This window comes from Phasianus colchicus, chromosome 3, assembly GCF_987193195.1.
Source record: "Phasianus colchicus chromosome 3, bPhaCol1.hap1.1, whole genome shotgun sequence".
Taxonomy (NCBI): domain Eukaryota; kingdom Metazoa; phylum Chordata; class Aves; order Galliformes; family Phasianidae; genus Phasianus; species Phasianus colchicus.
The window spans coordinates 68,680,229-68,744,708 of NC_143438.1; the positions used below are offsets into that span (position 1 = coordinate 68,680,229).

General features: G+C 39.2%; 2 protein-coding genes across 3 annotated transcripts; both read left to right on the top strand.

Moving 5' to 3' along the window:
* Nucleotides 1-1,894: 1,894 nt before the first annotated feature.
* CA3 (carbonic anhydrase 3) lies at nt 1,895-15,256 on the top strand. 2 transcript variants are annotated; one of them, XM_031590952.2, is made up of 7 exons: nt 1,895-2,236; nt 2,408-2,513; nt 6,892-7,010; nt 8,749-8,841; nt 9,644-9,709; nt 12,054-12,209; nt 13,253-15,256. In XM_031590952.2, the coding sequence occupies exons 2-7, from the start codon at nt 2,423-2,425 to the stop codon at nt 13,370-13,372; spliced, it is 645 nt and encodes a 214-aa protein (XP_031446812.1). In that variant the 5' UTR covers nt 1,895-2,236; nt 2,408-2,422; the 3' UTR covers nt 13,373-15,256. The 2 variants fall into 2 exon arrangements, with proteins under 2 accessions (XP_031446812.1, XP_031446811.1); XM_031590951.2 differs by having other exon boundaries at nt 1,925-2,236; nt 2,408-2,605.
* A 16,376-nt stretch (nt 15,257-31,632) lies between these two features.
* On the top strand, nt 31,633-47,494 carry LOC116227581 (carbonic anhydrase 3-like). The gene is made up of 7 exons (XM_031590953.2): nt 31,633-31,818; nt 32,282-32,479; nt 39,184-39,302; nt 40,102-40,194; nt 41,116-41,181; nt 42,181-42,336; nt 46,315-47,494. Exons 1-7 carry the CDS (start codon nt 31,773-31,775, stop codon nt 46,432-46,434), a joined length of 798 nt encoding a protein of 265 aa, XP_031446813.1. The 5' UTR covers nt 31,633-31,772; the 3' UTR covers nt 46,435-47,494.
* Nucleotides 47,495-64,480: the final 16,986 nt, after the last annotated feature.

The window sequence follows — 64,480 nt, forward strand, 5'->3', positions numbered from 1 at the left end:
TAGGTTTCTTTAACAGAGCAGATTTTGTAAAATCTCATGTAGAACAATGAAATGAAACACTACGGAAGTACTGACATGCCCTTTTTTTCTGTGCCATACAAATCATGTTGCTTACCTCTATAAATGGGCCTAATAAGCAATCCTTGTGTGCATGAAGTTGACTAAAATTCTCTCTGAGCCTATAATAATCAAGCCTACTAAAACTGTCTCTTTATACAGAAAGAAAATAAGCTGCTCCAATTAGAATTTCATGAGCTCACAAATGTTTCTCTCTACCAAGATAAAGTAGAAACCATTTGAAAAGGATTAAAGTCTAAGCTTTCTGAATTAAAATTGCAACAGGTGTCAACTTTACATGTCTGTCCTTGCAAACAAATGTGACATTACATTGATGACAGAGTAAAAGATTATATTTTCTTTTGCTTCAGAGTTCTTTTTTTTTCTTTTGAAGTGAAAAGATGATATAATTTTCCACACGACTGTTTATAATTAACTTTCTATCATTTTTCTTTTTCTTTTTTTTTTTGTCTAAGGAAGTCACATCAATAACAAGCACGTCTTTTATCTTTAAGGTGCTGGCAGGCATACTTCTTACAATACTGTGTTTCATGAGTTTCAACCTATATTCTCTATATAAAGATGTACATATATAAAAAACTTTTTATATAAAGCCCTATATAAATCTTCTCAGAAGCAGATTCCTAAGTGAGAGATCTTGTCCTAGCTTTCTATCAAAAAGTGGGTATCTACTCATGAGTAATCTCAGAGTAAGAAGAATTTACTGATCAAGTTTGAAAAATCACTGTAGTGAAATTGAACAAAGTCCAAATTTAGTTATTTATTAGCCTAGCAATGTAAGTAAATCATATGTGGAACTTTTATCTTCTAGATGTTTGTGGGATGCAAAATATGATCAAGTTAACCTTCTGCTCTGTAAATTTTACCTTCTCAAGCTTCTCCCTGTACTCCATCAATACAAGCAGTTTTCAACTTGTGCAGTCTCTAAGGTGCAGTTTTAAGTTCAATCTACTTTCCAGTACTGATGGGCACACAATCAACCTCACTGCAATTATTGCTGGGAATCTCCATGGTTTGCAAGACCTCTTGGCAGACCCTCAAACATTTAGCTTGAGGGATGCAGTTTGAGGTAGCATTTAGCTTGAGATAGATAATGATTGCAATAGTGATAACATGGACTGCCAAAATGAGAGATTGTAGAGAAGGTAGCATTTGAAAGAAAAGCTTTGACCATTCAACAGAAGTGCAGGAAGAAAGCCAACTATCACCACTGTGATCATGAACTCTTCATCATTTGGAAAACAGCTGTTAACCAATGTTTTCCTAACCAAAATACCAATTGCTAAGTTGCTTGACATGACCAATGCTTTCATGTAGAGGCTGAAATATCCGGCTGTGGCTGTTTCCTCCCAACACCTGGCCATGATCTACAATAGATTCAGACTGAGTTTCCGCAGTTCGGCCTCAACCACGCTCCTTATTGCTAGATGTTAGCAGATGATAGAGTTGCAGGGAATGGAGGATCCACGTTCTGGGCTGCAGCCTTTGGCAGAATGCAGGATGAACGGCCAGCAAGTGTGTGTGGTTTTGCACTCATCCAATGCAAAGCTCCTTCTGAACATGAGAAGCACATGGAAAAAAGCAAATTGGGATTTGACCAAACAGGAAGGAATGGACTTATTTTGTAGGCAACAGGGGCTGACTTTGCATAGCAAGGTGATTTTGCATTCCAAGATATCCTCTCAGACAGCTACAGCGTCTTTTGTAGTCGTTGACAGAGGAGTATTTGCAACAAGCACTTGAGACAGAACTCTGAAGTATGCCCATTCTGGGAGCTTGCCCAGCCGCATCCACGTGCATTTCCAAACAGTGGCGCTGCCCTCAAACAGGGGAAAATATTCCGCGGGGCAGGGCACGCTGTGAGGGAGAGGGACAAAAGGCCGCGTTCCACATCCATCTCTCTGTCCGGAGCTGCGAGAGGAAGGGAACGACCCCGGGACGGCCGAGTCGCCCCTGCCAACCTCCAGCCCTGCCCTCCTCGCAGCCTCCCGTCGCCCCAGCCCACCTCTCAGGGCGGGACGTGGGGCGGCGGCGGCTATAAAAGGCTTCTGGGGAGAAAGAGGCGGGAGCGCAGTGTGGCTGGAACCGCGGGGGCTGAGGGGTGGGACGGACAGCGGCAGCATGGCTCAGTCCGTGTGGGGCTACGACAGCGAGAACGGTGAGAGGGAGCGCGGGGCGGCGCGGCCCGGGCTGGCTTTGCGGTGGGCAGGGCTCGGGGTCTGCTGTCCTCCTTCAGAACGAAATGCCCGGGTGAAATGGGGAGCCCTTGGGGGCTGGGGATCTCAGCCTGGCCGGAGGTGTTGGTGAACATCTCTTGCGTTTCCACCAGGACCTGAGCACTGGCATGAGAACTACCCCATGGCCAAAGGAGACAAGCAGTCGCCCATCGAGATCAACAGCAAAGATGTGCGGCACGACTCTTCTCTTGCTTCTTGGTATGCCAGTTACGATCCCGGGGCGGCTAAAACCATCCTGAACAACGGGCGGACCTGCAGGGTTGTCTTTGATGACAGTTTTGATAGATCAGGTCAGCTTCTGTTTTGCCTTTGGGGGGTAATTAGGAATAAAGGCTCACAAAGCGCTTGGAATCAAAGCATCCCACAGCAGCTAGCCCACACAAATGAAGACTTTTGTGTAGGCAAGGGAGGTGGTCCCAGCACTTATTTTGGTGTGTCCTGCCATTTTTATGTTGTGCAGACAGGTTGGGCAGGGGGCTGTAGCTGCACAGACGGCTCTTAGCAGATCTAGTGGGGTGGGCTCTTAGCAGCAGCCAGCGTTATTGCTAGCTCTTCCCTACGTAACATTCAGCATGGACAGCAAGTCCCCAGATGTTGTGTAAGGTGAGAGGATTTCATCCAGAAGTATTTCATGCACTGGCTTAGACCCTTCATAAACAAAAAGCTCATACATTGCCATAAACTTTGACCTTGATTTCTTCTGTTTGGTTCAAACCCCCACAGTCAGGTTGATGATTGCTCTGTTCAGCCATGTAGTTATTTCAGATTCTGAGATTTTCACCATCCTAGTGTATTTGAGCACTTGGACACTGTGTTTATTCTTTTCCAGGAAGATACCCCATCTATGTTCATGTTCTTCTACATGCTTGACATTACCTTGAGTTTCCTCTGGCTATTTTTTCTAGTTCTGAAAGTATCTCTACTGTTTTACCACTAAGTCACAAAAGTCAGCCTTTAATCTGGAACTTCTTTTGGCAAAAGTCACCTATAACGTTTTGGTCTGACCAGCTATCCAAAACTGTTTTTTTACTGACTGTTCCAGATAGGAGAAACGGATGTGGTTAAATCACAAATGCAGTTACCATTATGTATAAGAATCTGCAAAGAGGCATTTGCTTGAATGCAAAAGGAAGCAACCAACTTCTTATAGCATTCCTTGCTGTTCATGGCCTTTTCTTGTTATTCTCTTTCTGTCACTGATTGTCATTGCACAATGTGTGCAGACACTTCTGTCCCCATCTCATGCATGCATCCAGGCTGGATGTAGCCCTGGGCAGCCTGGTCTAGTGGTTGGTCGATCCTGCCTGTGGCAAGGGGTTGAATCTAGATGACCTTTCTGGCCCTTTTCAACCCAGGCCATTCTATGATTCTGTGCTGCTTCTTCCTGCATCATAAGTCCTGAATCCGGAGTTCAGACTTCTCAAGATAGGAAGTTCTTTTAAACCCTTATCTTCAAATTCAGCCTTTTCGGTCTGTAAAACTCCACTGCAAATGTTTTGATTCTAATGCAGCAACAGCTTAACATCAGGGGAGGCTTAATATTGCGTATTTTTATATAATATATAGAATGGTGTTTTTGTAATATATGTAAACTACATGAATGAGAAGAATATAATCTGAAATCAGGTATAACAGAGTTATTTTTCATAAAATAAAGCAGATGAACAGAGCTCAAAGCCTGCAGTGCCTGTTTAAGCAAAATGCCATAGGTGTCTGTAGACTTTTTAACAGTGTGAACTGCAGGACCACATGTGTGTGTTCAGAAGGAAGCAACTGAATGCAGTTAAATGAAATTAGAGTTGTCATCAGACTTCAGTCACCAACAAAGTGCTATGAAAGCATTACTTCTACTTCAAGTTTGCTGCATGCAAACTATATACCTTTATGAGCACAATCATCTACCCTGAGCGGCAGCTCCAAAACTTTAACAAGTTGTGGAAGTGCTCAGATTCTTTTAACTCAGACTTTGATTTGATTCTTTTCCCTGTACTTTGCAGAAGTCTGAAGAGCTATGAAGTGGCATTGTTACTTGATTGAGAGATCAGCCTTGCATCTCTGAAGTTAGATTGTTCAAAACTAGATTCCAGAGCTGTATCAGTACATAGTTCTGAATACAAAACAGACAGCAACTGTCAAAGTGAAATATGAATTCACAGTGCCATATAATTTGAAGACATCTGAAGAGAATGCAATATTGATCAGGCAAGAAGAAAAACAATCATACTTATGGAAAACAGAGTTACTTTCCATTGTATTTTTTCTGTATCAGCTTTGATGGCATTTGTATTGGAAACCTGTTGTTAGTAAGCTATATAATTAATGAAATACATCTGCGGTATTTTGAAAGGTTACAATCACTTGTTGTTTATTCTGATGAGCTCATTGTTTCCTGGACTCCTCTGTTTACCATTACAGCTACCTGCTATTGTTCCACATTTCATGGATAGTATCCAAACTATTTAGGACACAAACCATCTTTTTGTCATGTATTTTTGCAGTGCTTTAATATCCACTACTGATGTTTCTATACAGAGGCTTCAGGTAAATAATAAAGTACACTTTTGTTATAAAATAGAATACTTTTTCACAATGATTGTATAAAATCAATACCACGGCTCAAAGCCTGTGATAAAGTAAACTGATTATGAACCTTTTCAGATGATTCTGCTCTGTCTTTGCAGATTTCTAAAAGCTGAAATGTTTAGGAGGCTGTTCCAGGAAGTGTCTGCCCAGGGAACTGTTCTGGAGAAAGTCCCTGATTTGGTCAAGAAGGGCATAGCCCTTGGTGTAGTCCTTCCTGCCCATCCTGTAAATTGTCTTCCCTCCATTCCCTTCCTTCCCCATTCTCCCTGTTCTTTTGAATGCCCAGTTCACACATTCACTCCGTGCTTCTGTTACTAACTTTCTGCAGGCTGCTGCAGAAAGTCCTTTCCTGGAGGTTTATCTACTTGGAATCAAATATAGTGTTCGATAGCTCTGAAGAACCACAGGAAAAGTGATTTCAAAAAGACGTATTACCTTCTTTTGTTGACTTCCATGATGGCAACAGCTGAGCTCAGTATGCACAAATCTATTTTTGTCTTATCTAATGGGAAAATCTTGCATGTTGAAAAGATTTATGTCAGAGAGATCTGCAGACCATTATGAAGTGCCGTTTCCATGTGCTGCACAGTATCTGAGCTCTGGGATGGACCATTTGTAAGAAGCCACTGCTAACTGAGTTTCTAACTCTGGTATTTATTTAGCCTGTAAATGTAGGTTGAACACCAGAATTCAGTTCTTGAAAGAAAATTCCTGCCTTGCATTGATTACAGTATGAAATGGCAAGCAAATACTTTTAAGAATTTGAGCCATGGAATTTAAGCTTTGTTTTTCCTATGTTCAAAAGCGAAGCAAGAAGAATATCTTGTGATATATTACATCTTTCACTGAAGGTTCTCTACAATAATTAGTAAGTTACATAATTTATGTATTAACAAACTCAAAATTTAAGAGGAGCGTGTGCCTGAAGCTCGAAGCAGTGCTTTGTTTCTGCCCTCCATAGTCTGTCATTGGCTGTGACACATGCCAACTAAAAAGAGAAACTGCAAAGTTAAACCTTTTGCTCCGTGCTTAGCACATCTGTAGGTATTCCAACACATATGATATCAAAAATAAATTTGACACCATTGGATACAAGAGATTTTAAATATGTTAACTTTGAACTTCGAAGCTATTGTTAGAAGTCCAAACTTGAATGCAATTTAAGCAAGGTCTTCTGGCACTGCTGGTGTGAGCAGCATTATCAGCTTTCTGTGTAAGGAAACATGTTACATTCCGGTCTTAGGTAATGAAGGAAAAATACATTTGAGAGCTTATCCTATAAGCAGTCCTTACTCAAAGAAATCCCCAAGCTGAAAGAGCAGATGTGTTTAGAAAGTCAGAGTTTATGTCAGCTGCTAATATGTGGCAAGCATTATTTGCCTAAGAACATCAGAAAAGGTAGTTTCTTAATTTATTTCTTTGGTGGTTATGTCAAATGCAGACCAAAGGTTTTGCTTGCTCAAGAATACTTTTCTAATTCATGTAAGCTCAACTTTCTTCTCATCCTTCACTTAAAAAAAATGGATTATTTTCCTGGAAGCATCCAAATATGCTGTAAACATAGTTTGGAATGACTGAATTTTAATAAGTATGAGGGTCTTACACTGTAGGTATGTTTCACAGCACTTTTGGATTCAATTCAAAGTTCTATCTGAACATTTCACATTTTCTTGCAAAGAGAAAGCTGTAAAAGAATACCACCCTTCTCCCTTTACAGCAGGAACTGTAAGATGCCTGCTTGCAAGAGGAAAGGGGGTTGTTGGGCAGCTGAGTTTTGATTCTGTGCTTGTTGAATGTCAGCTTGTACAGTTCTCAATTCAAATGGTACTCAAGAACTCAGCCCACTCTTACACAGTGGTGAGTATTGTGGCTTCTGCTGCTACCAGCTGGATTTACAAGAGGTGCTTCAAACCTGTAAGGTACAGGTCCCCATTTGGTAAATGTGTGCGTCCCCATGTTGTAGGCTAGCTCTGATGCAGGTTATCATTTGCAGTGCTGAGAGGTGGGCCGCTCACAGGAGCCTACAGGCTGCGACAGCTGCACTTGCACTGGGGTTCTACTGATGACCATGGCTCTGAGCATGTTATAGATGGGGTGAAATATGCAGCAGAGGTAGGAGTTACTTTCGATAGTAGTGTTCAGCACTAACTGGAATTTGATTGTGCATCTGAGTGGATTAACAGATTAACCATTCTCCCTTACATGACTATCCTTCTATTTTTTTCTCTAAAATCTGCTTTATTTATAATTTGTCCATGAAACTTATGAATATTCATCGTTGTGCAGTGGGATATGTTGTATCTGACAATGAACATATCTTTGCAAATACATACTAACATGACATTTGATTCATTGAGAAAGAGGTTTTTTTCTAATTATTTTGTAGAATTTTTGTAGAATGTTTTAAAAATATTTGAGGCAAGGTGATACATTATTTCCAAATAAAAAGCTCTGTTTTCTGCTGATGTTTTTTTGTCTGTTAGTAATTTCTAGCATAATTCAAACTACTAAGTTAGGAAACATTACTAAAAACTGGCTAAAAGTGCATTTGATAAGCTGATGTTTAAAATCGGATCTACTTTTAAAGCTGATCTGGACTGGTAGAGTACCTTCCATTTGATGAAGACTCTTTAAAAATGCTGTCTATTTTCAGGAACTGAAAAGAACTTGGGTTATTTTATTTAATATATAAACTACCTTGCCATTACTGTCCAAAGTTGCTAAAATTAATGATTGTTTTAGGTCCTGAAGACTTCTTCAGTTAATAAATATGAATGAATTCACTAGTGGTGCTAGTGAATTACCAGCAAGTAATACCTCCTTTGTCCATCTCATCTGTGAATAGGCTAACAATATGTTCACAAGAAAAGACTGCAGTAATGATTTCCTACCATAAATAACTCATCCTTTAGATGCAGAGCTTTCAGGGGCTCTGCATGCCAATTGTAGGAGAAGGTTCTGGCAGATATTTTACAGGATCAGTGTGTATATATGTTGCTGAGATGACTGTCAGTGATGTTTTTTGGTGTTTTCTTTTTTCTTTTATTCCTCAGCCACAGTCAGATTGCATTAGTATTCAACTAAATGTGGCTGACTAAACAAGTTCTACTTCCTCAAAATGAGACAAGAGAAGGATGCCTGGAAAGTATGAAAATATTGCCAGAATGTGGCCAAAGATGTATGGCTACTCTACCTTTATCCTTAGCAATTATATCTTTGTTCTCAAGAGAAAAGAAAATACTGTGCTTAAAGAAAACTGCTAAAATTTGGGTTCAGAATATGCACTGGGTTGTATGGTATTAAGTTCCAGACACTGCTTATTTTGTGATTCCTGAAGCACCAGAGATTTTTCTGGAAGGAGATATAGAACTTGACATGTATGATGAAGGTAGAAATGAGAAAGAAATACCAAGTTAAAATCTCAATTGCTCTCCATTATGGTATACAGAGAATAGTAAGAGATGCAAAGCAATATCAAATGTACTGGATAAAACCCAGTGTAAATCCTTGAGGTGATGTCTGCATAACCTGAAGGTCTAAAAATCTGCCTGTGTGAAGTGCATGTCAGTAGATATTCTATATACTGCATGTGTGTATGTCACATGCTTGGGTTGAACTGTTTGTAGTTGGATTGTCCAATGAATTTTTAAAAGGTATTTCCTTTTCTTTATGTTTCAGTTAAATGCAAAGTGATGTTTATAGCAAGTGTGAGCACATGGAAACATAGGAAGATACATTTTCATGTCTCTTCCTTCACTTATCATGTATTGGAAACTTCTTTTAATATAATGTAAGGTTAGCTCTATTGGCAATTTTTTGCATTTACAATTGAAGTGTTATTGATTTTTAGTTACATCTGGTACACTGGAATCCAAAACATGGTAATTTTGCTGGCGCTTTGAAACAACCTGATGGTGTGGCTGTTGTGGGCGTTTTTCTGAAAGTAAGTGACAAATATTCAGTTTTTGTATATTTTCTGTATTTTCCATCTTTTACTATTATTTTTCCCTCAACTATATTATTTTACAGGAAAACATTGTAAGTGATACACAGGCTGAAGTCACGTATGTCCTTGGGCACTTCAGATTCCATGCCCCCTTACATTCAGAGCAAACATCAAATGCCATTCATGACACCAGTGGCACATATCACAGTAGTACTGAATGAGGTAGACACAACTTCTTAGGGCAGTTGCTGACTTTGTCCCTGAGAGCTGCTCAGCTCTGTGCTCTGATTTGTACTGAGTGAGGAGCACCTGTCAGCAAGATTATGTTGACTGATTCACTTCCTTGGTCTCCTGCTGGTCCTTACATGAGTTGGGAGTGCTCCAAAAGACCAGGTAATTGAAAGAATTGATGGTAAAAGGAGTTCATTCAATATTTTAACCTTGAAATACAGCAGGTTAATAGGACTGATACAATACAGATGTTTTATAATTGATTTTGTGTATAAACTTGGAAGGAAGAAGAAGGAAGGAAGAGGAAGAAAGTAATTATCTCCTGAATAACCAAATTTTATCTGTTTTTGGAAAAAGATGTGGCAATAAAATCATGTCTTTTGCATACTATCTTCATTCTTCTCAGATGCAGAGCTGCATCACTACTTTTGGAGGTGTGGAGTGTTGTGAGCATAAGCAATAGAGTGACCCAGAATAGGTCTTACATCAAGTCTGATGTGACTGCAGAAGTGCTGTGGAATAATCTGTGTCAGCAGAAAAAATACAGTACTTCTGCTTTGCATTACAGGTTGGAAAAACTCCCAAACCGGAAATGAAGAGAATTCTTGAAGAAATTGACAAGATAAAGACCAAGGTATCAAAACAATATGTTGTATCATAATGCAATTGGAAAGCAGCAGAAGCAGAAATTAGAAATTGAGATTCACTCTTTTCTGTGTTGTTCTGTTCCTAACATTAGCACTAGAGGTGATAGATTGGACTGGAAAGTAGGATGCTTTCCTTTACTTCAGTAATCATGTAATTCTTCACTTCTATTATTATTTCTGTTCTTGTAGAGGATGTTTTTCAATCCTTGCAGGTGCTGTTGATCCAGCATAAATAGATGCTTACCTAAGGACAGAAGTATTTACATATGTAAAACTGCAGAAGAGTTCTTTGCAGAGAAAGATCATTACTATTTCTATTGTTACTTAACATGATTATATGCTATAAACCTAACTCCTAGGTACACAGCATTGTCCTTCATGATAAGCATCATGATTCCAATGATGCTAAAAATGAAACTCTTATTTTATCTGATTTTGACTACAACACCAGATCACTAGGACTCAATTTTACAAAGTTTGTGCACGTTTTCTTCCAAATGTGGAAGAATTTTTTGCATTTACTTTAAGCATATACATAGTGCCATTGACATGAGGACCCAAGTCTGAAATCTGTTATCTATCAACTCAGTCTTATTAGTTTTAATTTTTCAATCTTTTCTTAGTCTTCATACAAAATTCATTTCTTTCTCCTGGAGAATAGAAGGTCATTTTTTTTTGCCCTACCCTTTGCTCCTCCTTTGTCTACAAGATCTGTCTTAATATGGTTTCATCTTTCTCATACAGTCCCTATGTCATTTTTTGGCCATTTACATGCAGAAGATTTACATGCTACAGGTGATAAGAAGTTCATAAGTTACCCCTTGAAGCCCTGTATCATATAGCGATAACAAGGTGGTAGTGATAAGTACTTCCTTACAAGACTGCCTATCTGGCAGAATTTATGACTTCTAACAGAAAAAAACAGATACCCTACAGATATTGTATGTTTTAGTTCTGGAAAAAGCAACACTCCAAGAAAAGCAGAGAAAAATACATCTACAATCACCCGCATCTTGCATTTTTATTTCTTAAAGTTTTTTTTCCCTCTTATAAGATATATTTTACCAAGACTGTTATTTTTCAGGACAGATTAGTAGATGGTATCATCAGTGTATTTATCTTGCATGCAGTCTCAATTGCTGCAGTACATTACAGGCAGAGGAGTTTCTTGAACACTGCTATATTTACTGAAAAGCACTTTTTTTTTTTTTTTTTTTTTTTTGAATTTATTTGCAAACTCATATTGAATTTGTCAGGAAGACACATTTGGAGTCTTGATGTTATTCCTACTGCCAGTATTTTGTGCAAGGATGTGTGGAAAAGATTTTAGGTCTTCTATTTTGTATAATTCATCATATCTATCTACAAAAGATTGTCCATCAGAGAAACAGGAAGAATTGGTTTTGCTTTCCAGAATTTACTTCCTAAACATCAGCAGAAAACCAAATTTTCTTATTTAGTTTTGTTCCCCTGCAGGGGAGACAAGAAAATCTGATTATGCTACTGTGGAGATATTCTCCTGAGTATCTGCTTTGGTAGGAAAGAAAAACTTGTTTGAGAAATGTTGTCTGGAATCATTCTGGTGATATCGACCTGTAGTGATAAGGAACTCAGAGTCCTGTACCTCTCCAGGGAATATTTCAGTTTTTTTACTTGAAGTGTAACAGTGCCAACAAAAAAATTGAGAGTGTTGCCACAACAGTGGCATTAGAGCATAATTTGGAAAGGGGTAAGATGCAGATTTGAATTCCTTGAGGTAAGGAAGAATGAATGTTGGGTAAATGCTCAGCCACTGTTCTTTTGGATAAAAATGCTAATAGTGTCTGCAGTGCCCCAGTGCTAAACTTTTATAATGTTTATAGAATCATAGAATTGCTCAGGTTGGAAAAGACCCTGAAGATCATCGAGTCCAACCACAACCTAACCGTAGTACCCTAACTCTAACACCCTTCCACTAAATCATGTCCCTGAACACCACATCCAAATGGTTTTTAAACACATTCAGGGACGGTGACTCAACCACCTCCCTAAGGAGCCCATTTCAGTGCATTATAATCCCAAATGAATTTTTTGAAGGTGTAGGTAATAGGAAAATACAATAATTGGATATATTTTGGTCTTGCACAATTCAGATTGTAATTTCTCTTAATTTATTTATGAAGTTAAAAAAACAGTTGTTAATAATTTCAGGACAGATACTTGACAAGAAGATAAGGAGGTTGGTGTCTGTCATTTATATTTAATTACTTCCTATGTAACATCATTGCTGGTGTTTTCTTAATAAGTATATCCCTAGAGTTACTGCAGAGATTTGTTTTTCCTTTCTGTAAGGGGAAAGAGGCTCCTTTTCAGCACTTTGATCCGTCAATTCTTTTCCCTAAATCTCGGGATTACTGGACGTACCATGGTTCATTTACAACACCCCCCTGTGAGGAGTGCATCACCTGGATTCTCTTGAGGGAGCCCATTGAAGTCAGCCCAGACCAGGTAAATTCCGACTATTTCTGCTAACCTCCTTACCAGTTCTCAATAGTCTCAAACCATGTCAGTGCGATAGTTTGCAAGCCTTATGTTACCTTAGAGTTTTTGACAAGGAAAGCTGTAGCTGAAGGCTGTGAGAAATTGTCTGCTAAAAGAATTGAGCTGAATCAAACTGTGAAACTGACCTTGAGAATCAGAAGACAGAGAATGCTAAAGAAAAAAAATAAACATTTAAAATAAGATTACTCTTTTGTCCTTTAATTTGAGGCTATTCAGATTTACAGGCTAGATTATTTGTTTGTATTTTGTAAAGGTGGAATAATGAAAAGGTAGCTCTTATACTGATCCGACGGATGTATTCAGTCTAGCTGATTTTTTTATTCAACAGGTGTGTGAATTGATGATGTTTCTAAGATGGTTTGTAATTCAAGAATCCGCTATCAGGATTCTAGATTGGCCTTAGGAGTTGGTGTGACTATTCTGGTAGTAAGACTGAAGTTCTACTAGATGCTACTGTGAGAGAGTTTGTGTGCTGAAAATACAGATAACAAAATATTTAAAGCATTCTTATGCAACATGCATAAGATGCAACATGTTTTTACTCTCTTATTTTCTGAATAAAATATGTAGTAAGCCTGAAATTTCAGATTAATAATCCATTTGGCAGACATTTCTCTGCCCTTCCCCCCAAAAACAATTTTTGCAGACCAGCTATTGCATCCTCCTTCATCCTGTGCATCCTCCACAAGTGATCTAACTGAAGTTGAACTCCAGTAGAGTCACAAAAGCCCCTACTCTTGTTTCACATTGTGAGTGTGGCTCAGGGCAAAATCCGATGATCTGTTGTTCTTCAGATGTGTGGATGAAGACTGTAAAGATCCACAGAAACCATGCTAGCTGTTATGCTGCAGAGATCTCTACCAGTGATCTTTACCAGTAATTTTAGTGACTGTATAAAAAAATTCCTCTTCTCCTTCAGTTTGTTCTAGGCACCAAGGTGCAGTTTCCAGATGAATTCACATGGATGCTTTACCTTTTCTTCCTTGCAGATGGCGAGGCTCCGTAGCCTTTCCAAGAATGGTGAGAACGAGCCCATGTGCCCACTGGTTGATAACTGGCGCCCACTTCAGCCTGTGAAGGGCAGGATAGTGAGAGCCTCATTCAAATAAAGCTCTGTGGAACCTGAGTGAGAAAATCCCTGCATCTTAAAGCATAGTTAGTTTTTGTCCTCTGCTGGATAAAGATCTGTGTTTCTCAGCTTAAAATTCTGAGTGGTAAAACTGAACCTGTCTCTTAAATCAGAAAAAATACTCAATGCAAATGCAATTACTAACCTTGTGGAGGAAATGTGAGATACACGTATTCCTTGACCACAAGTGATTTAGCATTTGTGATAGTGTCACTTCTCTGCCATGTGATCTTGGAAAAAATGGGCTCAGTATCAATATTTAAAATGGATTTCAGAGGGAATGTCATGGAGGCAGAAAAACGAACCAGTACTTCAGGAAAGCAGAAGTAGCAGCTGGATCAAACAGTACATGAACAGGTTTTAAAATGCACACTCCCTAAAATATCCTTGTAGCGATCTTCCTCTATAGATCTCTGTAAGATATCCCATCTCCAGTGTGAACATTCAAAGAATAAATTCCTCTTTAATATACCACATTTTTTCCTTCCCTCTCTTGTTCACAGTTTGTTATCCAGGATTAGTATTTTCGGAATGCAAATAGGCATATTCAGCTTTTGCATATGAAGAAGAAAAAAGATATCTTGCTGTCATTATAGTATTTGCTGTCTTCGCCATGTCCTGCTGCTGCCCATTGATCTTTCCTTGTTTTACCACTACTTTTAATTCACCCATTCAACCACAGCACTGCTGTTGTCATGCTGCTAGGATAGCAACTTTAGGTTTGCTGAGAGAGAAGAGCCTTACTGCTGTTGTTCTGCTAGTACATGCCCAGACAATGCATTTTTACCTTTGATGCTCTGCCTGTTTTTTTGGTTTTTTTTGGCATCTTAGTTTACATATTAATAGTTTCGCCTTTTAGGGGCTTTATTGCAAATAGAGAGAGTCTTTGCTGATGACTCGTGTCATTTGTCTTCCCTACTACTGACAAATCACTTAAGTGTTTGTTTACTGTACCTTTGCATGGTTGGAGATGATGTGGAATCTGTTTAGATTTCTCACTTTCTAGGGAGACAGTTCAGACGGCACGTATGAAGCATCTGGATTCTCTGTCTTCCTCTAACTCATCAACAGGCAGCAGAGAGAGTTCTTCTGGAGATACTGCAACAAACATGTTCACAGCAATTTCAATAAGTGATTTGTCTATGTTTAAAATAAAGCAGGGATACAATTGCTAAAATGAGAATTTCCCAGTTATCCTTCACTATTTCACTTTTCACCTTTGCTAGAAAAAAAAAGGTTCTCCAATAGCGAAGCAACAAGTAGGCAACATTGGCCAAATTCAGTTATTACCAGCACAATTCAATGAGAATTCAGGAATGAAACTGAATGTGGAGTTTGATCCTTTGTATTTAGAAATTTTCAAGGAATTGCTGAATTTCCATTGAGAATTAATATTTCCATTTATTAGAATCTTATTTGCTTAGTATAAAAACCAAGCTAGCAGAACTAACATATTGATTGAATCCTGTTTACAAATGTTCTGGCATTTGTCAGGTCAGTTTTTGATTTTAGGTGTGCAACACTTGGAACAGCATTAATTTTAAGAAACTCTTAGGTCTTTGAACTGTACATCTCAACGCAGAAATGTTTCTACAGAAAGCTTATAAGCAACTTTTTGTTTTCTACTGCAGTATGTCTTACATGTAAAATTTTTTTCACATATTCATATGCAGTTGATCTTAGTGTTCAGAAAATTTCTACACAAATAACTGAGACAAGAATTTGAGCCTTTCTACCTTAAAACCTGTTGACTGTGATGTTTTGATTTCTTGTTATTGGAGCAATAAAGCAGGATTAGTTGTCCACACTCCAAATAACAGCTTTTGTGTCTTCAGAGAACCAATAAATTGACTTACGTAAGACATTGATTTTTTCTTTTTGTTTTATTTCTAATGATGAATGATGATAGAAAGTAACAAGAACTTACTAGAAAGCCTTGCTACTGTTTTCTTTGATACCTGTGCTGGTACTACAAGGATGGACATTCTAGCAACTTCCTTTTCATCTGTTACACCTAGTTTTAATTTCTCAACATGATTTCTGTAGAACCAATTGATCACATTCTCAAAAACATGAGACATGAAGTAGAACACATTTTACCTCAGAACAAAATCACTTGTTCTATGTTTTCAGGTACAAAAAAGTGTTAGTTTTTTTTTCTTGCCTATACACAAATATTGCCATATCTTCCCTAAGATCATAGACTCATGTATGAATATCGATAACTTGAATCTTAAATGTGCATTCTTGCAAGTATATTGATTAACAAGCTGAATATTTATATCATTTGAAATTTCCTGATTCATTCGTACTTTCTTAAGTACACAAAGTAAAACTTCTAAATGATGTCTTAATTGCCCTGATACTGTGCGGTTGCTACCCACACATTGGATGCCCTTTATTTGCATGTTTCCCCTGCTGCTTTTTGACTGGCAGAATAGATAGAGATGTATCAACTATTGGCAAAGCAACTGTGGTTCAAACAGCAAACATTTTTTGTGTACAGGCACACAGGAAAACCTGTCTGAAATTTAGACTGTCCCTCCTTGCGTCTGCTCTTACTCCATTCTGTCTTGAATCTATTACTACTGAAGATTGTCAACATCATTGCCAATGTGCTTTAGACTTTGTCATGTAAAACATGCATAGTTTTGTTCCATTGCATTTCTTGCTTTGATGGACAGTATTGGTACTGACAGCATCAGTAACAACATAGTAATATGTTTTGTGGACTCTGGTGCCGCTACCTCTCCTATTTTAAACAGAGGAAAAAAGCCTCTGGGCACTGATGAGTTAAATAAATTGTAAAAATGCTCCTAATCAGTGTGGTGCACTAAATCCATCATTACTTTTATGCATATAATGCATATATTAGTTTCAGCAGGGCAGGCAAATGATTTAAATAAATTACCATCTCAGGTTTTGACAGATGAAACCCTTGCAGCTTCTCACACATCACATAAGCAAATACTAGAGAATTAAAAGCTTACTCCTACCATTTCAAAGCTTTTTTTTTTTTTTTATTGACTGAAGTAATTTCTCACCAGCTGTGATCATTTTTTAGTCAGTTGTTCATAAACGAGCTGAAAATTCCTGCTGTGACCCTAAGTATACAAGCAGTTACGATTATGCGTTTCTACTGCAAAATGAAAGAAATACAGATTATTTTTACTGAATCTCAAGGAGAGATTCCCACATATGCTTGCTGCTGTTTATCATCTGAGTAATTAGAGCTTAAAAATGTTAATTTTGTCAGTGAGCCTAGCAAAATAAAATAATCTGTTTCTTCCCAAGGTCTTTTGTCCACAGCAAGTGAAGCTATGTAGTTTGTGTTCTACCTCATCTATCTGCCTTTCTTTTGCATTTATTCAGATCCCTATAGTGCACATGAAAGCAGATGAACTACCTTCCATGAGGTGAGAGGTTGCGCACAGGTTTAGGTAACAGTCTATTTAATATGAGCTGCTCTGCAGTGAGCACTTACATACAGGTTTATTCCTTAGCACAGTAATTTGCATGCTTACATTTCCTATGAAAAAGAAGTAAGTTATACAATCACTGCAGAACAGGAAGGCCTGTCTACTGGAACTGGTTTGTAGGAATGTTCTTGTGAAGCCTCCAGCATTGGGCTCTTGTACTGATTTACTGATTCACTGCATGCTCAGAACTACAGGACCTACCTCAGAGGTGAGCAACCAAGATGCAGGTGTTGGGAACTGGAAAAACTAAAAAACTCTGAACTCCTGAAATGAGACTTATAAGGTAGAAAAACTAATTTACTTAAAATAGACAAAATAATACTGTATTACTAAAGGCAGAATAAAAATGCAAGTATCTCAAATCAGAACAGTGTCCCTGTTAAGAAGGTATTTTTCTTCAGGTTTGCCTTCTGTCCAGGAGTGTCTATGTAAGTTGCCATAACTGTCACACAGCCCCAGGTTGCTCCTTTGGAAGCCTCTTCCTTTGTCACGCCTGATGCCTTCTGCAGAGCGGGCCACCTGGATGCTGCAGGTCCTTTTGGGAGGCTGCCAGCTGCCCTCCACAGATGCTTCCCGTGACAGGACTCGCTGTAAAGCAGTATTATCTCTTCCACCCACAGACAGCATGGATCAGCTGCTGCAAGTAAAATACACAGTCTTTCTGCCTGCAGACAACCCACCAGAGAAGATCCAGGCATTATGTGAAAACAGTCATTACAGCAATGCTGAAAAACTCAGAAATGAATGCCAATGCTGTCAGTACAGAAGCAGTTCTGCCTGGGTTACTACCTAGGTCACTGGGAGGACTCTGGGGACCTTGGTACTATTGTACACAAAAGGAGTAACACTTTATATACATCTCACTTCACATTTGTGTAAGAGAATGGGGTTTCAGCATTAATGCGGTATGAAATTTATACTCTATTTTTTATCTTACCAAAGCCTGTTTTTCTGAGTATATCTCTCCCTATAGAACTTATTGCTAACAGATAACCTAGAGGAAGACCAAAATATTGCTATATTTTCTTACAGTACAATGTATTTCCTTATTGTCATTATTCAGAAGTCCTTTCAAGTTTTTTTTTGCCCAGTATAATTGCCCAGTAAATAATCTAATATTCATTTTCCGTAGTCCACATGGTGGAGCTAGTTCCTCAACATTCACAATTTCTGATACCACTTGCTAATAACAAGCAAACTGAGTTACAGCACAGCCTAGGCTTTCTCTGCTCCCATTAATTACTCCCAGGAGTAATTAAACAATCACTGAAATGAAAGTATTGAACAACAGAGGTGTGGCTTATTCCATGCTAGTCCTATAGAAATTGCTGATCATCTGAGCATAGATACGAGACACCCATGGTATCAGATATTTTGAACTTTATTTCCTGCATAAGCCAGTCTTCATTTCCATCACTCCTGCCTTAGCACTTTCTCAGGGCAATATCCAAGTAGCTGGTCTTGGTCAAAGCCCTGTGTATGACACTGGAGATCTCCAAAGCCAACACAGAAGTAATTGTCTTCTCACCTAACCTCTTACTGACCACACATATAGCAGCACATGGATCTGCCCATCCAGGCACACAAGTACATGTATGTTCACATCAGAACAAGGAGACATCTTGGGCTACATGCTGCTTTTAGTTCACTCTGTGATTTGATTGATTTGAATACAAAACACCAAAGACCAAACCCTTTACTGAAAAATGATTGTGGCTGAGTTTCCTTTACACCCATTGATTTCAACTACTTTCAGAGTACTAACAACTATAATGAATTCTCTCATCTAAATTCACTGTATACCAAAGGGAAGCCAACTACACCAGCAAGTTTGTATTAGCCAGGTTGTTGGCTGGGCTAGGCAAAGTATCACCAATAGAGCAGAAGAGAGTGATGCTTCCATTCTAATCAGCTTTGAGGAGGCTACACCTAGAGTGCTGTGTTCAGGCCTGGCTACTGCAGTACAAGAAAGACCTGGATGTTCCTAGAAGGAGTCCGCAAAGGGTTTTCAAGATGATGAAGGGCTTGGTGTTCCTCTTCTGTGCATTCAGCCTGGAGAAGAGAAGAGTCAGGGGGATCTCATCAACATCCACAAATATCTGAAGGGAGAGTGCACAGAGGACAGAGCCAGGCTTGTTCATTGGTGCCCAGAGCCAGAACAAAAGCACAAACTGGAGCACAGGGGCTCCCTCTGAACACCAGTCAGCACTGCTGTGTTGTACAGTGCCGGAGTACTGGCACAGGCTGTTCAGAGGCTGTGGGGTCTCCTCTTTGAAGATGGTGTCCCTACCGAGCAGGGGTTGGGTCAAATGGCCCAGAAGTCTCTGTCAACCTCAGCCATTTTATGAGTCTGTGACTTTGTGATTCTGATGCTTGAGCCAAAAGAACAAAAAAGCAATTTCATCACAGTCCCATATTGCTTCTGTGCCCTATTGGTGACTGTAACGTTGGCTGCCTTTAACCATGGTGTTCATTTAGGGATTTTATTTCAGAATTATAATCTTTTGGTGTAATGGCACATAATAGGGACTAGCATTGCATGAATGGAACAGGAAGTTTTCACGCTAAATACTTATTGGTATTCCTTGAACTGTTTCAAGAAGAAAATACATTGCTTGAGTCTAAAAGAAATCTGATCAACCTCAGATAAATATGAATCTCCACCTTCCTATATTTTAAAACCATTTTTCCTTGTCCTATCTCTATCTACCCGTGAGAAAAGTTGAGTTCCCTCCTGAATGTAGTTCAGATGAGAAACAAAAGATATTTGGTGAAGGTGGTGAACCTCTGCCATGCTAGACAGTGTTGTACACAAGTACAAGTGTTGCACACAAGTACCTGGCAGCCTTCTCATGCCAGTCCACAGCTGAGCCACAGTGCTCCTTGCTCAGCAGAGGTGCAGGCAGGGCTTTACACCACTTTTTCTGTTCCTACAGCAGCAAGGTGGCCTCATACACACCTCTGTTCCCTGGCTGTGGAAGAGGTGACAGAAGGAACAGAATTCAGCTAATTAAAAGTCTGCCAATGGAGGTGAAAAGGTATTTGTGAGGAGAGGGAATGGAGATACAGGTAGTAGAGTAAGGTGGAGAAATTTGGAAAGGCTAAAGAGAAACAATGCTGCGTGAGAGAGGCTGTCCCAGCCTCACTTTACTCCCCTCACAGACATCACACATCACCTATACTTTGCCTTCAACACTGCTTGTACTGTTTTGAATATCAGTGGCTACAGATATCTCTGTCACTTCATCCTCCTGCCTCTTTGAGTCATCCTGAGACAAGATCCTGGTTCTCATCCACAGCTCCTTTTGTTGACCTTCAATAGGAAATGAGTGACACTACTCGAAGGATTCTCCACCCAGAGCTTCAAAAAGTATAGCAGCTATTTACCTACATGACAGAGAGGACAGCTGGATGAAATTCTGAAAAGAGGTAGCTGGGAGCAATACCATAGAATATCCTGAGTTGGAAGAGACCCATAAGGATCATGGAGTCCAGCTCTGGGCTTTGCACAGCGGTGCCCAAACTTTAAGCTCTATGTCTGAGAGCATTGTCCAAATGCTCCTTGAACTGTGACCTTGGAGCTGTGATCTGGAGAGCCCGGCCAAGGAGATCCAGGGCCTGACTGCCCTCTCAGTGAAGAACCTCCAACTGATACGCATCACATCAGTTTCTGACCTGAGTAATTATGAGAAACGAACAGGACACATTGCCCTGTATATTACTGAGAGACTGACTGTATCTTTCAACCTACATATCCCTTTTCTCTCTACACTTGATGTCGCAATCATCTTTCATGGTTATGATAATTTCTCTGTTGAATTTAAAACAAAGATATTTCCATTAAAATTGACATATTTCAGAGATATATCAATTTCATGATTTTTCCTTAACACTGCAGATTTCCAGCCATTGAGCTCTAATTTAACATCTCCACAGTGTTGTGCATTGCCTGTATAATAAATACTCTTTTTGGAGAAAGAGTATAATCAAGGAATAATTTTTCTTGTCAGACATCATAGAGCAGTGGATGGTATCAATGTCTGCAACATACCTTAATTTATAGCTAAACAAATGCAACTGACCCATGAATAAACAGATGAAACTTGATTTGTTGCCCAACAGTGTGTAAGACCTATAATTGAAACAATGATTTCATTGTCTCTGTCAGGAAAGGTAGAGGTGCCAGTTAGAAGCAATTCTTTCCACGTCAAATGCCTTAGAGCACTTTGCTAGAATTACCACTGAAAAAATCTGAAAAAGGCACGGAATGAGTGAAATCCAAATAAAGCTGAGTATGTCTTCTACCTTTAAGGTAGCAATCAAATTAGGATTTACATTAAAGAGGAAATGTACAATATTAATTAAAAGTTAAAGCAAGTGTTTCTTACACTGACGTCCATCATCAGGCCATTTCAATGCCATTGTAAGAAACCTTGTAGAATATTTAGAACATTCCAAACCAGAGTTCCTCTATCTGCTTCACGTGGCCTTAATAAACAAAAATCATATTTGCTATGGATGCAGCTGTTATCCTCCTCATCTTGGAGTTGATGGGGAGTGGAGGAATAAGCAATGAATCTTCCCTGTCAGTTCTTTATAAGAGGAACTTCTTGCTGACTCTCCATTTGTGACTTTTTACTCAAGGATATGACCTGAGTTGTGCTGAGTTTTGTTTTCTGCTGTTTTGTATTTCAATCAGTGTGAATTCTCAGTGGTTAATATTGAGTAGAAAATGTATTTTTTTTAATTAATAAAAGCAAGCATTACTAGTCATTTTCAGAAACCTGGCAAAATCTGCTGCTTGTGCTAATTTGTTGAGCCCCCTGTTGCCCATGTGGAAGCATGGTGTTCACTGGTCACAGATGCTGACTGAAGGGCTAGTCATTCTTCAATATTTCTGCTATTCTTTTGCTCTGCAATTGTCTAAATGCAGAAAAAAAGCAGCACTACAATCAGGTTCTTTACTGTTTTGTTTTTTCCTGTTGTATTGAAACATTATTAGGCAGGCATTAATATCCCATCATTCAGAAAAGATTTGCATGGAACAGTCTCAAAGGCTGTTGTAGGCTGTCTAGATCATTCTACTTGCAGAGCTCTACAACCATCAGTTTAATAGTGGATTCATTTATTAAAATAAATCTTCACATTATAGGACTGTGAAGTCTAGTTCTCAATTTATTTTTTCATGTGAGTAACCTCTTCACTTGGCAAGATTTTCTTGAATAAAGAAAAACTTGTTAAAACTTGTTGCACAGATACACATCATGAATGAATTTACACATATTTTCATGCCAGCAAGCGAACAGAATACTCTATGTGGCAGAAAAGGGGTAGATTAATTCAATTGATGTGTCCACAGAGATAAAAATCACAACTGGTGAATAAGCATTGTAGCAAAGGATGGTTATAATCAGCTAGAAGAGAAGCTGTGGAACATCTCCTTTCCTCAGCTTCTGATTCACCAACCGGTCTGTCTGCTGCATATAAAATCTCACACGTCAGTGGTTGGAACTGGTGGCAGAAATCAACAAGAACATCCATATCATCTTAAATTAGTACATAGAGTTTTGCCAGCAGCTCAGATAGATGGGACAACAAGGTAATACTACCTGCAGAAAGATTTCCTATCTACTGCTTGTCACGTGGAATCACTACACAATCCATCTGTTCTGAACATTAATGTTTGCTCATATTTATTTTTTGATTCTACGTTTTTTTCTCATCAGTGTATGGACATTTGGAGAAAACAAAAATAACTTTATTGTGTACAGTTACTGCACGTGGAACATGCCCTTGATGGTACCTGATGAAGGATATTTGTATGGCTTTTGCCATAACAGAAGCTAAATCCAGTTCAATAAACATTTATTAAACTGGCCATAGCCCAGAAATCCCTCTCATTTGTTTTCCAAAATAATCTATGGTTCAGTTTTATGTATCCAGCTTCAGGTCTTTCTGAGGCAATGGTTCCTCCTTCTGCTCTGTGCAAATGTACCAACGAGACCAACGTTTTATCTTGTTGGCCATCTCTGCTCAGCTTGTCCCCATGTTTTCTCTAACAGCAGGCTCTGTTCTAGACTTTGGTCTCATTATCTTTTTAAATTTTGGAGGGCTTTTGGAGGTTTCTTTTCACCAGTCTTTTTCATGATCATATTTTCTTGCTTTTCTATGTCTGATCTAAAAAAATCACACTTCCCTTTGCTTATAAGAGTTAGTATGGGTTGCAAACTGAGAAGGGAGAAAAAAAAAATGCACTTGTTGGGTTTTGTGTAGAAGCAGGCTGACTAGATCTGCCAGATTTGCTGGAGTCCTTCTGGGCAGCAGTCTGACTGACCCGTCCATGAGTGCCAGGTATACTTTTGCAAGTGATTTCTGCAGAAATACCTGTTTCTTGTTTATCTTGACTTAGCATCTCCTCTATTCTCTTAATATTAGCTACTATGCAGAGCTTCACACGGTTCTCTGCCCACACATTAATACACTTCTTGGGCATGCTTTTGTTGTTCAACATAAATGAAGCATACTTGTTGGCTCTGACAATTACACATGGGCAATGGTTGTGTGTGCGCACGCGTACGAAAGCAAATATTTTCCAGGGCTTTGAAAGGAGTTGAAAGGTAGTAGACAAAACAATGCAGTTGACAGAAACGGCTGGATGGCATTCAGAAAGTATCCAAATGAGCTCACAATTATGTGTTGTAGATGCACTGCATTGCAAAGTGAGTAGATGGGAACATATGCTTAAATACAGCAAGTGTTTTATCCAGTGTTCCAGCCAAGAGTGCCAACACATTTTGAACATTAACCTAGATGTGTTTACTTGGTGGGTTTTTTTTATCTCATCCACATTTAAAAACCTTTATCTGAGATGGTGACAAAGTTACTGATACTAGCAAACTTTGCATTTTTTTTTTCTGTTCTTGTATAGATTTTTAGTTGTGTGGACAAAAATAATGTAAGTGGTAGAATGGAGAAAGCCGTAACAGTTACGTGATGTTGCAGATCAGCAGCAATAAAAATAGAATAAATCCTGGCAGAAATATATTCTGTAGAGCTATCTACTCGTAGTTTGCCAGTATCAGATTCTGCTCTTTGAGAATAGAAACTGGAGAAAAACAGGGAGACTGTGACATATTAGCAACCTGATTTCACTCAGTATGCTGTTCTTTTTATTTGGGCAGACAAAGATCTGGCTGTTGACAGGTTTCCATTCATGCCTGCCATGTTTTCCATAGCCTGGCATGAATTTCAGTGAAGTAGAAGGCATATGACAAACTGGCTTCTTGGCTGTGACATGGCACAGCAACTATGGCATGCTCAATGAAAGGCACAATGGGAATGTCTCTCACACACTGCCAGGCATACAATGAGCAATCTGCTGCAAAACATAAGGTGCTTTTTGCTGCTTCACTTTTGTTGCATTATTTTCCACAAATTCCTAATTAAAATGAAAGATATGCTACAGTAATTTGTAGTAGACAGAGAACAATCATTCAGGAACTCTTCTGTAATATGGTGCAATCTTTCTGCATCAAGGCACTGATGTGAAACAATGAGAGCAATCCTATCTTACTCTGCTCTTTGGCTGAACAAACCCAGAATGCTCAGCTTCTCTTTGCAGGCCACTAACCATATTAACAGCCCTCCACTGAACTCAAAACACTTTGCCAACATCCTTCTTCCTTCAGCAACTTCCTCCTTTAGGAGGAAGTTTTACACACAGAGGATGATGACACACTGGAACAGGTTGCCCAGGGAGGCTCTGGATGTCCCATCCCTGGAGATATCCAAGGCCAGGCTGGATGTGGCTCTGGACAGCTTGGTCTGGTGGTTGGCGACTCTGCCCATGGCAGGAGAATTGAAACTAGATGATCATTATGGTCCTTTTCAACCCAGCCATTCTATTATTCTATGATTCTATGATCCTATGATTCTTGTGCTTGTGGGCTGAAAACTAGATTCCAGATGGAGTTGCATAGGTTTTGAGGAGAGGAAAATTATCCTTCCTCTTCCTGATGGTACTCTTTTCTAACACAGCTCAGTGTATACCATGACCAGGGTACACCACAGCCTCATGGACTCTTTGCTGGCCAGCAGGATCTCCGCGTCTCTTTGTGCACAACTGTCTGCTAGCCAGCATGTCCTGGTCTTGGGGCTGTTCCTGCCTATGGGCAGGACCTTGCTCTGCTCAGACCAACTCCCCAGCCTGTCTCAGTGTCCCTGGAGAGCAGCCCTGGATTTCATCCATGGATATGCTGAAGGTGTTTTCTGTGCCACAGTATAGGTCATTATAGTTTTGCCATTAAGTAAAACAAAAGAAATTTCATTCAAGGACACTACTGGGCACTCTACTGTAACAACTGTTGCTCACTGTACTTGATTAAATAGCAATCTTAATTTCACTTAAATTATCATGATCTCTATCTTTATACAAAATTTTAAGGATGGAGAGACTCTGCATACTAGAGGATTGTCCCAGTGCATTATTGCTTTTACTGGACATATTTATTGACCTTGCCACTGGCTCTTCTCACTTCTCCACTCGCAAACACTGTGTGCCATCTTTCTTTTCTCCTCTCCATATTATGGACTCCTGGCAACCAGGCTATCTTCTGCCATATAAATAATTCTTGTGCCACAAATCATCTTCCATCTCTGTCTTCACTGCTGCCCTTCCTATTCAGTCTCCTTTCTGCTTTCCTTGGGAATTCATATTGGTCTCCATTATCCATTTCCCAAACTCAGCTCCCATTCCCCTTCCTTCCCAGGCTATTCTTTCAGCCACACATTAAATGCTTCATATCTGTCTCCTTTTTATTTCTCCTGATTTTTCCTGCTCAGCCAATAAATCACCGAGTGATTTACCTGTAAATATGCCTAGCTGAGAAGATGAATAGGGAAAGCATTCAGTTTATAGCTGAGCAGCATTAGCTGGTGTGACAAGCTGGCTGTTTATTTGATCTGCAGAAAACTGCAGAGGTATTTTATGCTATGGTGCTGTCCATTCTTTAGTTATCACATTACTTCCAAGCAGACAGAGAGAGAAATGTCATGAAGATGATGTCAGAATGCTTAGCCAATTCGGTTATGTAGTGCTTATCTCAAAACAGTTCTCAGGTTGTCTTTATAGACTAGTTTGTATACACAAAAATGTTTGTACTAAAATGTCTCCCTACTGTAAGCTTGTTTCCCTCGTATTTTTACTCTGCTGTACGCGCATTTTTCAGATTTACTGAACAGTATGGCTACTGTAAAATACCTGTAGCACTGTAGCTTAACAGCAGTTGAGCAAAAGGGCTTTTATCACCTTCAAATGTATGAATCTGAGACAAAGATGACATTTTCTGACTATATCCTTTTAAAAAGGCTCATTTACTCTCTTAAAAGATAACACCATTGCCATCAGCAGTGTTTTCAATTGTTTTTGAAGATAAAATACGAAAACCACTCTATACACATTTTGCCTTAAACACACAACTGTGCTGAGCCATAATCATGACATGACAGATTGGAAAATATTTTCCACTTAACACTTCTTAATACCAGTTTTCTGGTGTGATCACTTTATTTTCAAGTTTTCTGGGTAGGCTACATTCAATAAAGGTAGAGGAAATATAGTATTTGTGTGTCTTTCTTTCTTTTAGTACCTGTATCTTTTGCCAGTATTCTTGAGGAACAGCTGATACCAGTTCTTATGAAGTATGAATTGTTTGCTCTCATTTGGTGATCCCCAAACTATACAAAGTACTTTCAGCACTTACACTGTCTTTGCTTAAGCCTGGTATGTATACTTACCATCAAATTTCACTTGTAAAGGCTCTGTATGCAATCTGTGAAACTGCTATTAAAGATGTGCTGTTTTCTCAAACCTTACAATCTCAGAACAGATAATTTGGATAACTTTCCCACAGATCTCTTATCTATACTTTCTGCTCTATTCCATTTTGTAAATACTATACCAAAACTTTATTTGGGAGGTAAAGCAGAACTGAATGGGTGTTTTACCATGCTCGGTCTCATGCAGAAGCACTATTCAGTATTACAAATGTGAATATCATAGAATCATAGAATCACTTGAGTTGGAAGGGACGTTTAAAGGTCGTCCAGTCCAACTCCTCTGCAGTGAACACAGACATCAACAGATAGATAAGGTTTCTCAGAGCCTGGTCCAATCTGACCTTGAATGTCTCCAGGGATGGGATATCCATCACCTCTTTGGGCAAATTGTTCCACTGCTTCAACTGCCCCCATCATAAAAAACCTCCCTTCTTATATCCAATCTAAATCTCTCCTCTTTTAGTTTGAAACCATTTACCCTTGTCTTGTCACAACAGACACTACTAAAGAGTCTGTTCCCTTCTTTCTTGTAACTCCCATTTAGATATGAAAAGGCTGCTACCAGGTCTCCCCAAAGCCAGCTCTTCTCCAGGCTGATCAGCACCAGTTCTCTCAGCCTGTCCTCATAGGAGAGATATTCCATCCCTTGGATCATCTTTGTGGCCCTCTTCTGCATTCCAACAGGTCCATGTCTCTCCTGTACTGACAACTCCACGTCTGGACACAGTACCCCAGGTGAGGCCTCACCAGAGCAGAGTAGAGGAGCAGGATCACCTCCCTTGCCCTGCTGGCCATGATTCTTAGTACATACTAATATTTGGGATTTTCTTTTTTTGGGAAAAAATACTTGAATTGAAAATGCAATATAAATCAGTGTTTATATGAATCAGCCAAATCCTGTGTTGGGTTATAAGAAGAAGCACGTAATGAAAGAGGTCTTATCTTACACCAAATTGCAGTTGATCTGCCTCATAATGGAAGAATGAATTTCTCTAGTGCAACAGTAGATTTTCTTAATCAATCTCTCTATTTCTTTCCTTACTTAGTTCTGAAAACAAGGCATGCAATTCATAAAATTCTTTGGATGAGAGTTGTTTAATAAGCTAGCACAGCAGGGCCTGGTTCTTCCTAGGCTTCATAACAGAAACTTCAAAAATACCAGACATATCCCACTCTTCACTTTTTTTATTACGAAAGAAAGAGACTGGCAATGTTACACATTTTCCCTGACTATATAATTTGACCCTCTGATGTATCTATGTAATGTCATAGCTTCTTGGTTTCTTTCTCATGTCTTCAGTAAACTGTCAGTATGGATAGATTTATACTACTGAGAGATATAGCAATTCTTAGACTGATACTATGAATGTAGTTATCCTATTATTAAAACAGTTCTGTGCATGCCCTGGATACAAATTCAGAATAAGCTTCTAATCATTTCTTCACCTCCCCTAACAAAGCCCCGGTTTTAACCATGATTATAATAAACTAATACAGTCCAAACAACAAATGTATGAGAAGCAAATATAACTGCACAACGTAAATCTCTTGGCCAGCTATGTGCCTCTGCCTCTTTGAACTGGAATTACTCTTGTACTTAATCAAAATGAGAGACCACACACACTAATTATTTTCTATCTTACACAAAACAAAGCAAAGCAAAGCAGAAATGAATAATCAAGAGAGATGGAAACAATATACAGAGGTGATAGTCCGTTAATCAGTCAAGGACCTTGCACTAATTCCTGATCCCCTTAGAAAGTTTAAACAAATTAATTTGGGAGGAATCTCTATGTCAGGATTGCTAGAAATAGCAACCCCCTCCACTCTATCGAAGTGCGTTATGAAACATGAGCAAAGACAACCTATTATCTATTTCTGGAAGTAGTTTTTGTATCTCTGTCCCTAATCACCACCAGTAGCATCAAGGATTTGGTTGATGGATCCTCACAATTGCAGATCTGCTCTCCCACCGTTTTTAGTATACTGACACAGAAGATACTGTTGTTGAGCACTTCTCCATGATATGTAAGCAATGTGGATTCATGCTGTGCTTTCTCTGTTTTGTTTTTAACTCAAATTTCTAGTGATCTGTGCCTTGGATAAATCATCAAGAATCTTGGAATCCTGTATCACACTGTGTCATTAAATTGCTTTGTAATTATGAGCTACTCTTAGTACTCCTGACTGCCTGCCTTTTTCCCACCTGTCTTTCGGGCCTTTAAAGAGGGCCTTATTATGTATTTGTGGGGTATATAGCATGATATGTCTTCTGACTGTTACTGCTAAACATAAAGAGTAAATAGCAACAATAATAATCCTAGGATGTAACAGAGTCTATAAATACGCACATGAATAGAGCATATTTTGGGGGAAAACATTTTTTTTGTGCCATAGAGTGTAATGCAGATCACATAGAGAATATCTTGATACATGTGTTGTTTTTTTTCTCCTGTAACTCCTACCACTTTATAAAGCAGTTATTGCCATGGTGTCTGAAAAGTATTTAATTGAATCTAGTATCTCTGCACTGAAGACTTCAATGTGCATAATGTAATCTGGTGTGTAGCAGACTGGGATATGTAACTGTCTAATACTGAATGTCCTTTTGCTCTATTAGTTTCAGCCTCCATTTTAGACTAAATTTAATTGTCATTTTTGTTTTCAATGCCATCTGTACATTTACTTATAACACTTCTCTTGTCTGTAGTGTGCAGAGAACTTAGACCGTGTCCAGCAATGAGAAAACCCCGCGAAGACTTATAATAGCTTTCTTTCAGCAGAAAAAGAGATTTTCTGCTACTGAGATCAAAATAATTTATTCTACTTGGGGACTTTCTGAAGTGTACAGGAGTGAATATTCAACCTGGAGAGAGCTGCTGGGGCACAGTGTGCACCCTTTTAATCCACAAGTTATTCTGTGAGTGCACAAATCACAAATTCACAGATTGATACCTAAGAGTCTCAAAGTTTTATTCTGCCCTAACAATACGTTATGAGAAAATGGTGACCTAGGAGAGATTCCTGAGAGGGTGAAGGGCACATATTTGTTAAAAAAAAAAAAAAAAAAAAAAAGGAGGTTGGGGAAATATTTATACAGGGCACATGAAACTCATTGATTAGCTTCAATGCCTGAGCCTGTATGCATACAACAGAACTCCATTTCTTTTCTTTCTCTTCTTCCCAAACATCTTCTCATTGTGGTTTCCCTGACTTACTTCTAATTTGGCCTTAAGAAGCATCATAAAGCATATTTTAACAAAAATACACGGACAAACTGGAATATGTGAAGAGAGATAGGTTCCAGGTGATCGAATGCTGGACTGGAAATAGAGGTTCTCTTCATAGAGTTCTCTTCATAGCCCTTGGCTACTTCATAGGGTCTGTGGTTATATTTGCAATGTATCTCCATCTGGAAGACAGGGAAATATATTCTGAGTCACCAGAAGATGCATTGGACCTGGAGATTTCTCTGTGAGTTGAGGTAGTGAGAAGATGGTGAAACAGGAGTAACAAAAGGAGGAAATAGTATGTGCCCTGTAGGGCATAAATACATAGTTCCTGTGTACACTGTTCATGTTCCCACCTTCCTATTACAAAGCTAATGGACTACTTTGGATGCCTCCAAACATTCAGCAATTATCTTGCCTCTGTTTCTTGGTGACACATATCTGTATCTGACTTGGTTCTTCAGCTTCAGTCACTCTTTTCATTTCTTAATGCATACCTGTCTGAGGTATAAGTACAGAAAGATGTAATTTCCACTTAATTACTATTAACATTATTTTATTCAGAATGCCTACTAAAGCTTATACCAGAGTAGTTCCCCTTTCAGTGCAATGTCTTTTCTGCTGCCTCATTAGTCCCTTGGTTCACTTTACAACACTGGTGCTAATGTCTGTCTTATCTAACTCTCTTAATAATTCCCGTTGTGCCAGAACAACAAATATTTCTTAGAAGCCATTTGAGTTCTGCGTGTCACACACAAGTCACCGAAGGAGCGTGCGCATGCTAAGTATGCTCACAATTTTAAGTGCAATTTGATGCATTAACACCCTGCTAAATGAAAAGAGAATTAGAGCCGAAGCAAAACAAACAGATCCTGTGCTTAATTTGACAATTAAGGTTTTGTTTGGAGCAGGCAGGATTTCTATTAAGAACCCTTGCATAGGACGCAGTCCCTTTATAAAGGCCAGGGATAACTAACTCCACTGAGGCGCAGTGGGGAAGCTGTTTATGTTAACATTGGCAGGCAGTGTGCCGGGGAGCCATGCTGGATTCCAGCTGTATATGTGGAAATTTTATGGGGACGGGTGTGAATCTGTGAGACTGCTTGTGCACAGAAGCTGTTGGACGTGGTGTCTCATCCTCAGCTGACCTCTGAATCTGTGCTGTAACACACGCAGGTGGGGAGCACACAGCTAACCGGGCTCCTCAGGGGACACCTGGCCTGATCTATCCAGATGCAGTCTTACAGACAACAGGCTTTCCAGAAACAGCCGTAAAGAGCCTAACAACCACGGAGAAACGTGGTGGCAGAGCAGCAGGGCAGGCCTGTAGTGCTGCACACAGGTGAAGCGCAGCACCTGCTCGAGAGGGAGAACCGAGCCGATGGATCCTACAGCTCCAGCCCTGTACTGGCCTGAAGCTGTCCAAATCTGGGAAGGATTTGGACTGCTCTCTTTGACAGTTTGGAGCTGTTTCACACACTTCCACATCCCCCTCCCTCTGGGGCAGGCAGCAGCACACCTGCCGCCGGGGTGGCCTTCCCAGCACAGAGCAGCGACTCCGTCCCCGTGCATCTGAGGACGCCGAGGAGCGACGCCGGCCTTCCCACGCGTCGCCGCGCTGCCCCACGCCGCCATCCCCCGCGCTCCACCCAGCGGGGCCAGGGCGGGCGGGGCGAGGGAGCGCAGCTCTCCCCGCCCCCGGCGCTCGGGACCGCGCTGCTCCTCTCTGCGGGGAAGGGCATGGAGTTGGCGGGAGCGTATAAAAAGCCGCCGTGATGCGAAGCCGCCGTCCCTCCGGAGTTGCCGAGGGGCGCCGAGGGGGCAGAGTGACGCCATGATCAATCCCAACTATTACCCGTGGGGCTACGACGGCGACAACGGTGAGAGGGCGCGGGGCCAGGCGGCGTGCCGGGCCGGCGCTAACAGCTGCCCGCCGCTGACTGCCGCTGGCTTTGTCTGTCTCCGGTTGAGTACGTGTTGTCATGGCGGGGTCAGTGGTGTATCCTATCATGTTTCTGGGCGCTGCTGGACTTTGGTCCAAATCCACCTCTGGTTTCCTCTTGATGTGTTGTCTGGCTCCTAGTAAGGAAAAAGTGCAGTTTGCGATGCAAGTTTGGTTCAGATGAAGAATGTGCAGTCATAGTCCAGCTACAGGGATCTAAATGTTCGTAACACCGTGCTGCTCTTGACAGCTCGTGACTAACAGCCTGCTGTTAGCAATCCACTTATTAATACTTTTACTGCCATAGCTCAGCAGTGCCAACCTTTCATTCATAGTGAAACAATGTAATTTGTACCTAGCTAGAAGAGGTTTCCATGATGTTTCTCTGATTTTTTTTCTAGGACCAGATCAATGGCACAAAAATTACCCTACTGCCAAAGGACGCCATCAGTCCCCCATTGAGATCAATAACAAAGAAGTGCACTATGACCGCTCCCTGCTGCCCTGGTTTGCTAGTTATGATCCTGGTGCAGCGAAGACCATCCTCAATAATGGGAAAACCTGCAGAGTTGTGTTTGATGATTCTTTTGATAGATCAGGTTAGTTTTGTTTTCAGCTTGAGCTGTTGTTGTATATCAGTGTATATTTCTCAAATTGGGTGAAAGAGTGCTCATGGCTGTCAGAAGGTCCTTGTGTAGAGCCTGCATGTGGCATGCTGAATTCTTTGCCTCCAGTGTCCCACACATCTGACAGGAAAGGTATGAGGCTACTTTTGAAGTCTGTAGTTAAAATCCTAAGGAGTGAAGAGAGCTGCAGAAAAGCTTGATGCAGAATGAGTTAAGGTGAAGGATAAATTTCTGCAATTGCATAGGCCAGTGCTGATGTGTTGCTTCCTAGGGGGCACAGAGTCCAGGCTTTGCCTGTGAGGACTGAATTCCATACAATGCTATCTGAGATGCAGAAAAGAACATCTGTAATTGTGTATTTGGCTGAAGTCACAATATTTGAAAACTGTACTTGAGTGATTTCTAATAAATGCAGTAACAGACCAGATATTGCCACCTAATCACTTTATTTAATCAGCTAAAATGCCCTTTAGCATTTGTGAGATTTCATCTTAATTAGAAGGCTGAGGAATTCCAGTGCTTCATCTTCAGTGTCCAGAATGTTCTGATGTCCAAAATCTTTAATCTTATTACTCACAGTTACTACAAGATGAAGTGTATGCTGCATATATAATGCATACCTTTTAAGAGTTAGTGGGACCATGTATTTAGAAGAGTTATATCTGTTCTCTTCAACAGGTGCTAGAAGTATTAGGCTTGTTGGCATAACCACTGAAGTTTCATGTTGATACTGTTGGCTATATTTCAAAGGAAAAAACATTACATTAAAGAAGTATGAAATTGCTTTAGTACTGAGATAAAAGGGAAAAATCAAATGCATACCTCTCTCTTTATTCTTTTATTGAGATCAACAGAATTGCGTTATTTATAGCACGAGTTGGTAAGAAAAATTTTTTACCATTTTGGTAAAATATTAAGTTTGTCTTCTGCAGTTCACAGACTTAAATTTAATTATATTATAAGCTTCATTTGCCACTACAGTATAATTAAAATTGACTGCAATAACTAGTAGGAGAAACTTTGCTAATAAGTTTGTTGGTTTTAAATATCGACATGCACTAATTTAAGTTGGATTTTTAATGACTTGGGTTTCATGAAAACTGATTATAAAAATGTATTATGTAAGATTAACTCGTCAATACACTCAAAACTCAGAAGTGAGTATGAAGTCTTTGATTAACTTTGTAGCAAAATGGGAATATTTACTGTTATTTGTATAAAATATTATTCCTAATGTCAGGTAGCACTACACATTAGTAACAACATGTTGCTGTGGCATATATGAAGATCTCTGTGACCATTGCTTACCTTTATTTTTTTTTTACTATCTCCATTACATGCTGAAACAGCATCAAATGTATCAGTCGTTGCATCTCTTGCATTAATGTCAGTTACTTTTACAATTACTCAAGTTGTGCATGGTGGGGAGTGTATAGGTAGTGCAATACATACACTTTTTCTAGAAAGAGCAGAAAGGTTTGGAATGTGCTGAATTTGTTTTTTCAGAAAACTAGTCAGTAACTGCTCTGCTCTGATCTCAGAAATAGTGACTCATGGGAAGAAAAGTAGGTGTATTTTTGATGTCTTTGAAGGCAAGAAACATTCAGTGTTTACTGTTATGGCCTTTTTGTTATACCATTATCTGCAGTCTGTGGGTGGTGTTCCTTTTCTAATATAGTGCTAATTGCAGTACAAATTCCACTCTGCATGCTTCTACTGACTTGAGCAAGTTTTAAGTTTCTTTTGATATCTGTAGTAACTTATTTTCCCAGTAAAATAACCAGCTGCTGCATACTATAAGACTATATAATAACAATGATAACAAATTGAATGTTTCAGTACCTTGGAACAAAACCATTCTACCTACCTATCCATTCATTTATCATTCTATCTGAATTATTTATGAGTTAGCCAGTAAACAAGACTTCTTTTATTTCTGTAACTTTTTTGGTTAGAGCAGTCATACTTGTGTCTGTACTTAATCTAGATTTTCATGAGTGGTGGATGAAATAGACCTATACCTTTCCTTATTGCTAAGTAAATTGCAAATGATCTCTCAGAGTTTTACTTTCATTGTACTTTCTCTGCTAGGAAAACTTTAAATATGCACCATTTGGACAATTTTTTAAGCTCAAATTAATGGAGAGAATTTTCTGGAGAAAGTGCAGTCCAATGTAACTCACATTTTATGTTGCAGAGGCCTTATCACTTTACCTTTGGACCTACTCCTGCAGTTTATGAATATTGGTTTACTTCAAGAATCTGCTTTATAACTAAAGACATTTCATAGAATGGGCTGAAAAGGACCATAATGATCATCTAGTTTCATCCCCCGTGCTATGTGCAGGATCGCCCACCAATCACCAGACCAGGCTGCCCAGAGCCACATCCAGCCTGGCCTTGAATGCCTCCAGGCATTTCTGACAGATACTTGCTTTTGGAGCTGTATTCTGTCTCTGCTGCTTGTCTGTGAAAGTTAATGGATCATTGTGGACTCAGTTGTCTCTCTTACCGTACCTATGTCGAAGAAGGTGGTTCAAGAAAACCCCACACCAGAACTCTGGGGTGCTTTGGCAGCCTACGTGTTTAGCAGGTGCACACCACTGTCACATTTATTGGCTGGAATGGCAAGTCAGATGTTCTTTTAGATCCAACGGTAACTGTTCTGTTTTGAAAGAAAACTGCAGTATTATTTCTACTAGCGGAGTCTTTTTGCTTTTAGAATTCCCAAAAATATTTGCACCAGAGGAGCATTCTGAAACCATCTAACTGGAAGAACCGTTATCATAATGTTGCATGAGTTCTGCAGCTTCTAACTTTCTTAGTGCTAATGACTGCAGTTTTAGTTGTCATTTCTATGGACAACGGGTTAGGTCAAATGTTCAGTCATTGAATGGACAGTAAAGATGTGTAACTCTTTTTCTGGAGCACAGACCCAGCAGCTGGAGAAAGATAGGTTAAGGCTATGTCAAATGGTGCTTTTGTTATCTCTTTAATATAGTCTGTGGAAGTTCACTGGCCAAAGTGGATTCCTGCTTATCCTTTTAATAAGTTTCTGAAAGTTGGCATTTAAGGGCTTGGAGTACACTGTGCAGGCATACTTTTTATAGGGCTGCCTGGATGCTTTTTGCAGAATCTCTTGTTTTCTTATCAAAGGCAGACTGTTACTGTAAATAGTGAGAGCTTGTTGCTTATCTTTCTTTAGGATGACTAGCGCTTGTGGACACCATTTCTAAGAGTACCACCTTGTGGGAAATCTCATTTATCTCTGTTAAAGTAAGATTTTATTATCAACTTCTGATGAATAAACATATATTTGTTGACTTGTTCTACAACAAGGACAAAATCCAGTAACTTTAACTGGGAAGCGTATCCATGCATGCTGTAGATTTGGTTAATTCCTGGGTACTGAAATGACACTAGAAGAAGTCAATAGGTGTTATATAAATAGCACGGCTTAATTCCAATGCTTGTGTACCCTGGTAGCTATGCTGCATACCACTGGATGGTATACTGCATACTGCTAAAGACTGCAAAGATAAATTCTTCCTTTGGGGCTTAGCACATTTATCATTTGTAGTGTCTTCATGAAGTTATTGAGTGTTAATGAGCAGTGCAGAGCTTGGGTTCAGGGGATTTAGGAAGTGAGTTTCTGTTGACTTTGGACTTGTACATTACTGTTGAAGCTATAAATGCTTGAACAGCCAAGGGCCTTCTGAGGCTACAGCTTTCAATTGTCTTGCAGTAATGCCTTACTAATTTCATTTTACTGTGGAATCCACCTTATGGATTTGGCAGCATGTGAGAATGGTGAACCTTGTAAGAGCAGTTAGTTCATGCCCTGTTTGTAAACACAACTGGCTTCATGAGTCTGTTTGTTCAAGAAACGTTTGGATTTTGTTGAGAGACATGGTTTAGTGAGTACTATTGATGTTAGGTGGTTGGTTGGACTAGGTGATCTTGAAGGTCTTTTCCAACCTTGGTGATTCTGTGATTCTGTTTGGTGCTCCCTATGTTTTTCCACTTCCATAGGATGTCTTTGTACCCACCAGGGAAGGTGTTTGTGTAGACATAATTTGGCCTAAGCTGCATCTTCCTGTGCTCTCTCTGGGGCAAGCACCTGCACAGCTGACCACAGTGGGAATGAGAAGCAATGCATTAGCCCATTATCTCATGCTGCTCATGAGGGACAAAGTAAAAAGCGAGATTTTTTTTTACTGGAACTGATCTCATACATTTTTTCAAACTGGTATATTGGTGTGAGTTTATTAGCATTTTCTGAAAACAAAATCCCGGGAGAATGAAGATACCTTTAGAATTTATGTTGCAAGCCACATGTTTAACCAAAATGAAGATTCCTTTCGTTAACTTGGAGCTGTACAGACACCCTTTGGACTGTTCTAGATATTGGACTGTATTGTTCTAGATATTAGGAAACTTAATTCTTGCAACTATTATATTTTACAATTCGTAAAGCATAGGAGTAATTTCTGGGGTAATTTCTACTTAAATAGTCATTCAATGTATTTCTTTTTTTTATACTGCACACTTATAGAATCATTAAGGTTGGAAAAGGCCTACAAGATCATCTGGTTCAACTGTCAATGACTCCCAGCATGACCACTAAACATGTTTCTCTGTGTCACATCCACATGTATTTTGAGCACCTCCAGGGATGGTGACTCTACCATCTCCCTGGGCATCCTGTTCCAGTGCATTACCACTCTTTCTGAGAATAAATTTTTCCTAATATCCAACCTGAATCTCCCCTGGCACAAGCACAACTAGAAGCCACTACCTCTTGTCCCATTGCTGTTACCTGAGAGAAGAGTTCAACCCCCACCACCCCACAACCTCCTTTCATATTGTTGTAGAGAGCAATATGGTTTCCCCTGAGCTTTCTCTTCTCCACTCTAAGCAACAGCCATTCCTTGTAAGACTTGTGCTCCAGACCCTTCATACCTTTATTGCTCTTCTCTGGACATGCTCCAGGGCCTCAATGTCATTCTTGTAGTGACCAAAACTGGACACAGTACTCAAGATGCAGCCTCACTAGTGCTGAGTACGGAGGGACAATCACTTCCCTGTTCCTGCTGTCTACACCATTTCTGATACAAACCAGAATGCCACTGGCCTTCTTGGCCAATTCACTTGGAATAAAACAGAAAAAAACCCACCTTTTTGTTTGTGGAGAAATGTTGATTTATAGCTATCACCACCTTTGCATCATTCTGTCTGCTCAAAATGTCCTAAGTAAAACTTAGTCTATTTATAGAGGAGTGAAGCAGAGACGTGTTGGCATGAGGTAACGCAGAGCTTCACACAATACCCAATCAAAAATGTCTGCTGATGGCCCATCTGTGTAAATAATGGCACATTTTGGTCTTAAGCTGGATTATTTGGTTTTACAGATCTATTTTAATGGAGAATTGATGGCCTTATTAGCTGCTACTGTTACCGTATCTGTATCAGCATTAGTCATGGTACTGCATGTCTGTGGGACAAATAAAAGGCATTTGTGGAGAATAGCAGCGTGCTCTTAACATTCAGTAAAAAGTATTCTTTATGTTCTTAGTCCTTTATTTCTTGAGGTGACCATAGATTCTATTCTTTATCTTTCCAGACTTAAGGATATTTTTCTATAACCTATAAAAACATCTTCCTGAGGACTGCTGAATGAAATGCTTATTAATTTATCTCTAAATAATGCAAATGAGAATTGAATATTAATTAATATTTGATGAATGTTGAGAAGTTCTTCCCTATTTAGTGTGAGTTATTTTCAAACTCTCTGCTTCCAGTGCTGTGTAAATGTTGAGATTATTTAGAATGACTGTTGCTTGTCACAGGCTGAAATTTTTTGTAGGACAATAGCTTGCATTCTCAGTGGCTGCTTTTCTGGCTCATTTGCTGTTACCATAGCCAGGAGAAGTGGCCATTATAACAGAAGCAGCATCAATGCTTTCTTAGCTTTTTAAACAAATTAGTCATTGTCTGCAGTATCAGGCACAGTCTGTAGAGTTTCTGGATATTTTTGTGTGCTTTGACATAGGTAAATATTAGAATTTAGAAGGACATTTAGACACCTAAACTTAGGTGTCCTCTGTGAGCTACGTATCTAAACTCACATCTTTTTCACAGGAGGTGGAGTCACACTGAATCAATGGAATCTAGAGAGCAATTCGGATCACCATCTGCTGAGTGTCTGCTTAAAGCAAGCAGAATTACTTTAGCAGCTCAATTGTTCTGATTAGATACCTAATTCAATTACCTAAACAATAGGTATCTCATGCTGTTTTTGATGACTTAATGTGTATCGCTTTGCTCCAGGTGCTGCTTTAGAAGTGTACATTTCTTCTACAGATCTTGTATCATATCTACCAGCCCTGTGCAGACACCTTCAGCATATCTCAGCTGCTCACGTTTATGCAGTGGAATTAAAACAATGATCTCAATTGACTATAATGAAAGCCTAGACACTTGCTGACTGTAAGTGCTTGTGGCTGAAAATGTTTGCCTGAAGTGCTCTTGCAAATTTCCAAAATGTAGATGGTACTCTGGGAATGCAGAACCTCCATACAGTAATTGTATGTAAATATTTTTAAAATTCTATACATTTCTTAAAAGTAAGTTGAAACATGTCTGAATCTAATGCTGATGCAGATTGTCAATTACAGTGTTGAGAGGTGGGCCACTTCAGGGGGTCTACCGGCTGCGTCAGCTTCACTTTCACTGGGGTTCATCTGATGACCATGGCTCTGAGCATGTTGTGAATGGAGTGAGATATGCAGGAGAGGTAAGTGTCACGCTTCTTACTTTAAAATAAGGTATAAAGTAATTGTCATTATCTTTGGGGGAGGGTGGGGGGGCAAGAACTAAGATTTGTCTGCTTTTTGAGCAGGTCTAACTTCATTTATCTTCATCCATGGATTCTTATAATTGTGAGTTTAGCTTAAGTAATTCCTTCATTCACAATGCAAGAAAAGAAAAATATTGTGAGAAATAAAAGTTTCCATGTTTTCAAGCCATTGTGGCTTGAAACATAGGACATCAAGATTGGATTGCTTCTCAGTAATTCAAACTTAGTAAACACTATTCTGAAAGAGTAGTGTCTTTGTTAAAGTAAAGAATTGTGGCCACAGAAATAAGAAAATATGTTTTGGTTTTCTGCCTTGAGGATGGTAAGAGAAGATAAGAACTGTAGATTAATAATAGACAGAGCATATATTATTATGAATTCTTTGCTAAAATTGCTGTAATTTGTAAAAAATTGTAATGAATCACATAGGTAGATCATTTCTGGTATACATGTGTATTCTGCCTGTCTACTTAAATGTCTTTTCTCTTCCTTAGTTTCAAGATGAGACTACTTCTTTGCAGTTTATATACTGAGGTGTTTGATTACTTTTAATTAAAATAATATTCTCAATGATAATGTGATTAGTATAATTCATGTTTCAATTGTCTAATTTTTGGAGGCTAGTCCTCATTCTTTGTGACCCCAACATTTCTCATATACATAAAGAACTCTAAATGCAGCCTCTAGTGGCTTACAACTCACTAATGGATCTATTTTTATATCTCTTTGTTTTCAGCTACATTTATTACACTGGAATCCAAAATACAGTAATTACCTTGATGCTGTAAGAAGAACAGATGGTATAGCTGTTTTGGCTATTTTTTTGCAAGTAAGTAGGAGCTCTTGTTCCTCCTTTGTACTGCTACTCTAGAGTTTTCTATTCTTGAAGGGTTAAAAAACCAAAACCTTCTGAATATATTTTCTAGAGTTTGTATCACACTGAAGGGCTTGACTTTCAGTAGTGCATGCTTTTCAAGTTACAGAGTATGAGTCATGTTATTTCAAATGGTATCCAGTACTTTGTCCCAGCAGCTATAGTGTCACTATGTGGCTGGTGGAAGCTGTAAATCCAGATGTATTTTCCCCTGCTTTGGGGACACAGTGTCAGTAGTGGCCCTTGGACCAATAGCAGTCAGCTGCTTGTTGTGCTAGTCATAGGCTGATTTCAAGGACAGATATTGCTTCTTGGCTATTTATGAACTTTTTCCCAGGCAAAACCAACTCATAGACTATACATGTAACTCATCCTTTTTAAAAAAAATAATCCTTTTAGAGGCATGAAGTCTTAGCTTGAAACACAGGCCTTTTCAATGTCTTGTTTAATTAATGTATATCAGAGTTAAAACAGATCAGTATCTTTCTGAGATCAGCAATTGTCAACAGTAGATATGATCATGTCTCAGTTTCAAACTAAAGTGAAACTTTTCCTGAGTCTGTACTTGAATCTGAAGAGTTCTTTGCCCTTGTTAGGTTAAAATACAATGTCAAAAGGAATTACTGCATTGCAAAATTATCTGCAATGCTGAGCTTCTATGCTGATGTCATTTCCTCATTTGAATCACAATACCCATTCGGGTACAGACAGAAGGTACAGACGGGACATGTATCCTATCTGGTAGGAGTTATAGGTTTGCTTGATGCATTATAATTTAATAGTTGATTTGTGTTTGGATGCACAAGTAAAGAGTATCAAAAAGAAGAAAAATGATGAGCAGAACTCTTTGGATAGCTCATTGTTTCTTCCTTGCAGGTAGGGAAAACACCCAAACCAGAGATGAAAAGAATTCTTGAAGAAATAAATGCTATCAAAACAAAGGTAACAATGTTGGACTGTTTTAGTAAAAAGATTGCTGGGAATTCTCAGGATAAAAAAACATCAGGAAGCACAACTTTGTTGTTTTCAGATTGAACTTTGCAACATTGCCAGAGTATACTTGTAAATAAAATCAGGGGTAACTTTCCTTAGCAAGAAATGTTTTTTTCCTGCTCTCATAAGAGCCTTTATTGGCTTTAATGGGCCTTACAACACTTTGTGTAAACGAGAATCATTTCACCAAGATTCACTCTCCTGAAAACTAGACATGCAGTCTTAATCCTGAAGTAGACAGCTAGGAAGAAAGGGCACCTTTGGAAAATACTTCACTCTGCCTTGAGATAGTCTGCTTAATGGTTCTCTAAAGTGCCACTAACTAGACATCTGTGTCTCAGAAAACTTGATCTGATTAGAATCTCACCATTAATATACATTTGCTAGGCTGCCTTCTTTGTTATCAGCACAAATATGAAAAATCTAAAATTCATCTTACTTCATTGTATGGTGACCTAACCCAATTCATAACATAGGCAGAACTGCCATGAGAAAGCAGGCCAGAAAGAAGAGAGTATTTCTGCACAGAAAGGAGTGAAACACTTTGGTACTGAATGCTGCTTTACATGAATTAGGTCAAGTTTAAAAAGTAGTACCATGGAGTTGTATCATTCTCCATCTGTGAGGGTTATTCAGTCCAGTTGCCTTTGCACTGTGACATTATTCGAAATGTGTGGACATGGACAAAGGGACAAAGTTTAGTGATGGATCTTGATAGGTCAAGTTAATGGTTGGCCTTGATGATTAAGATGTTCTCTAGCCTAGGCAACTCCATGATTCAGTGATTGTGTTGTTTAGATGTGTGCTTTTTTCAGCCCATGCAAGTGTTTTTAATGTACAACAGTCATGTTGTTTTTTAAAATGCCAGGCTTGAATCTTTTCCTAATCTTGAATAGAGCTGCTGAATTTTTTGTGTGTGTGTTCTGTTTTGTTGTTGTTTTTTTAAAGGGGAAAGAAGCTCCTTTTCCAAACTTTGATCCTTCAATTCTTTTCCCTAAATCTCATGACTATTGGACATACCATGGTTCTTTTACTACTCCACCTTGTGAAGAGTGCATCACTTGGATTGTTCTTCGAGAGCCTATCATCGTCAGCTCAGACCAGGTAAACATCAGCAAATAATGTTTTACCCACTTCATTTTGGTTGCATGCTGTAAGCTGATCTGATTCTGTTGGCAATTAATCTGCTTACTGGATGCTGTGAGAAGTTCCATGATTAAAAGGACAGTAAAGAACTGAATGCCTTTGAAACTATGTAGGTCACTCTGAAAGTAATGCCTCCTATTTATTTCCATGGAAACTAGAACAGATACAAAGAACACACTAACAGTATTAGATAGAACAAATCTTATCTATAAAACAGTATTTTTCAACATAGTCACCACCATTAACTGTGTATTTTTGCCAGTGATGAACAAGAGCCTTCATACCATGCTTATAAGAATCTGCATTAGCAGAGGTGACCTGCTGTTGCCACTGCTGAAACACACCATCCACGACCTCACTGTGCTCACACCCACAGCTTGTTCTTCATAAACTTCAGCAAATGTCCGTGAGGGTCAGTGAAAGCCAATTTTTCCACATGGAGGAATTCAGTGACACACTTTTGCTACATACTCACTTACATGTCAGACACCATTTTGTCAGACTGCCCCTCTGCTGCAATTTGTCACTTGCCAACAGAATGTTATGGAATATTGACAGAAGGTTCAGCCCCTTCTATCATGTCGCCAGCATCCGCCTCTGACATCATGAGCCAAGATAATAAAATAAAACTGATTGTTTCAATGTCCCCATCTGAAAGGGGGCTTAAATGAGCAGATATCAGAGTGCTTTATAAATCTGGGAAGTTGTAACACAATGGAAATGTTAAGAGTTAATAACAGTTGGAGGCAGGATTGATAGCAAGCAGTAATTACTATAGTAATTACTGTAGAATGTAAATACTATAGAAAGTTATTGCTCCCATGGACAAAAGACCTTCTGTGACATCAGCTAAAGAAAAGAGGCTGTCGTCTTTTTGCTTCCCTGTGTCCTCCTGGTATTAACTCTTGTTAATAGTAAAGGAAGGAGCTGCATGTGGTTTGCACCTTTTGTTTTACACTGAGCTCTAAACCCTGCATTTCCCAAGAGCCAATATTGGAAAGCTCTAGCCATTAGCCTGTGTTCTTGACCATTTAAATTGGAACATTGAAACATTTAGTTAAAGATTGTTGTTGGGTTTACACCAACAGTTGTGACTGTGTTTGTGTTAATGCTCATTCCCCCTCATTCTCATTTATATACATTTGAATGCCCTTTTTCATCCCCCAGTGATTGTACTAATTTTTTAAATCTGAGATTATTCCTCTAATTAACAGATGTGATAGCACAATTTTTAAGATTTCAGCCCAGTGAGATGTTGAACATTAATCAAGTGACAGACACGTTATGTAGATACTGTATGTGGACACATAACTTTTCATCTTAGATCATCAGGTGATAAGGAATTTCATTGCATTGATTGACGGGCATATATCACAACAAAATCTATTTGCTTCTATGTATTTATCTGGCTTTTTATCTTTCAAAGAGTAGAATTCAGGTATGATGTGAACCTTAGGTGGCAAGAGGTGAAACATAGTAATGTACTCATCTAACTTACAGTATAATTTTCACAGCTTATTTATTTGATCCATCTTCTGTTTCTTTGCCCATCCAAAAACTAAAATACACAGAATATTTCAAAGCTGGTGCTTGTGTGAAAAATACAGATATGCTTTGACTGGTTACTAACAAATCTGCTTTGAGGTTTGTATCATAAATGACAAACTACAAATTTTGTTGGAGAAGATGTAGTCATTGCTGAGCATTTCTAATTTAAAATGAGTTTTGCAAGGGATGGCTAATCATGTCATTGATCCAGCTCCCTGAGAAGGCTTTTTGATCACTGATCAATTTGAATTGTAGTCTTTTTCCAGCTTATCTGAAGTTAGCGAGTCTTGGGAGGTATACAGGCAGACCATGTAACTGGTCCTACTGCAGAAAAAAGAAAGAGCATTTAAGATGCAAAGAAAGTTTCTACACAGAGATGGGACATTGGCTTTTTCCTGAGAAAACTTTTTACAGGCAGAATTATCAGTGTGTATGTGGTGCCATATACAAGTACAATAGACTTCTTACTTCAGAGTGTCTGCAGTCCATATGATGTATTAATAAAAAAAGCCAGTCACATTACCAATTACTTCTAATCCTGGAAAGTGTGCTGTCATTGCAGTATTTATTTATTTAGTATTTATTTTAAGTGCATGTGCATGTGCATCACTTGGATGTTTTTGCAGCCAGCTGGTAGTAGCCACAAGGATAAATGCAGTCACTGAGAAACAGTACTCTGCGGGAAAAATCAGTTCATCGGAAATTTCTATGATAGATGTAGTGTGGGCAGCCTGGCTGTTCAGGTTAACTTTCATTAAAGGGTAGGATTTAACTTTGGAATTCCTCTATCCAATTGCAGACTCATTTTTTCACCCTTATGTAGCTGGAGGTATTCAAGGCCAAGTTGGTAGGGGGTAACTTGATCTAATGGATGATGACCCTGCCCATGGCAGAGGGTTGGAACTAGCTTGGATATATTATTTTATTTTAGTCAGTAGGTACATCTTTTTCCCAAAACATCTTCCAAAACATAATAAAAACCACTAGTATCTCCTCTAGCAGTATTTTTTCAGTATTAACAAAAGTGATGAACTATTTTTATATCCTACTGTTCCCATACAAATTACTTTTCATTTGAAATAGGAAACTTAGTTTCAGATGAATAACCATCTGATGCATATTGAGTGTAAATGTCATTCCATCATTGCTCATGCTTTTTCTAAGCTGTGCAATGAGGGACAATATTGAGATCTGTGAGCTGGCCCAGCCTATAAGCTAGAATGAAGAGAGGCATAGTGAATGTGGATTAACAGCCCAGAAAGAAGTTCTGCTTCCATAAGACTTGAACTCTGCGCTATAGAATGTAGATACATCAGCGTACTGAAGCTAGCTGTGAGGAAATTTAACTTGTATGTGCGGGGGGATACGTTTTCAGGTGTACAAGGAAAAGTATATGCATCCTCTTCACAGTAAGCCAGGGAAAGGGAAATGTCAAGTGTGTGAATCACAGCTGATATGCTTTCTGTCTAATGTCATACATGGCAGTGGCAACGAATGAACAGAATGTATCTGTGAGTGGGTGTATAGTTGTGAAAATCAGCAGTAGAGGAAAAGAATTACATGGTTTTGAAGAATATGGGCAGAATTTTTATGGCATCTCTCAAAACGAGTACAGCTTGATTAAAAAAAAGAAAAGAAAGAAAAAAAAAAAAGACCAGAAAGTGAAGCTGCAGATCCTGTTTACAGTCCATCTGAAATCTTGACCAGGTCATTATCCAGGTTTAACTAATAGTGTTTTGTTTCAGCAGCAGGATATATGGTCTGCTACAGACACATCACAGAAGTGATCAATTAGTTTATCATTTAGTCTTAACACCCTTTAATACCTTTCAATTCTAGTCGCTGGTAAACAGTCAGACATTAAGGTGGTGTTAAAGTCGAAGTTTATTAGGACATGGGCTAATAGTAGAAGTTTGTTAAGCTGTTCTAGTCACATATTCGTAGAATCTAGAATGGCCTGGGTTGAAAAGGACCACAATGATTATCTAGTTTCAATCCCCCTGCTGTGTGCAGGGTCGCCAACCACTAGACCAGGCTGCCCAAAGCCGTTTCTGAGGATATTCTGAGCTGTATTCTGAGTACTTTCTACTACTTCCATAGCTGTTGTCAGTTCTGTAAACAACACATACATGATGGTACTTAATTTCTCACAATGCTGTTCACATATGACCAGGTTTTTGTCTCTTCATTATTTCTAAGAATATTATTGGTTCAAAAACAAGGTGCATACGGTTATTGTGGTGACAGGGTGAACAATGTCCTCAAAATTTGAAGGAGGCTTTATCCCCTGCTTCTGGATCTGGGCCATCCTCTTTGTTTAACTAGTGGGCTAACGGATTTGATCTCAAGGGATTTCCGTGACTACAGTTTGATTTTGCTCTCCTGCAGATGGCAAAGCTCCGTAGCTTATCAAAGAATGCTGAGAATGAACCTGATCTTCCCCTGGTCGATAACTGGCGCCCAACTCAGCCTCGGTATTTCAGGATGGTGAGCGCATCATTCCTTTAGGACGTGGCTCAGGTTTGTTGCCCTTCAGTGAGGTGATCTCTAGAACTAGGAAATGGTCTTGCTTTGGATCCTCTGTTTTATTTACACAGGACTCCAGCTGTAGGTTTGGAAGGTGAAACTTGGAGATGTGAAATGGGAATTTCACTTTCAAGGATAAAAGTTATGTTTGAAAATCTTATTATTAAAATGGAAATAAAAAATCTGTTTGGCTCTTCATAACTGTTTTAGCATTAGCTTTTGTTATTAGAATGAAGGAAGAAAGAAGACGTTACTAATGAGTATAAAAGAATTCCCTATTACCCGTGTCTCTTGGTGCTTGCCTTATTACAAACAAGAGATTGCAGTTAAGAGACGTAATTGTTTTCAAAATAAAACCATATTTTTCAGTAATTGTTTTCAAATTAAGCGTGTTCTGCTCTGAGCTGCACCAGTTATGCACATTAATAAATGAGAGCACTGTTGATATTTGATATTCATATAAAATAGGTAAGGATAGCAAATTGCTTCTTTACCACTGATTTCAAAATCAGCTTTCAACTTGATAAAACAAAGAACAGGTATAACAAAGGTCTATTCTGAAAACTGTATTCACTAAAGCATACTTAGATAAAACTATGGAATTTAGGAAGAGCTATTTCTATTTGTGTCAAAACTGGTTGTCCATATTAAAAAACTCATTTGTTTTTCAGTGTTATAGCAATCAAAGTGACATGGATTTTGAGAACTTCATCTTAGTATCCTAAATATATATATTTTCTCCATGTATGCTAATAGCTGTTCTCTGTTAATAGATTGTTAAGATAGCAAAAGTTCTTAATTTTTAGTGCTTTTTTGAGGCATATTTTTTGTTCATGTGCAAATATAATTGATTCTGCTATTAATGAGATTTGTGCATAAATATCTGAATCCAGAGTTTGACTCTTCTGATCAAAAGGCAATAGACCAAGGTGTTCTTTCTCTTTTGTTTTGGCATCACGAACAATGGAGCAGAATTGTAAGCCTATAGTTGAAATAACAGTATCTCTGCATTTAAAAATCCAATGTTAATAAATACATGTACTTATGGATTTTTGTTTTGCATTTTTTTTTTTTGTTTTTTTTTTTTTCCAGTTTTGGGAATATAAAAACTTTTCAGTGTCCTCTGTAATACATCCTCATGAAAATTGATGATGGATGGATTTTGAGATGTTAATTGAACTTCCAGAGTACTGAAAATATTTTGTATGACTGCATGACATCTGAAATGTGGTATGTGGCTGAGAGATCCACATCAATTTTTCTAGTGAGATCACCTTTTTCTGGCACTGGCTTTTTTGTATTATCATATGAATCAACTTCTTCACAAGTTGATTTTATGCTCTGAAAATACAAAGTGCTGCAGTGTCTGTGCCATGAGTGAAATCTTAGCTACTCTTTTCTAGGACAGGAGGGTGTTGCTGAGCTTACACGTGTGACAAGGGATGTGCTTCTGGACTGTCTCCTTACCTTGCATTCTTCCTTCAAATAGGCAGTGTGTTGGCTGGGAAGTTTCCGTGTGTGTTACACTGTAGAGTTCATGTTTTTTATTCTTATTTGCAGCCATATTGTGAAAGGATTCAGATGGGTTAATACATTCTATGATGCACATATACAGTTCTGATTTTGACATAGGTTATCTTACGTATAATTCTAATTACTCAGAATTACAATCAGAAAGCCTATGGTGGTTCTTATGTTTGAAAAAAAAAAGAAAGTATTTATTTTTAAAATGCTTGATTAAATGTATTTTCTTTCCAGCTAGGTCATTCCAGGACATCTCAAAGCATAGCTTCTTGTTTGACCACCAGTACCCAACACAGTGTTAGCTGTAGGGATAAGGACATGCTGTTTGATTGTGCTTTCAACATAGGCAGTTTTAATTCACAAAGGTTTATTTATCTCGTATCTTAAGTAAATATCTAAAACAGAAACAAGTATTCTATATCTAAGAAATAATTCTATTCTGAACAGGAATACAAGTTGCATAACATTGTTGACTTTGCAGGACAGGGTTTTGATGGAATACCCAGTGTCTCCTACCTTTGAGTGAAAATGGCAATTTCCTGATGCATGCAAATATGAGAAAACAATATTATGAATATCTTTCTACTTCAAATTGTGAGATGGTTTCCCAGTCACATTTTGTGAAGGAACTGTTTGGGTTCTGTAAGTGAAGCTAAGATCAGACTCATCTTTTAGAGTTACATGTCTAAAGGATGCTCTTCTGAACTTGCAGACTAAGTAACCTCTAAAAAAAGTGTAATTTGACCTTCTCATGAAGGTGGTTCCATAGTGTATTTATTCATAATTAGTAAAATGTCATCTAAATTAGGCCCAGGACTGTTTTCACTCAGTTCCAGATATACTCCAGCAGTCTTTATGTGCAGTCTCTTGCAGTGCCTAAGGGATTGTCTGATGTAATGGATGAGTCAAGAATACAGTGGCTCTGCAAGAGTCAGAAACAAATCAGAAATGTAGGAGTACAAGAAAAACAAAAAGCTTAAGAATGGAGGTGGCAGGGGCACTGGTGTTGTAGATTGAGCTGTTAACTGTAAGTATGAAGAGATTAAGGAGAGCTTTGAAGGCAGCAATGGAGGTAATGTGAGTCAGCATTCAGAACATGTTCCCTCCCTTCTGGCCATGTTCATTGTTATTTTACAAATGCTCTTCTATGCCTTTAGCTTGCAGCTTTCTGTAACTATAAGAAAAATTAATCACTGATATGAATGAATTCAAGAACATGGATCACTGTAGTCATAACATCCCACACATCTCACTTCTATCTGCACGTTTCCTGCGTGGGGGTGGTAGTGCTAAGTGCAATGAGAGCAAAAAGCCCTGCATCCTTGTTTTTTAGTTCAAAAAAAAAAAAAACAAAACCTTTAAGAAGGGAGAATAGAATTTTCATCTCTATGAAATGGAAAACAGGGAGTTGTACTTTATTTTATATGGCTAAGACATATGTGGTGTTGCTAAAAAGAAGTAATCCCTCCCTCTGAAGTAGAAATGCAGACATGAGACATTCGGCCATGTTGTATAGTTCACTGACAGCCTCTTCTCTAAATCACTGTTCATCCTCTACAGATATCAAAAATAGGTATCTGGGCCTAGTTCTTTACTGCTGTGAGTATTACTGAAGGTTGAAACATTTAAAGATGCAGATGTACGTGCATCCAGGTCACTGGCACTCTTGAATAAGAAGGTGCATATGGAAAGAATTGTAGCTTTTTTTATAGCACCAGAAGTACTTATGCTTATCAGCAATGAAGATGAATCACCATCAATTTTATGTAGGATCTGCCTAAAGATCAGACTAAAAGGTGTCCTTGACAAACGTGTGAGAAGTGAATTCTCATGTTGCTTGTTGGGAACCTCTGATGTAGCCCCAACATCATGCTGGTCTGAGAAGGTATCCTTATGATAACTTTATGCAGCCAGGCAGGAAACAACTAGCAGTCTCGCTTCAGGGAAATCTCTGAGGCAGGCAACAAGAAGTAGATATACATACTGATCTGAAATTTTCTTTAAAATAGACATGGATTTTAACGGGGATGAAGAGACAAAATCTTTCAAGTAGTATGAATATTTGCAGAATTCAAACTAATCACATTTTTGTTAGGTTTGGACTACATTTGATTAAATGAGATTTATTCTGTGTCCAAGTTTATTCCTTGGACATTTCATTGGAGTAATCAAAGTGATAAGGGGCAGATTTGAAGACCCCTTTTTTATGTTAAATAAGACAGTTTGTAAAACACAATGTGCCTGGCTATAAAGACCAGGAGAAAAATTCTGAATTATTTTGTTCAAGTTTCAGATTTTGTTGTAAAAAGAAGAGTTCAAATTTCTCCTTGTAAGGAAGGAATCCACAGTAATGTCTGTTGTGTTTTCAAAAAGAAGTTAAGCAGTGCTGCAAAACAGAAATTCAGTACTCACGTCACTACGTCAGATGCGTGAAATATGAAGGTTTTTGTTCGTCAGCATGGCTTTTAAACCAGAAGCTGTGTAACATTGTTTTCCTCAGCAGAAAAGACCATGAAGGCATAGGGTAAAGTGGAGCGAATTGGGACATGGGCAGTATGAGCAACACAACTGATCTTTGTGTACTTCTTCTTGCTTTGTGTTTTCACACTTTGGTTTCTTTATGGCTAGTACTTGGCCTTCTTATTCACTTTCAAGATACTCAATATAACATGAAGACTAGGCAAATATTAGTATTACCTATGAAAGAGAGAGTAAGAAAAGATAGCAAGATGAGAAGAAGAGATGAAGATTTTTTTATTATTATTATTATGACTTGTGCTTAAATTATTTCTGTTAAAAATCTGAGATATTCAAATTAAAATCTTATTCTCTTTATAGGATTTCTTAGGAAGGATGATGCTAACTTGTGGCAGTAGCCTGAATTTATGCAGACTGATTTTGTGGGCAGTTCCCCTTTCTGCATTCTGTTTCCCAGCTGCCCTGGTCTCCTTGTGTTGTTCTTCAGAGTGCATGGATAGACTTTGTGCAAGAAGCACACTGTGCACAGTGGGACCATTTCTTATATTTTGGGCCTATGGACAAATCACACTGTTTCTCTGCAGTCTGTGCTGCTTCTGACATAGCAGTCAGAGGCTCCCTGCATTTGAGTTTTTGTATTGCAGTGTGTATGGTGTTAAGTCTGCTCCCTCATCAGCCTGAGTATTACTAATACTCCCTCCATGGAAAGTAATAAGATCATACTCCCTCTGAAATCTCTCAATTTACATTCCTTCTTCAGGTGTTCAGGGAAAATGTCTTGTTTTCAGCCACTTCAAAAATAAGCATGTGGGAACTCATTTTATGAGAGCAACATCACTCCTTAAGACTTTTTTAGAGTTATGTTTTGATTATGGAAAAAATTGGAGGTTTTCTATGAGACAATCTTTACAGCTAGAATTGGGCTGTCATGAATTTTTTTTGTGACCTTGTTATAAAGCATCCTATGATGAATATTTGGGATCACAGGAACTGATTGACATGAGCATTCTGTCCTTTTCATGGACAGTTTTACATTAGTATCATCTCTCTAGGCCTGAGTTTTTCAATCTGACAGCTGGAGAAATCCATCTTTCCAGAAGGACACGTGCTAATCTCTAACTATGATCATTAGATAACATATCATGCCTCCAATAGAACATGCTGAAATGTGGCTTGTTTTGGATGATGTTTGATCCCACTGTCTCAAAGCCTTTTTCCCATAGACTAATGTCTCTGTGCTTTTAAAGCGTAATGCTTGTCTATATATATATATATTAATGTATAACAATAATAAACAATAGATATCGAAATGCTTGCTATGTAAAAAAGCTATTATTTTTTTTAATGTGAAATAATATTTTGACTGAAAATACAACTAGTTTCAGACTCACAGGAGAAGAAGAATCTTTCTACTGAAATTACTGTTGCTTTTACAAAATCTGCCTCATCTAGCAGTCTTCTAGAATAAAGTAGCTGAGGAAACAACTCCCTGTCCTTCCTTTTCCAAGAACTGGAAATATTCTGCAGGATGAGAGAAAAAGAATACAAGTCCATCAAAATGGAATAGATTTGATTATTTCTGAGATCACTGGGGCAGTTGCCTTTTCTGTTCTCCAGCCTATGAACTTCAGTGTTAATTTTGAAAAAGTTAAAGAGAATGTCTGATCAGACTAAGAGGAAGGAGCAGATTTTTCTTTGTATTGGTCATGCGTGAAGGAAAAAGATGAAGAATTTCATAGGTCTCAGGAAGAGTTGGAGAAAACTGGGCAGGGGAGCAAACAGATACAGATAATCACAGTAAAATGTATGGACTGATCTAAAGGTAGAATTCACTATGGTTGGAGAAAGTAGGAAGAACTTCTAAAACTAGGAGATATCAAATTCCATCTCTTGAAAGCCAGACGTGTAACACATTGGTAAGTGGAAATCGACTCCTTCAAGAAAATAGATGACTGTGGCTTCTACTCTATATGCTGCAGCAAGACAGAGACGTAGTGATCCCACATGGAAGCACAGGGCAGCACTAACATTTACAGGTACTTGATGATGAGACAGAGAGCCTTCTTTACAGTAGGTGGTTAATTAGACCTGTGGTATTGCCTTGTATTCCTGTGGGAAAAAGTTTATGCAAAAAGGCAGTGTGTTGGGTTTTGGTTTTTTTTTTAACTTCTGAGTTTACTTCTCTTAATGCCAATGTACTTGTTTTACTCTTCGATAGGGGCTCAGTATTGTCTGACTTCGTGATTGTCTACAAAAGCAAGGTGAGGAGAATGAAAATAGAAATCTATGGAACCAAGTCAGCAAGCAAGTGGAAACACTTTGAAAGTTCATGTCCCAGGGTTCTCTGCTTCGGGCAATATTCCAAAAATTATGGTATTTGGTAGAGAAGTCTCATGGTTGTTACAGTTCACAGGGAATGATAAGAACAGTTTTGGGGCTTTCCAAGAACACTAGTGCACTTACTTTCAAAATGTGTGTTCGATTAGAAGCATCAGAATGGTGAGGAAAGGAACACTGACAATGTGAATACGGTGCAAATACAGATAGGGAACTAGGCCATAGACTAAGGATATAGAACAAAAGATCCACCCTCTTCTACCTCCTCTCTTTGAGCAGAGGAACAATGAATCCATAACACTTCTGCTACTTGCAGAGAGACTCTAAGAAAAAATATAGTTATCTGTGCATTCACATAGAAGTGTCATATCTTTATTTTACCTATTGAATTATAGAAATAAAACCAGACAAACACACTCTATCAGTGATGCTTTATGGTAATCAACCATTACTCACTTCCTTTCTGCTTTGGTACTGAAAACTTTTCTGCGCATCTCAGATGAAAGATAACACTGTTACATAGTTTGTAAATAGCTCACTGCCAAGAATCGGGGTAAAATCCACTACAGACAATCCTTAGAAGCTGCTATGACCCTTGAGAATTCTCAGTAGACAGGATTGTTCTTGCCTGTATTGGAAACAAGTGACTGTACAGCAAAACCACTGAAGCTTTGGAACTGTCATTGCCGTGCCTGGAGATGCAGCCTTATTTAGTGTCCTGTATGGTCTGCAGGAAAGGTTGTAGACATTTCTCTAGAGGGAGGAAGTATAGTCTCCTCGCATCTTCTTGATGCTCCATGCACAGAGAAATGAAAACTTGAAGACCTTCTTTCTTACTCAGAGTTGGCCAATAGATTCAAACGTGTCCAGGAGGGACTGTCAGGTGAATATACACATGCACTTTTTGTTTTGGCAAAAAAAACCCACTTATCTGTTCTTAAAGATCAAAATGACTGTTGTAAAGAACAAAGAAATATGTGAGCCCAAATAAAATGTCATGATCTCAGAAAAGTTTCTGACTCTTAGAAGGGAAGACCCTCTTTTTGTGAGATTACTGTTTTTCTAAAATTCATGAATTCAATTGTAGTAATATAAATTCTGTAGGTATGAGCTGAAGACAGAACATGAGATAATGCACTTAATGACATATAACAAAAAATGAGCTTGTTTTAGTTAGCGATTCTTGTTTGAAACAAGTTTTTCTTCTTTGGTACCGGGATTTTTAAGTCACTCTCATTTTGAGGAAATGAAAAGAGTGAAACTCTTCAGAAGAGGCTGATAATCAACAGGTCTTTCTAGATCAGTGTTTCAGGAGCTGACACTTCTTAATATATGTTTTTTTCATGAGAAAAATAAAACCAAGGCAACTTCAAAGCTGAGACTCATACTCAAAATGAAAAATAAAGTGTGATGGGAATGATTCATTTCTTGTGACAGGACCTATGTTTTAGTATCTCGTGAAAAATTTGCTTGATCTTTACTTCTGCATGAGGCCATTAAGAGAGAAGGATGAATATCTGTAGTCACATTCTCCTCTATAACAAACATTTACAGGCTGCTATTTGACCCTCCAACCTGGCAGAACATCTCTTTTATAGCTTTTTACTCATGACATTGGTGTGGGAGTTTTCTGAGGCCACAGCCGAATGTGACTGAGCAGCTGTTCTGCTAGGGATCACTGATGATCTTTGTGTGAAAAAGGTGATTCACTAGAAGATTAAGTGTATTTTTGCTCTATATAAAAGCCACATAGCTTACATATATTTCTTTGTTTACTCTGGCAGATTTATGAGATGATACAGATGGGTTTCATCTCAGACACTTGGATGTTTCACTGTGTCTTGTTCTCTCCTGCCAGACCAGGATGCATTTTCTACAGAGCCTTTCAGAGCCTTTCGTGTATTGCCTTTCAGATCCCTCTGGTTACTACTTTTTTTCCTTGAGAAGTCAACAGCTTCACTTCTTTCAGGGTGATTCTTTACTGGACTTAGTTACTGGCGAATTAGTCTTTGCTGGCAAGTTTTAAGTCTCAGCTCCCTCTGGCTGGGTAACTACAAGGTCTCATGTATGCACAGTGTCCCAACAAAAGCACACCTACAAAACCTGCATTCGGAGATTATTTTATTGTGCACTTTGTTTTATGTTTGCTGGGGAAAAAAAAAAAAAAGTGCTTACAATGTGAATTCTCCTTGAAGAAGAATATGAAGAATATGATAATGCTCTGAGCTTAGATTATATGCTCATTTGTGTGCTGATGAAGTTTTAGGTGTTGTGATAACTGCCAGTCCAGGCTGGAAGACTTCTCTAGATGTGCTCTCTCTGAGAGAAAACATAGACACTGGAAATTTGCATAGCTAGACATAGGATTCAAGATCATTTCTTAAATGTGGAAAAGATTCTTTTTCAATTAATCTCAGTGAGAATCATTGTGATCTTAGGCTTATCCTGAGAAATCAGTTGATGCTGATGTTTATGGAGTGACAGTTCTTACATTCTTAGCCTTGATGTTTTATCTCAATTCTTTGCATCCTTGTTTTCTGTCTTTGAGCTTTCCCCAAGTGACTGCATATCTTTCACACTCAAGTTTTGTCTTGGGGAAGGAAAGTCGTCAATCTGTGGCATTTCATACTGAGTGACTGTAGAGCTGACAAAAGCAAACTGCTTAGATCAAACTTTCATTCCTGCATTACTCTGATCAGATTTTGCCAGAGCACATTTGTGCAGACAGATCAAGACAAAGTTTCATTCCTGATGAGAGTCTTCGGTTTCAGCAAGCATACCATCAAAGTCAGAGCACATACAGTGTGGCAGTAATCACCTAAGGAAAGCGAGAGTATGCACTGTGCACCAGGCTTGTGTGCTTTTGTTTCCAAAGGATGTAATAAATGAAATGCAGCATCATATTCATAGAAAAGCCAAGGATCAGTGATACACTACCTAAATGTTCTTTCTCGACATCTTTAGACATTTCTGGGTTTTATTGAGTGTATATTAAATATTTTATGAAATGTGTATTAAGGAAATATTTTGCTCAATTTTCATTCTTTGCTTTTCTGACAAAGCACCCCCAAGAGACTCATCAGTGGACACTGGCTGTAGAGAGAGTATGGAGTTGAGGAACATCCAGAAGTCCTCAGGACTCCTGAGTACTTTCAGTTCTACTGTTATGAATTGCACACCATCACCTCCCAGCTAGTTTTTGCTTAGTTCCAGATCTTTACACTCCATATTGTTCTGACACATTGCTGCTCCATACTGTTAATTTTGTCTGTTCTCCTGTTAGTGTTACTGTCTTTTAAAGAATGCTGATGGGTGCAAAACCAATCTGTACTGCTTCAAGAAGGTGTGTTTTTCAGATAAGGGATCCCTAAGGAAAACCTGATGACATGAGATTAGACAGTTTCTGTAATGTTAGGTACCTACAAATGGTTAACTCTCTTTCTGTGCTACTTTTATGTCTCCTTTGCTATGAATGATGTTTAAGATTTCTGAAAATAAGGCAGAGAATCTAGATGCATGTGCTTAAAGATGTTATGGACTTGCATGCATGTTCAGCTTTACTATGAATAAACCAGAAGAGGGGATGCAGAAGTTCACAAATGAGAATAAAAGGATACAGAGGACAAGGCTTGGAGTAACTCTAGGGACAACAAATGTATGGTGCTGTATGCATTGCTTGGATTTTCACACTACATAAGAATTGCTGTCATGAACAGGGATATGCTATAATGCAGGCTACGGAGCTTCAGATAAGAGAAGTCCTTGTCTCAGATTTTCTAGTATCTGCAGTTACTTTTACAGCTGCAAGAAGTGAAACAGAGATGAGCCACAGAATTTCAGCTTTAGAATGAATGAATGTTTCCACCTGAGAATTGTCTGTCCTCAAACCCACTGCAGTATCATCATCCTCACTGAGTATAACTGACTACAGTACAAACAAGCCCAATAGACAGCTAGGCTAACAAGTGCCTGAACTGCTCCGAGGCCACCTCTGTCTGACTGTGGGAGTCCTCCAGAAGCTGGGTTTCAAAGAAGAGCCATGCCAACAAGGCAGCCTTCGCATCTCCTTCAGTATGCAGTGCAGGGGGCAGGGTATGCAACTCTGCAAGGTATGCTACAGCAACAGCTAGGAAACAAATATTTCACGGCCAGTGATGAAATGTGTGGTATTTGGTAATAATTTCTGCTTTATGTTAAGGACTGTGCACTAAAGACTGTCCCACAGAACCATTCTAAAACTGAGTATAGCTCCTCAATAATGTGATTATTCACGTAATCTATGAAGGCTGTATACTACCACTTTTATGTGTATGCATTGATTTAAAGTATAGGTTTAAATGGATTGGATCTGCTGCATGAAATGAGAAACGTCATGCTTTGATTTTTAATGTGCACCACAGAAATTAAAAGCTTGAATATCAGTTTGTTCATTATAACTTCTCTTAATATATTTAGCTTTTTTTTTTTTTTTTCCCCCTATACAGAAATGCATTTATGTGATCACCAGATGCAGGAGAATGAGATCAAACAAATGGTTAGTCATAATTCACTGTTTTTTTTTCTTAGTGATTTACATAGTGCATGGCATAACAAACCCCAGACATAAATTTTGTCTCAGACACTTATCAACATAGCAATGAGAGATGTTGTTGCCAGCAGAATTACCACATTGGTATGGTCACATTTGTCTTCCTGCTTCATGTAGGTCACATGGATCACAATTAAAAAATAATACACATATATAGAAACACAAACATAAATATTAAAGAACATAGGTATTCTCATTGAAATTTCTGAATAATTTAAGATATAGCTCTGATATCTTTTCACAGATACAATGACTTATTAAGCAACAGCTACATCTGCTTTCCTTTGTACTACTTTATAGATTCTGTGTCCAGAGACTGGAAGATTTGGACAGCGAAAAGGAGGAAGGAAGGGAAGTTCAAACTCAGATAATTATAATGTTAAAGTTACAGGATTAATTCCTTTGGACTGTCATCAGAGATATGGTGCAGTGGGATTAGAAAATAGAGGAGAAAATGTGTTGCAGTAATAGATTGCCTGCTAGAGACAAAGCTCCTCAGGAAATGCAGAGAAGTAGGGCAGGCTCAGCTCTCTAAGCGGGCTGGAAGGAGAGCTGTGCAAGTGGGATCTGCTCTCCTTTTCTAACACAGAGAGGTATAATAACTATGGGGCTTATCCCAGTGCTGCCTCTGCTAATCTGAAAACTCACTTATTAACAGCTCCCAATGGGGTATGATTAAGTAGCGTGTTATGCAAACAACTGGTCAGAGTGTTTGATAAAAGGTGGAAAAAATCTCACAATTTTGGCATAGGGTAATGATCCCGTGGGGAGCTGGAAGTCCCAAGCAGGATTGTTGGTCACTGTTTGGAGGTGGCAATTGTCACTATTGCAGGGGACTTTGCTACAAGCAATGCCTTCAGCTACACTGGGAGAGAACTCCTGAATCAGTCTTACAAGCAGTAGCGAAGACCTTGCAACATTGCTCATTTCTTATTAATGACAGATTTGGCATTGATGTTCATGTTGGTGAGCACTTAAGTAGCATTTAACACCCGTCTGCCTGGCAGCAAGATGGGGTGGCAGAACTGATGCTGTTTCAGATGCTCCCTCTCCAGCTCTGTAACAGCTGGGACAGTCCAGTTCTCACAACAGTGATGTTTCTCATTGTCTATACAGTGTGTTTGCAGAAAAGCTTCTGGACCCGTCTTCAGTGAATATGTGAGGTGATCTGGGATCAGGAGATGAAGGACAGAAACTTCTTGCTGTTTAAAGACTTAATTACAAATACCAAGTTTCAACTAAGAATACAAGATCAAAGTTATCTTCTTCCCTGTCACGGTCTCTGATTCCAAGCCCCAGTAGACAACTTCTAAAGCCTCTTCTAGCTTGTATTTCATTAAATTTCAGACAGCCATTTCCTTTGTAGGGTCCATGGGTCAGCTTTTCCCAACACTGAAAAAGTCAGCCTTCATTTGTTTGAAGACAGTGCATGTTTTGTTGAGTAGGTGACATTCAGTCACAGACCCTGGTAAAAGATCTCCCTGAGCAGCCTTAAGTTAGTCCAGTGTCATGGCATGGAGTTACTTCAAAGTAATGATTGAATTAATAAGAGGAGAATTGAGTTAAGAAGTAAGCCCTGTAGAGCTTTTGAATACAAAGCCAGCTGCAGTGTCAAGTATTTCAAGTGAGAAGAGAGTTTTTTGAGGAGCTGGTGCTGAAAGTCTTTGGTTAGGGATTGAAGCCATAGCCAGAAAAAGTGATCAAGCAGCCTTAGGGCTCTGAGCTCGTTCCATCCGTACTGCCCAATGCATCAGGTGGACTCAGTAACTGGTCAGTCTGAGGCAAGTTGGTCCCCAACTTTTCCCTGCCACATTTTTCAGCATGGGTAGCATCAATATAGAGAGCCCTACACCAGCACCCTGGTCTGCTCTCTGCTAAAGATCAGACAGAATGTTTGCAGTTTCAAGATTTTGATGTGTCCTTAATTTCAAACAGGTACATACCATAACGTAGAGCTAGTGTTTGATGACTCCCTTCAGATCTCCATTAGGAAAATATGTTAGCACCAAATATGGCTGTCTGCTTAACAGAGATTGTGGCCATCAAATGGAAATGGAGTCTAGGTAACTGTCCAGAACTCCCCTTTTGGAAAGCTGGAGAAATGTGTCAGTCATCAGGCTGCAGCTTTAAGATTATACACTAAATGAATTTAATATTACATGGTGACAGAACGAGATTGTTCTCCAGTGGTAATGATAGTGCAAAATAGTCTGTGTTTTTTCCAGGAATATGGAGTGCCTTTTTCAGGTGGAGTACTCAATTTCGTTTGATATGGACTGGTCTGCATGGGATTTGGCTTCATGTCTTAATATCCAATTTTAGATCCTTAATGAGAAGTGGGATGTCATATAATTTCCAGTAAGCTCGGTGGGACTGGATTTCCAGCTGCACAGTGCTCACATGGTCTATATGCACTTTTCTCAGAGCAGCTGAGTACATGAGTGTATCTTTTTAAAGTTTCCATGAGTATTTTGGAGCCTGTGTCGGAGATGAGATCTGGTCATTTTTCTCAGTGTAAACTACAAAATTTAAGAGGTTAGACTGCTTGCATTTGAAGTCCACACTCCTAACTTTGGAAAGGAACAGAATAGTCATGCACTGACTGCACTGCAGCTGCAGAGGTTTTTTTCTTGGACACCTTATAGTGTGCCCGGTACAATGATGTATCACTATCAGCAGTTTGATTTTGCTTTTTTCCCTTCTTGAAAATTATGAAAGGATTTCAGAAGGCCACAAAACATAAAGCAGAAGAAGTGGAACAGTGTTATCTGCACTAGAAACCTCATTTTACACAGAGTGCTCCAGCAGAAAAATATTTACCTTCAGAAAAGGAATGGTGCTAGCCCTAAAAGATGTGCTAGATATATGTGGTATAAACCCACCCCTTCTCAGATGCCTTTCATTACTGGCTATTGAGCAAAGCCAGATGTATAACTTTGACTGAACATTGACCTCCCAGGAAAGTAAAGGAGACAAATAGGAATTCCTTCACAGTCCAGTTGCTGTCAGATTAGATTAACTCTCCTCACTATCAAATGCCCAGTGTTTGACCCACAGCATCTGAGTAGTGCTTGGGTGCTACTCTACACATATTGCACACTGCTATTCAGAAGCATGTTGAGCGAGTTTTTGTCTTTGTTTCAGTTTTACTTGTCCGTGAAGTCTGAGATAACTTGATGAATTCCCTCTCACGCTTTGTTAAGATGCTGGTCTCACATGCATACTTGCTGTGCGGCAAATTGCCCATGGTTCACAGCCCAGTGGTGCTGCAGGTACAATAGAATTCTTCTAATTTGCACAGGGAATGAGGATGAGGACTGGAAGTGAGGGGTTAAGTCCCCTGGGTCTCACATAGCTCAACTGTTTTTGAAAATGAAGGACACGTCCCTCCATCCCTTGCAAAGCTAATATTTGATCAAAGGATTTGGATCCATACTACAAGTACTGTCATGGTATTCCAAGCCTTGAAACTAATAGAAGATCTAATGGCAGGGGTAGGTAGGTACATAGGCAGTAGTTTGAGTGCCATATCTCCATAGGGAAGGAGAGCAATGTAGCACAGTGCTTGGCATCATGGCAGGCACAGACTGCAAAGTGACATGGCAATCACAGTTAGCCCCTCAGCTCAGTCTCACAGCATGGGGAGCATGGGCAGGAGGTACAGACAAGGTATTTCCCCATAGTGAGGTATATGACCTAGGCTTTAATGTGGGCAGCTGTGAGCAAATTTTCATGGGCCTGGGAAAAGATTTTCCCTGACATAAGGCTTTGTCTTGGCTCCTTATCACAGATTTGTTGAATTGCTTACCCAGGCCTCTGGAGAGCTGGTTGAAGACAAGAGGATGCTTTGGTCCTCCGACCTTATTTTTAAAGGAAAGGCAGAAATGTGCGCAAGGAGCTGAAGCTGTGACTTATATATGGCATGGAAATAGTCGGCAATTTGTGTTCAGAAAGAGCCAAAAACCAGGATCCTCATGTGTTCTGTGGCAGGTAACCAACCATGAGAGGAATCTCTGTTGGCTTCTCGATTCAGAAATAAGTTCAGTCTTTTAAAAAGGGTCTACATTTCTGAGGTGTATCATGGAAAGTAAGTCCAGCTGAGCGTTCCTAATTTTTCTGTGATGTGGACTTATCAGAGACTTTCTAACCTTTCCTTCTTAGCGCTTTGCCATTGAATTCCTGCGGACTGTTCTGCCCTCTAGCGACGGCTACGTTATTTAACTGCGTGTCACCCATTAAAGTGGCGCTGGCTGTAGCCCTGAGACAAGAGGCTAGAAATCTCAGGAGATAGCAGCGCCCAGGGTGTGTCCGCCCTGATGCATCACCTAGCCGATAGAGGAGTAGGCTGTACGAGGAGCATGGCTTAGGGCTGAAAGAAGCACAAATGGTAGATGTGCCACTGGAGTGAAGCTGCAAAGGGGCTGGGGAAGATCTGTGTAAAGCTCAGTAGAGACTAAGACCCTAAAAAGTAGGGCCTTTTGCAGCCTACACCTTTTTAGGCAGCTCCTTTTCAGCTTTATACCAATGGCAAATCTATGCTATGTCTCTTTCCCAGCCTTGAACCTAACCTGGCCTTAAATCTTGACCTTGGCTTAGCCTTGAGTCCAGACTAACTTAGAAGCAAATGGACAAGTAGTTCAAAAGTAGTGGCAAAAAAAATCTTACATTTTACAGCTTCTATTGGCATCCTTTAAACAACTCCAGTCCAACAGGAATTTTAGACTTAGCCTTTATCCTAACACCGACTCTTTTCCTAACCTTGTATGTATGCCATGGCTAAACTTTGGCCCAGGTTGCTACATGTGGCCCTCATGAAAAAAATAAGACAGAAAAAATGTTTTTTGCAGCCTACCCCTTCCTCCAGTTGCAGCTTTGTTTCAACAGCTGCTCTACACTTTTGGTAAGTTTTCAACCTCTCCCGTTTCCCTGTGTTGAGCCAACATCGCCAATCCCTCACAGGAAGACCTCCCAGCTCCATGGCTGGACCACCTCCTGCTTCTCACCAGCACAGCATCAGGCTCCCATGGCCACCCCAGGGACATGTCCCTGCACTGCTCATTTCTGCTTTCCAAGGCCTTCCCTACTGGGCAGGGCGAGGGAAACACAAGTGATGCTGTGGGGATGAGCACTGAGAATGGCTGTGAGCAGCCACATGCATGGCCCAGCTAAAGCCTCGCTCAACCTCCAAGCCCCTCAGAAATGCTCAGCAGGATCCTGGTTCAAGCCAGACTGAGCCAGGCTCTACTGGTGTTCCAATACAAGCAGTGAGGGCAGTCTATTGCCTGCTGATGTCATAGTCTGTTGCTCAGTGATGTCAGGGGCCCAGTACAGGAAAGCTGTTGGAGAGGGTCCAGAGGAGAGCTGCAAAGATGATCAGTGGGCTGGAGCACCTTCCCTATAAAGAGAGGCTGAGGGAGCTGGACTTGTTCAGCCTGGAGAAGAGAATGCTGTGAGGCTTCACTGCAGGCTTCTGGTATTTCAAAGGGGATTATAAAAAGGAGGGGAATCAACAGGAGGTTAGATAGCGATAGGACAAGGGGGAATGGTTTTAAACTCAAGGAGGGAAGGTTAAGACTGGACGTCAGGGGGAAATTCTTCACAGACAGTGGTGAGGTGCAGGAACAGGCTTCCCAAAAAGGCTGTGGATGCCCTGTCCCTGGAGGTGTTCAAGGCCAGGTTGGATGGGGCCCTGGGCAACCTGGTCTAACACCAGATCTGGAGGTTGGTGGCCCTGCCTCTGGAAGGGGGTTGGAACTTGATGATCCTTGGGGTCCTTTCCAACTCAAGCCATTCAATGATTTGGGTCATTTGGGTTGGAAGAGATCTCTAAGATCATCAAGTCTAACTGTTAACACAGTGCTGCCAGGTCTACCGGTAACCCAGACCTGTTCAACCCACAGCCCAGGAACGTGGCCCCAGAGGATCATAAACTTCTAACATTATTATGTGAATTTTTGTGATATTTTTTATGAGAAGATTATGTGTAGCTCAAGCATGGACTGCATGGGTGACAATGGAGTGCTGTGGAGGGGAGGGCACAGTGCAGGGCTAGCTCTGTCTTTCATACTGCCACGCATTCATTTCAGTTGAATCTGAAACCCACATGTGCTACGCATTGCATGCGTTTGTGTATTTTGTAATTTTCATTTCAAGGTGAAAATCAACTTACATATACTATGTTTCAAACAATAACAGCATTTAAAATGAAACTTAGATTATAGCAAGCTCAAGTTATGGCAAATAATTTTATGCATTTGGCTAAACACAGTCGTGTGAACAGTCAAAAATATGCAGCTGTGCAAATGTGCATTTTGATACAGGAATTTAAAAATAAGTTATATAATTTTAATAAAAATCATCAGTTTTTCAGTATATTTGCAACTCCGTTTTCATTTGCCATAAATAAATTACCTGTGAATTTTCAAATGGAATGTACAGAGTTGCATTAAAACATTGAATTAAAAAAACTGATCATGTATTTTGACTAGACTTTTATAAAGTCTCTGTTACCCAAGAGAAATATCCCTCGCTTCACCATCACACCTTATTCATGCAAAAGTTTAACCAAAAAGCAAGGCCAGTTGTCTGCTAGTTTTATGTTTGTTGCCCTCTCTCTCTTTTTTTTTTTTTTTTTTACACATATAATAAATAAGTTCGTTGCTTCTGTACATTACCTATATTATGTATTTTAAATGTAGCCCAAGACAGTTTCTCTTAGCTTAGGTCCAGGCAAGTCAAAAAGTTGGACACCCCTGAGCTAGGACCTACTGAATGAGGGAAAATTTGTAGAATTGTTTTTGGTAACTCCTTTAACATTTCAAATTAATCTTTATTAACTAATTTTTATGACTTTGAGAGACAAAGTGCTCCTTAGCTGCTCATTATTACAGCATTGTTCTAAGAAAAATAATAATTCATTACAGATTTCAACAGTACCTAATTTCATTTTTTTTCAATCTATAGCTCCTTTATAATGTTGTAAAGGAGCAGTGCAAAGGCAACATTTTATATGCTGAAGAGTCATGCTGCTTTAGTTTAAATTGTGGACTATCACCTCAGAACTGCTATCTAGTGGAACTTGTAACACTTCGTAAGAAGTGG

Excerpts from the sequence above, each read along its gene's own strand:
- CA3 (XM_031590951.2), top strand. The coding sequence starts at position 2,200 with ATGGCTCAGTCCGTGTGGGGCTACGACAGCGAGAACG. Across the intron at positions 8,842-9,643 it reads TTGTGGGCGTTTTTCTGAAA|GTTGGAAAAACTCCCAAACC; the intron begins GTAAGTGACAAA and ends TTTGCATTACAG. Across the intron at positions 9,710-12,053 it reads TTGACAAGATAAAGACCAAG|GGGAAAGAGGCTCCTTTTCA; the intron begins GTATCAAAACAA and ends CCTTTCTGTAAG.
- LOC116227581 (XM_031590953.2), top strand. The coding sequence starts at position 31,773 with ATGATCAATCCCAACTATTACCCGTGGGGCTACGACGGCGACAACG. Across the intron at positions 32,480-39,183 it reads TGATTCTTTTGATAGATCAG|TGTTGAGAGGTGGGCCACTT; the intron begins GTTAGTTTTGTT and ends TGTCAATTACAG. Across the intron at positions 40,195-41,115 it reads TTTTGGCTATTTTTTTGCAA|GTAGGGAAAACACCCAAACC; the intron begins GTAAGTAGGAGC and ends TCTTCCTTGCAG.